At 39.8% G+C, this 72,089-nt stretch overlaps 1 protein-coding gene across 1 annotated transcript; it reads left to right on the top strand.

Annotated features, from left to right (window-relative positions):
- The first annotated feature begins 16,179 nt into the window (after positions 1–16,179).
- LOC129405053 (UDP-glucuronosyltransferase 2B31-like) lies at positions 16,180–43,802 on the top strand. Its single transcript, XM_055140011.1, has 6 exons — positions 16,180–16,903; positions 20,035–20,183; positions 38,883–39,014; positions 41,217–41,304; positions 41,892–42,111; positions 43,523–43,802. The coding sequence occupies exons 1-6, from the start codon at positions 16,180–16,182 to the stop codon at positions 43,800–43,802; spliced, it is 1,593 nt and encodes a 530-aa protein (XP_054995986.1).
- The last annotated feature ends 28,287 nt before the right edge of the window (positions 43,803–72,089 follow it).

Here is a 72,089-nt window from a genome sequence, read left to right as displayed (position 1 = left end):
GAATTTTGATTACAGTTTGAACCAGCTCTTAGATTCATTGATCTTTCGGATTGTTTTTTGGTTTCCCATATCATTGATTTCTGCTCTAACTTTTATTATTTCTTTTCTTCTGCCTGGTTTGCACTCCTTTTGTTGGTTCTTTTCTATGGTCTTAAGCTGTGAGGTCAGGTTATTTATGTGGGCCCTTTCTTCCTTCTTGAGTTATGCTTGCAGAGCTATAAATTTTCCCCTTAACACAGCTTCAGCTGTGTCCCACAGGTTCTGGTAGCTCATGTCTTCATTCTCATTTGTTTCCAGGTACCTTTTGATTTCTTCCTTGACTTCCTCCCTGACCCATTTATTGTTCAACATTGAGTTGTTTAATTTCCAGGTGTACAGTGTACAGTTTGGTTCTCTGCATCTGTACATGATTAACTTCTATCTTCAGTGCATCATGATCTGAGAAGATACTTGATACAATTTCTATCTTCCTGATTCTATGGAGGTATGCTTTCTGGCCCAGTGCATGGTCTATTTTGGAGAATGTTCTGTGTGCACGGAAAAAGAATGTGTATTCTTTCTTATGGGAATGCAAAGCCCTGTATAAATCTATTAACCCTCTCTCTTCTATTTCTTCCTTCAAGGCCAATGTTTCCTTGATGAGTTTTATTCTTGTTGATCTATCTAGAGGTGATAAGCCGGTGTTGAAGTCTTCAACTACTATTGTGTTGCTAGCGATGTCCTTTCTAAAATCTGTTACGCCGAGCCAGCTGAAACAGGACGCGCACTTGCGGGAGACCCCAGGGGGCGGGGGCGGTGACCCCCGCCCACCGCAGATAGATACTTAAACCCACCTCCCCCACGTGTGCTTCCCTTTGGACCCTGCAGCGGAGCGAGCATAATGGAAGAGCCCAAGGAAGTGCCCTTGGACTCCAAGCAGCCCACTGAACTAATTCCGGCACGGGATCGGAGAACCCACGGCGGGCTGAAACAGTGGAGACCGGACATCCCCCAATTCTTTTAACCTCTCTCTCTCAACCCCTTCCTCCCGAGCACAGCGCAGGGTCCGCGGCTTTCTGAGCGTAAAATGGAGACGCCGAGCCTCTCTCTAGGTTTCTCCATCTTATGAGCACCATAAAAGGGTAAAAGTTTGTAGTGATGTTATTTCTGGTTGTACTTTCCCTGGACTTTATACAGAAACCCAAAACCGCGCGGCCGCAGAAGCGGCCGCGCGACCTAATGTTATCTTAGCATCAGCAATATGTAATGGTTCCTTTTTAATGGGTCGAACTTTTGTGGGAGATCCTAACAAGAATAGTAAGTCTGTTGCTGAAATATTGAAGGCAATCAAAGTGGTAGCCATCTCTCTAGACTGAACTAAGCTATATCCCCACGCCGGCTGAGAAGAAATTTTCTTCTTTCTCGGGAAGAAACGCGGCGTGGCGTCAACCATAGTGTGATGTCCATTAAGCAAACAGACCTGGTGGCGTGGGAATAGGATACAAGGGGAAAAATTATGTACATGGAACAGTGGGACACTGGTGGAATCTCGAGCCGGAGCTGATACCAGCGCAAGACCTTCGGTTCCAGAAACTGCTTGCAGACACTCTACTAGTCTATCAACTAAGCCAGAGCCCCACTCCTGCTGATGACGGGAAATAACCATCCTTTTCGGTTTTTTTTTCCCTTTGTCAGGCAGCGTGGCGATTGCTAAACAGGCGTGAACTCGGTGGCGTGGGGCAAGGGGGAAAAAGAAAAGTTTTGTAACAAACAGCGGGACTTAATATCTCTATATTCTTAGCAATGGAGAACTATCAAATGCCTCCTTGGCAATAGGACTGTCTTTTTCTTTTTTGGGGGAAACCCCAACAACGGTAGTTAGTTGTGTGTTGAAACATGGAATGTAATTGAGATAAAGCGTAAACGAAGTGAAACTTATCACTTACAAGGGTGGGGACTGGGGAGGTGGGAGGGGGTGGCAGGTATACGGAGTGGGGGGTTGGTGATGGAAGATGGGCACTGGTGAAGGGAAGGGTGTTTGAGTATTGTATAACTGACATAATCCTGAGAACTATGTAACCCCCCACATGGTGATTCAATAAAATTAAAAAAAAAAACTATTAGGTGCAGCCCCCAAACCAAAAATAACTAATATAAAATAAATCCAAAAAAAAGAATCACTTTATAGCAAAGGGAATTAAGATAAATGCAAGTCAAGTAAATAAATAAATAAATAAATAAATAAAATCTGTTAGCAGTTGTTTTAAGTATTTTGTTGTTTCCTCATTAGGTACATATACATTTAGGAACGTGAGTTCTTCCTGCTGTATGTATCCCTTGATTAGTAAGAAATGGGCTTCGCTGTCCCTTCTAATCTTTTCAACCTGAAATCTATGTTGCCAGATACTAGTATGGCCACCCTGTTTTTTTTGAGGGAGTTGTTTGCTTGAAGGATTGTTTTCCATCTTTTGACTTTGAGTCTGTGTTTCCTCTGACCATTCAGATTTGTTTCTTATAGGCAGCAGAATGCTGGGTTCAGTTTCTGAATCCATTTTGCCACTCTGTGTCTTGATGGGTGCATTTAGATCATTAACATTGAGAGATTATTGTCTTGGAGTTTTGAACCATATTTCTTTAGGGGTTTGTTGTGCTTGTAGGGGTTTTTCTTTTCTTACAGGAGCCCCTTTAGTCCTTCTTTTAGGTTTTTTTTGAGCCTATGAAGTTTGTGAGCTTTTGTTTATCCATAAAATTGTGTATGGTTCCTTCGAGATTGATTGAGAGCTTAGCCGAATAGAGTATTTGTTATTCGTGGTGAGGCGTTCATTTCATTGAGTTTTTTTACTATATCCCACCATTGTCTTCTGGCTTGGAGGGTTTCCTCTGATAAGTCTGCTGTGAATCTAAGGGGTACTGCTTTGTATGTGATTTCTTTTTTTGACCTTGATGCTTCCAGTATTGTGTCCCTATCCGTAGCATCCATCATTCTGACTATGATATGTCCTGGAATCTTTTTATTAGGGTCTCTTCTAGCTGGCACCCTTTGGGCTCCTAGGATCTGGATGTCTGCATATTCCAGCTCTGGGGACTTTTCCGCAATGGTTTCTTTAACTGTGGCTTTCTCATTAGTGTTTCCTCCCTATCCTTCTGAAACTCCAATGATTCTTATGTTATTCCTCTTGGCATCATCCCCTAGATCTGATTTGCCCTAGAGCTATTTTGAGGTCTTTTCCAATTGTTTGTTGTAGCCTGTGTTGCTGCTCATCTTCAAGTTCACTAATTCTATTTTCAGTGGTAGCCAGTCTACTGTTGAGGGCTCCCACTGTGTTTTTTTTATTTCTTTTACCGAGTCTTTCATTTGTGACATTTCTGAATATAGCTTTCCTATTTCTGCTCTCATTTCTTCCTGCAATTTCTTCCCTGACTGCTCCACAGTTTCTTTAAGTTCAATGAACATTCTCAGAATTTCTTCTCTGAATTCTTCATCTGAGAATTTACAAAACCCCTGCTGACGCCTCTGGACTCTTTTCTTCATCCTCTCCTTGCTGTGGTTATTTACGCTGTTTATTCATGCTGTCATAGTTGTATGGAGGTGGGACTTTCCTGTTCACTAGAGCTGTTCTCTCTTTGTGAGGACTTTCCAGTTCAGTAGAGCTGTTCCCTCTTTGTGAGGTTTTGATATTTTGGTGCAATTGGAGAGGGCTAGCGGATTACTTGCCTCTTCTCTTTGAGGTAGCTGGGGAGATCTCCACAAAGCTAGGTAATAGGGATTGAGAAATCTGTCAAGTACACTAAAACACGGGAAAATAACCACACCCACTGCAGCGGAGGTCACGCTCACTACCACAAGGCCACATTCTCTCTAGCCCCGAATGGCTCCAGCACTCCTGGATGAAAATCCCTTCCCATTGGACACTAGGTTGAGATCCTGGGGCCATGAAGAGCATGCAGGCACCGAGGGCTGGAGTGTCCAATGAGGGGGGCCGGCACACTTGAATGAGGAAGCAGGAAGCATAGGGTCCGCAGCAGGGTCTGGGGGCAGAGGTCACTGTTCGCTGAGCACTGCGTTGAGATCGGGTCCTGGGGCCGCATGGAGCCCTCGGGAACAGAGTGCTGGTATGCTCAGTGAGGAGGGCTGGCACACCTGGATGAGGAAGCAGGAAGTGCTCTACCAAAATATTTTAAATACTATTTCTTTTAACCTTAAATAAATGCCTTGGTCTCCTGTTACTCTCAAATTTTATTCATTAAGCACTTTGAAATTTCAGCTCAAACTATCAACTTCCTAATTTCAAAACTGTTGGTAGCATAAAATAATAAACATAAGTCATCCAGGACAACACTTGGAGCAGATAATGTGTTTCTAGGTGTTTGACTAGTTGAGGATGTACCTATTGGACATTTTTCTTTTTAACTGAATTGTCATGAGATATTTACAATTACAAAGTTGTTGAGTTTCGGTCACAGAATGTTCCATCACACATTCCTTCACCATTGTACATTTCTCACCACCAATTTTTTTTGCTTTTTGGGTCACACCTGGCGATGCACAGGGATTACTCCTGGCTCTGCACTCAGGAATTACTCCTGGTGGTGCTCAGGGAACCATATAGGATGCTGGGATTCGAACTCGGGTCCGCCGCGTGCAAGGCAAACGCCCTGCGCGCTGTGCTATCACTCCAGCCCTCACCACCAATGTTTAATGGGGCTTTCTTTCATTGTCAAAAACTATCACTTTTCCTTCTAAACAGAAGCTTGTACATCAGAACAGGAGAGCATACTTTAAGTCTATATATTAGCTTAGCTTTAGGACTTTGATCAGAGTATGAATTCGGCTAGTGGAGCTAAATGTTCTGGGCATAGATAAATTCTTTCCCACTACAACAGGAAGTTACTACTTCTTATCTGGAATTGCAGGTTCATTCTCCAACAAAATAACTGTCATTTGAGAACAAAATAAAGTTTATATTTTCCAGATTTTTCAGAGGACTATGGAATTTCTATCAGGTCCGCTGGTATGTGTTTTCATGTGTTTTATTTTACTTTGTTTTGTTGGGCCATATCTGGCTACGCTAAGGACTTATTCCTAGCTCTGTGCTCAGGGACCATTCCTGCAGGTTTCAGGGAACCACAGGATGTGCCAAGGACTAAATTTCAGTCAGCCAAGTGCGAAAGAAAATGCCCCACGAGCTATAATATTGCTCAGGCCATTTTTAGGATATTAGGGAAAAATAAGTGTTCAAATTGTGAGAAAATTACTACCTGGGCATAGGTAGTAAAGTACTTGAATTCATGGCAGCATATGCTTTTTTTTTGTTTTTTTTCTTTTGGTGCCGAAACCCGGGAATGAACCAGAGCATATTATTTTTAAGCCAATTCTGTACTTTTCAATGGGTGTGCATGATATTTGAGGAGACAACTGTTAGGCAGTCAGAGATTACCCTTGGTTTTTAGAAAGAACACACTATGTTAAGGTGTATGAATGACTATGTTTACTTCTAGATTCAATTTGAAGGCCTCTTGTACTAGGAGCAGGAGAAAATGCCATGATCACACTACTTGTAATCAGTTGGCCTGAAAAGAATCATGAACAATATCACTGATTCTGTCTGAGGTGCAATTTTCAGAGTGCACAAGATTTAAGGCATTGGAGTGATGGAGTCTATAAGGTGGTTTGAGATGGAGTGTCTACTGACATTTTACAAGGGAAACTGAAGAACACTGTGTCATTGAATGCCCGAAAGAAACAGTCCTTATGAGATGTGTGGATCACCTTCTTATATTATAATAAAAAGCAAAGAGATATGAAAATCCTCTGCTGCAGGAATGCATAAAGCCAGAAAAATGAACCACTCAGGTGATGGAGAAATGTGACCCAAGGTTATACAGGTTTGGGCACTGCCGGGGGATTGGAGTAATGCATTGATTATCATTCTTAATTCCTGCACCATCCTATACTCCCTACCGAATGATCTGATTGATGCTAAAATTGGAGGGTTGGAAAAACTTATAATGATATAATAATAATAATAATAACAATATAAACAGAGGAATACACAATGCCTCCAAAATCCATGAGCTAAAATTTGGTCAATTATTAGCTGCAGACCTGTTTAGCTTCTGGTTTTAAAGCATCTAAACATCTATTTGGGAAATAACAGTAGTATTTGAGCTACTATTTGATAGTTTTGTTTAAGACTCTCTCTGGAGTGCTGCTTGGCTAAATGGAATTATCCATTTCTTTCAAATCCTAATTCTCAGTTTAAACAAAATAAATAACTGTACTTGTGTGTACAGAAGCTTTCAGTACACAGAAGCTTCTTAGACTCAGCATGTAGGTGTTAAAGATAATCTCAGCCCCAGAAATTATACAGATAATCACTAACCACTAGAGTGATGGAAATGGTGGTCATTCACAAGCAGCAAACCAGGTAAGTACAATGGCAGGTCACATGGCTTACTGTGGCCTCCAGTAACTTGATAGATGCTTCAGGACAGGGATCCAGAATATTAATTTAAAAGTTAGTCGGTCTAGTGTCCTAAAGTAAGTGATTATCTTACCAATCATGCTAGCATTGCCCTGGTCTCCTCCTCTGTGTGTTTGATCATCCAGAAGCCTCACTAATCATTCTGGACTGTGACTCTCCTACCTTTTCCTTCAACTCTGGGCAGGTCTTGTACCCAGTGATTTCCACACAGTGGGTAATGTCCTGTGGGGCCTGTTGAGTGGCATGTTTGGCACTAATTTTTCCAATGCCCTTCCATGACTCCTTTTTGAGTAGCTACGGGGAAGACAAATGTGGATGGGGCAGTTCTCAGAGTTGTGATCCAGATGTTGGCTCTCCTTTGCCCCTCTACTGCTGCTCCAGTCATATCTGTGATTGTGGGAGCCAATACTGATATATCATTCAGGGAAGTCAAAGGGACATACATACAGCTCCCAAAACGAAAGCTTTTCATGCTAATGGGGGTTGCATGAAGTGATCCTTAAGCTTTTCCTTTTAAGTAACTTCAAGGTTCTTAGGGGTATATTTCCTGAAAGCCTCTTTCAAAAAGATGGTCCCATTATGGTCTTGTTCAGTGGCAGCTGCTTTGGTGTCACTAGGGGGTTTGGTCCTGTATCTTATGAGCCCCTCCATGAGACAAAGTTGATAGTGTTCCAAGCATCTTACATCATCTTCCAAATTGCAATCCCCTTGTGAATCAGTCCAGGACAATAACTTCTAATGAATAGGCAATAGCCAACAGATACAACTAGTCACCAAAAGGATTCTGCTATGTCTAGGACATGCGCTTCTCATTTAATATCAAGATTTGATTGAAAATGAACATCAAATATTTCTAGATGATTTCAAATATTTGTGCCAGACTCTGAAAGCCCTCAGTGTGCTTGTCATGAACGTCTAAAAAATTTCCCAGGTCAAAATTCATTTGCTTTAAATATTTTTATGAGAAAAAACATGAATCCAGGCTAACCAAAAGTGATCACATGAGGGAAAAGAGAGGCATTCATTTTGGGAGCCTGTGCCTTGCTAGACCTGATGGGCCCAATTAAAGGAGAGAAAACCCTTCTTGGAAAGGAGACAATCATGACTGCAGAGCCTAAAGAGAAAGACTTTACGACAGAGGGGCTCTCAGAGACAGATTTCAGATTTGTAGCCAATACAGTCAGACACAGCTGTCATTTTTTAAAATTTATTTTATTGAATCACTGTGAGATAGTTACAAGGTTTCATGTTTGGGTTACAATCACACAATGATCAAACACCCTCCCTCCATCAGTGCACATTCCCCATCACCAATATCCCCAGTATACCCTCCCTTTCCCAATCTCCACCTGCCTCCATGGCAGATAATATTCCCCATACTCTCTCTCTACTTTTGGGCATTATGGCATGAAATACTGGCACTGAGAGGTCATCATGTTTGATCCATCATCTATTTCGGCATACATCTCCCATCCTGACTGATTCCTCCAGGCATCATTTTCTTAGTGATCCCTTCTGCATTCCATCTGTCCTCTCCCATCTACTCATGAAGCAGCCACTCATCTGAGGGGCAATCTTCCTGGCCCCTATATCTACTGTCCTTGGGTGTCAGCCTCACGTGATGTTATTCTATACTCCACAAATAAGTGCAGTCCTTCTATGTCTGTCCCTCACTTTCAGACTCATTTCACTTAGCATGAAACTCTTCATGTCTATCCTTTTATAAGCAACGTTCATGACTTCATCTCTCCTAACAGCTGCATAGTATCCCATTGTGTAGATGTACCAAATTTTCTTTAACCAGTCATGTTCTATGACAGTGTGGTTGTTTCCAGATTTTGGCTATTGTGAACAGTGCTACAATGAACATACAGGTGCAGATGTCATTTTTATTGTGCTTTGTTGGATCCTCTGTTGCATATATTCCCAGAAGTGGCATTGTGATGTCATACGGAAGCCTAATTTCTAGTTTTTGAAGGACTGACCATATTCTTTTCCAGAAAGTCTGGATCAGTCAGCATTCCCACCAACAGTGAAAGAGCATTCCTTTTTACCCACATCCAAGCCAGCAATGGTTGATTTTGTTCTTTTGAATGTGTGCCAGTCTCTGTGGTGTCAGATGATATCTCATTGTTGTTTTGATTTGCATCTCCCTGATGACTAAGAATGTGGAGAATTTTTTATGTGCCTTTTGGACATGTGTATTTCTTTTTGAGGAACCAGATGTCAATTTTTTGCATACATTGGGTTTTCTGAAAATACAAGGAGAAGAGTTGGACATAGGGGACCTCCATAATCTTTACATTGGCCTGAAAAAAATAATCTAGCTCCAATAAGTTATGATAATGTATAGTTATCTGTTCCTTCCACTTCACCTGATTTTCCTATTACCTTTGTGTCCAGATATCAATGTAAGGAGAGGTTCATTTTTCAGTTTCAATTTTTCTCTAAATTTTCAAACGATACATCTAACACCAACATTTGGAATTGATTGGTAGTTTCCCCACATGAAATACACAAATACACAAATAGAAAATGAAACAGTTGTTACAAGGAATAGTTGGAGGAAAAACTTTGTAATTGCTCTTTATTCGTTATAGAATTCTAGTTTTGCTAGGTGAAAAAAAGAGTTCTGGAGACTATTTTCACAATAATGGGAATATTAAACAACTTTGGAATGGTTATGATCGTAAATATGTTATGAAAATTTTAAGCACAGTAGGTTTTCAAAAGCAGCAGTCTAATAGTTTTGAAAGTCCATGATGTTCTAACTTAGTTACTTTTAATAAAAAAATTCTTCACAGTAAATCTCTTACTATTAGATGCCAATTTTCCTAACATGTTGGAAGGAAGAACCAATGTGATTGTTTTAGCCCTTATCCAGAGTCCGTGAAAAGCAGATTAAGTATCAAAACAGTAGACTACCAAATGCTTCTGTTTTACTTGTAAAAGTTGTTGACTATAAAAATTTCACATATTGTGATTTCTGAATTATCTCAGGTACCAGATCAAATTATAATGTGTGATACAGTAGAGTGTTACTAAGATTATTTTATGAAAATATTTTGAATTTAACATTATTATGAAAATTTAATATACTTTAGTGTTAAAAGGTGGAGATTTGGAATTATAATAACCTAGGAAGGTACAGAAATCACCTAACCTGGGCTGGAGTGATAGCATAGCGGGTAGGGCATTTGCCTTGCACGCGGCTGACCCGGGTTCAAATCCCAGCATCCCATATGGTCCCCTGAGCACCGCCAGGAGTAATTCCTGAGTGCAGAGCCAGGAGTAACCCCTGTGCATCGCCAGGTGTGACGCAAAAACAAAAAACAAAAAACAAACAAAAAAAAAGAAATCACCTAACCTACCCTGTCATTTATTTATTTATCTTGCAATATTTCTAAGGGCACAGTCCACAACAGACGAACTACAAAGTAAAACTTTGATAGAAACTATACACAAGAACTAAACTTTGGTTGGCAAATGCTTTTTTTTAACTCTCCAGTTTGGAAGAAATTAGCTGATGATGCAAGATAGACAGAAAATGTTCTGGTTCATTGAGGGGATTTCAACTTCCAAAGTCAACTAAAAAGAGTTTTCTTTGTATAAAAGGGTAAAGAAAATCTAATGAATGAACTGAAATATGAAATTTAGTCTCTTTCTTTGGAAAATTTCATGGGTATCCTTTCAGGAACTACATTGAATTTGTATAATTCTTTGGAGACTATTGCCATTTTGCAAATGTTGATTCTCCCAGTCCATATGCAGGATTGGTGAGTCCATTTATTCATGCCTGTTTTATTTCATGAAGTAGTGTCTTGTAAGTTTTCTTTGTACAGTTCCTTAACATCTTTCCTTAAACTAATTCTGATGTACTTAATTTTGTGAGCAACAATTAGTAACGTGATTTTTTCAGATAATCACTTTCTTCTTTTTCATTATGGTTATATAGGAAAGCCATGGGCTATTGATTTTATAATCTGCCACTTTACTAGACAAATCAATTGTTTCTAGGAACTTTTTGGTAGAATAGACTTTAGGGTTCTGTAAGTATATTATCGTGTCATCTGCAAATGGTGAGAGCATGACTTCTAATATTCCTATCTGGTTGCCCTTGGTATCTTTTCTTTCCTGACTGCTATAGTTATTATTTCCAATAATATATTGAATAGAAGTAGTGAGAGTGAGCAACCTTTTCTTGTGCCTGATATTAGAGGGAAAGAATTTAGTTTTCCCCTATTGAGGATAATGCTTCCTCTGGGCATGTGGAAGATGGCTTTGACTATATTAAGCAAAGTTCCTTCAAGTCCCATGTTGTTGAGAGTTGTTTTTTATAACTGGGAGCTGGATCTTGTCAAATGCTTTCACTGCAACATATTGATATTATTATATGATTTTTTTCTTATATTGGCATGGTGTGTAATATTGACTGACTTGCAAATCAGTCAGCAACAACCAACTACGCACCAACATCCAACTACGACGAAGAAGAAATTAAAAAGTTTTACATGGAGCTGGAGAAGTTCTATACAGAAGACCACACCTTCTACAAGATCACTGTTGGTGATTTGAATGCCACGATAAGACCGAGAAGGTCGCCCTAAGGTCTCCACTTTGGGTCCCATTGCCTAGAATGGAACGAACAGGATGAGAGACTGAGTTCATTATGTCGACCAAGACCATCCATGGTAACTCACAGTTCTAGAAGGAGGAATCTAAACACTGGACATGGAAGTCTCCTGGTAGACAGTTCCACAATGAAACTGACCACATCATATTCAATCAAAGGTTTTGCCCGACCGATGTCGCTATTATCCCAAAATTCCAAATGGGAACCGACCACCATCTCCTCCGTGCAAAATTGTACATCACAGAGCAGGGAGAAAGGTCTGCGAAGTTTAAGTTTAAGAAAAGAACTCCCAGAATGAACACCAACTGGGAGCTCTTTGGCACTATTGTAGCAATGTGGGAAGATGCCATTCTTGAAAACATCGATGAAGAATGAGATCGATTGGTTCAGCACCCCCATGATTGAGCGAAAAATGCTGAGAGTGAGACAGCCCCAAACAGACACCTGTCTTTGGAAACTCTCGAGCCCATTTGTCAATGTAGTTTGGCATAAGCCTCAGGCAATCATAAGCTAATGTCCAATCTCGCAAAGCTGTATAGAGAAGCGATAGGAAGACCTCAAAGAGAGAAGAGCACCAGTGTTGGCTGATGTGGCAGAAGCTGGGAAAACTATTTGCAACACTTGCCTGCCCTTTGCCAACTACAAGACGAAGAAGACTGCCCTCCGACGTCCTGATGGATCTATCAAAACTTCCAGAATGGCAATGGAGAGGATTATTCACCAGTTCTACTCAGGTCCCTTAGCCACATCCACCTGCCCACATACTAAATTCCACAGGATGGATATGCCACTCATAACGTCCTCCCTCCTGAAACCCAACACGCCATTTCGTCAGTCAAGACACATACAGCACCCAATCTAAAGAAGGTCAGACCCAAACACCTGAAGAATCTGCCGGCAGTACTTCTCCATACACTGGCTCGGCTCTTGACACACTCCCTGTCTGAATACAAAGTTTCGTCCCAATGGAAAACCAGCAGGTCCGTTCTGTTGTACAAGAAGGAGAAGGGACACATCCACAACAATAGCAATTATATCCCAATCTGCCTGTTATCCATTATTTACAAGTTGTTCACTTGAGTCATCCTGAATAGAATAGGCAGAGCACTAGATGTAAGACACCCACATGAGCTAAGCAGGATCTGAAAAAGATTCAGCACGATCGAACATATCCACACAGTGACCAAACTTATTGAAGTTTCGCAGAGTTCAAGAAGCTGTTCTGTCTAACATTCATTGATTTAAAGAAGACCTTTGATTCTGTTGAGATTAAAGCCATCATAAAAGCCCTAAGCAAACAATGGTCAAACTCAGTACATCAAGATCCTCCATAAGCTTTATTACAGATTCACCACCAGGATCTCACCATTCTACAAGGAAGTGATCATTAACATAAAGAGAAGGGTTCAGCAGGGTGATACCATTTCAACCAGTCTCTTCAGTGCCACCCTTGAGAACATCATGCAAGGACTGGAATGGGAAGCAATGGGAGTGAAGATAGATGGTAGGTAACTACACCACCTCTGCTTCGCTGATGACAACATTCTCATAATGCCAAACATTTGCCAAGTGGCACAAATGCTGGCCGCCTTTGATCATGAATGTGGAAAGGTGGGACTGCAGCTGAAGCTCAGCAAAACGATGTTCATGAGAAATAAACTAGTCCTTGAAGTTCCATTTACTCTCAATGGAATGAACATCTCTGAATGCAACAGCTACGTGTACCTCGGTCTAGAACTCAACATGAAGAACGACTTGGTGCCAGAACTTCTCCGGATGAAGAGACCAACACGGAACGCCTTCAAGAGCATCAAAGACGTGGTTAAGAGGATGGAGAACCTCCGGCTCCAGGCACATCTTTTTTACTCCACCCTTCTTCCTGCACTAATGTATGTCTCAGAGACCTGGGCCCTATGCAAACAGGATGAGTATGCTATTAAGATATCCCAAAGAAGAATCGAAAGAGTTATGCTAGGAATATCATGTCTCACTCAAGTGAGAGAAGGAATCCGGAGTTCTGATCTTTGTCGACAGTCAAAAATCAGAGATGCTGTCTTGTTTGCCAAGGAATCAATTATCAGATGGGCCGATCATAAAATGCAATTCAGAGATGACTGCTGGACTAAAGCTGTTCCTGATTGGATTCCACGGGACATCAGAAGACCTCATGGCCACCCACCAATTAGATGGTCAGATTTCTTTGTCAAATCTCTGAATGAACTATTTGAGGCTCTTCCTGTTCCTGGAGTGAGCAGGTATCATTGGGCTGCACTAGCTCACAACAGAGACAAATGGAGACGGTACTGGCGCCCACTCGAGCAAATTGAAGATCAATGGGACTACAAGTGATACAAGAGATGCTAGGCGTATCCCGTTTCACTCAAGTGAGAGAAGGAATCTGGAGTTTCAACCTCCATTGACAATCAGGGATGGTGTCTCATTTGCCAAGGCATCAAAAATCAGAGAGGCCAAACATGTAATGTGATTTAGAGACAACCACTGGACTCAAGCTGTTACTGACTGGATTCCACAGGACATCAAAAGACCGCTTGGCTGCCCACATCCGAGATGGTCAGACTTCTTTGTTAAAACCCTGAATGAATGGTCTGAAGCTCTTCGTGTTCCTGGAGCGAGCAGATGCCATTAGGTTATACTAGTATGCAACAGGGATGAATGGAGACATTACTGGCGCCCGCTCGAACATATCGAAGATCAACGGGATGACAAATAATACATGTGATGACTGAGACTTTAACCTGAAAGTTTTCTAACTGCTCTCATGGTGATTCAATAAATAAATTTATAAAATAAAAGTTGTAAATGACTAGTAAAATTGCATATGGAACAAGTGGATATATGCAAATAAACACTTTTCTATGACAATAAAAAAGCAACAATGATATACTACACTGGAAAATGAGAGAATATTTCAAATGAAAACAAATGAACATGAAGAATTTGGTATCTTCCTACATCTGTAACTTAGAAATGTCAAGCAAGGCATAAACCTTGGAATATGCAGGTTTTATGACACAAAGCAAAAATTTTTATTATTCTCTGATCCTAGTGCTATAACTATCACATATTTTTTACATGTTAGACTCAGTGACTTACATACTTTTTAATTACATTTGTAGGGAATATATTAAAAGGTACTTTCCAGGCTGGCAAAGGGGGAAAATGTTGCTTTCCTTTATGCTCTCTACCTGAAATCAACTCTCATATGGTTCCCTGGGCACTGCCAAGAGTCATCTGTAAGAACAAAGCCAAGACTAAACCTTGAGCACTGCCAGATGTGGCCCAAGAACAACAAAAGTGTTATTTCTAGGTAATCTTCACTGTCTGTCACTGTCACCCCATTGCTCATCAATTTGTTCAAGCAGCCACCAGTAACATCTCTCATTGTGAGACTTGTTTGTCACTGTTATTTGGCATACCAAATACACCTCGGGTAGCTTGCCAGGCTCTGCCATGTGGGCGTGATATTTTGGTAGCTTTCCAGGCTCTTTGAGAGGGGCGGAGGAATCGACACGGTTCGGCTGCGTGAAAGGCGAACTCCCTACCGCTGTGCTATCACTCCAGCCCTTTAGGTAATCTTAGAAAGTTATATTTTCAATTATTGTTTGGTCAAACTTTTCAATATGTCTCCTCAGATTATAGTTAATAATATCCTGAAGTACATCTGACCATTGAATATCCTAAAAATAAAACTTTTATAACTCACAGTGGGACTAATAGCAGTTGTATCATCATCCACCATGACCTGATCATTCGTCATTGGTCATTGGTCATTCATCTGTATGTATTTTAAATGATAAACTTATTTTCATATGAAGGCCAAGGAAGCAAATGTCAGAGTGGACTGGAGGAGTATCAAGAGTTGCTCAATGCACGACTGTCCATATTGTTTTCAGAAAGGCTGGACAATCCCACCAACAGTGAAGGAGCATCCCTTTTTCCCCACATCCACATCAGCTCTGGTTGTTTTTGTTCTTTTGAATGTCTGCCAGTCTCTGTGGTGTGACATGATATCTCATTGTTGTTTTGATTTCATCACCCTGATGACTAGTGATGTAGAGCATTTTTTCATGTGCTTTTTGGCCATGTGTATTTCTTTTTGGAGGACGCTTCTGTTCATTTCTTCTCCCCATTTTTTGATGGGGTTGGAGGATTTTTTTGTTATACAATTCTATTAGTGTCTTGTATATCCTGGATATTAGTCCCTTATCAGATGGGTATTGGGTAAATATTCTTTCCTATTCTTTGTGTTCTTTCTGTATTTTGGTCACTGTTTCTTTTGAAGTTCAGAAGCTTCTTAGTTTGATGTAGTCCCATTTGTTTATGTTTGCTTCCACTTAAATGGTCAGTGCACTTTATTCCTGTTAACACTGTTTTATAACACCTTTTTTGTTTCTGGGTGTATTTTTTTAAAATCGTTTTGAACTTGAAATTCTGTAGTACAGGCTTGCTCCTGATGGGGCTCAAAAGTGCTGGATATAAGGTGTTTGACTTACTTGTGATACACCTGAAAACACATACAGACCCCCTGCGCACTGCCAACAGTGACCCCTGAACACAAAGCCTGGGAGCAGAACGGTGTTGCCCTAAAAGTAAATAAAACTAAAACTAAAATAAGAAGCTTATCCAAAAAAAAAAAGTCTTGGTCATCAAAATCAAAAAATCCTCATTATACTTAAAATAGTTTTAATTTCATTTTCATGTCAGGAGCCTGGATATAGTCATCTCTCCGTTGACACTACTCTGTAAACTTAATGCAAAAATATAGTAAAACATATTGTACAATATAGCTGCAAAGTATCAACTCACACTTTTGCACTTTGGGGCATGCAAGGTCATCAACTCATGTCTTGATGATAACACTCATTAACTCAAACAGAGATAGAAAACATTTGCTTACAAACAAGGTCAGCTACCTTTTTTTTTCCTCCATTAATTCCAAATATTTCAGGTTTTAGTATTTTGATATATGAGTTATATTTTAACATACTAATCGGTTAATCTTTTACATAAAAACAACTGGTGGCAAAAGGAAATGGAAGTTTGATGTCATTTTCTGCTAGAATGTCTATTAAATGGATTTCACTACTGTTCCTGCTAGAGCTGGGTTGTTATTTCAGTTGTGGCAGTTGTGGAAAGGTGTTGGTGTGGCCCATGGAATACAGCCATTGGATCAACATAAAGACAATCCTGGATGAGCTTGTGAAGAGAGGTCATGAAGTAACTGTTCTTACATCGAAAGCTTCTGTTCTTGTTGACCCAACAAAACCAGCTTCTTTTAATTTTGAGGTTTACCCAACACAATGTGCTAAATGTCATATGGAAACTACTCTCCGAAGACTCCTTGAGGAATGGATATACAAGATGCCAAAAAATTCATTTTCGTCTCATTATGCAAAAGTGGAAGATACTCATTGTGAATTTTTTACTGGAATTAGAAATCTTTGTAAAGATCTAGTTCTGAACAAGAAGCTAATGAAAAAATTACAAGAAAAAAAGTTTGATGTTGTCTTTGCAGATGCTATTGGACCCTGTGGTGAGCTTCTGGCTGAAATGCTTCAAGTCCCTTTAGTGTACAGTCTCCGCTTCTCTCCCGGATCTGGACTTGAAAAGTATAGTGGAGGACTTCCCCTCCCACCATCCTATGTTCCTGTTGTTCTGTCTGAATTAAGCGACCGAATGACATTCATGGAGAGGGTTAAAAATATGATTCATGTGCTTTATTTTGACTTTTGGTACCAGACAGTATGTGACAAGCAATGGGATGAGTTTTATAGTGAAGTACTAGGTAAGTCATGTTTCCGTTGGTAATAAGATGTCTTAAATGTCCTAATACCTTGATGAGTAAATTTTCCACTTTACCCAGTGTACTATCTCTCTAATCCCTTGAAACAGTGAATTGTTAAAACTGATGAACCTAAACTGACTCATTCGTATTATTCAACATCCATTTTCACATTAGAGTTCTCTCTAATGTAATGGTGCAGTTTTTGACAATTTATGACAAGTTTACTAAATTGCACTGTAGCATTGTTGTCCCATTGTTCATCGATTTGCGCAAGTGGACACCAGTAACATCTCCATTGTGAGACTTGTTTTTACTGTTATTGGTATATCGAATACACCATAGTAACTTGCCAGGCTCTGCTGTACAGGTGGGATACTCTTGGTAGTTTGCTGGGCTCTCTGAGAGGGACGGAGGAATCAAACTCAGGTGGCCTTGTTCAAGGCAAATGCCCTACCCGCTGTGCTATCTCTCCAGCCCATAATCTATGGCACTGTCGCACTGTCTTTGGCACTCTTTTCCGTTGTTCATTCATTTGCTTGAGCAGGCACCCGTAACATCTCCATTGTGAGACTTCTTGTTACTGTGTTTGGCATATCGAATAAGCCACAGGAAATTTGCCAGGCTCCACAATGGCATGATTATTATATAATTAATTTTGCTATTCTAAGATTTTTATTAATTATACTTATTTATACTGCATCTTCATTTTGCTAGTCTCTTTTATTTTAAAAAGCAAACATTAGAAATGTAATATCTTGTTCAAGGTGGATATATCTATTGGAGAGTTATACAATTTTATTACAGCTCTACTGAAACATTGACAACATTATTTCTCTTTGGATTCCTTATGTAGAGTTTAAACTATTTTGCCTGTTTACGTGAGGACACCATTCATTTTGAGGACTGACTTTATTTCAGTCAGTACCAACAACTTTACCTTCTAATAATTAATTACACAGTCTCTCACTACTATGTGACTACAAATCTTCTCTTTCAAGTATAAAATCTTTTTGAAAAAAGATGATACAAAAAATTCATCTATATTCTTTTAAAATGATATTCACTGAAGAAAGAATCAGAGTTAAGGGTGGCTACTGATAGGTGCCTATATTTTGTAAATCTTTCCAATATGTTTGCACTATATTTAACATAAAAATAATATGATGATTTTAACATGAACCCATTTGGTAGTAAATATAAATAATTTTCCCATAACCTCAAAAAAAAATAAATCTCTAATTTACTTGAAAATTCTAGGGTTAAGGAAATATCTTGTTAAATGGTTGAGCTCCACAAGCACCTGTGGGAAGGCATTCCTATTTACAACTGTGTGGGATATCAATAAATTAATGACCGTTACGTCTTATGCTGCACAACTTTCAAAATATACAAATATGTGTTTTAATTCCTATAGTTTATTTTGAACAATAATTCATGATTGTGAATAATATAGTCATGTGATTTTATTAGATATGAGAGTGTTAAACAGACTGATAGTGCTGTAGCACTATCCTTTTGTTGTTCATTAATTTTGCTCAAGCAGGCACCAGTAACGTCTCCATCGTGAGACTTGTTGTTACTGTTTTTGGCATATCAAATACGCCATGTGTAGCTTCCCAGGCTCTGCTGTGTGGGCGGGTATGCTCTCTGTATTTTGCTGGGCTCTCCAAGAGGTACGAAGGAATCGAACCTGGGTTGGCGGCGTGCAAGGCAAAAGTTGTGCTATCACTCCACCCAAACAGTCTGACATACAAATAATTACTCCAATAACAAAATTGTTTTATTAAGAAATAGAGAAGAGGGTAGACTGGAGATCACCTTTATGAAGAGACCAATGTCTCTTTAGAATCTCTCTCAGTTCTGCAAGAGGTATAAACATCATAACTTCATCTAGAAGATAGAAGGTATGTTAGATCCTCTGCTTTGCTGATTTACATGTGTAGGAGTGGATTCTTTCTAGTCATAAACATTTCAGGTGTTTTGTTTGTTAGGGAGTCACACCCAGCTGTGCTCAGGGTTTATTCCTGGTTCCAGGCACAGGAAGTACACAAAGGACCATACAAAGAGATGTGGATCACTCAGTAAAGTTATATAAAAGGCGAGTGGCTTACATTCTGTATGCTGTACATCTCTCTAGACCGAGTCATTAAAACTTTAAATTCATTATTCATTTACTTATTTTCACAAGTTTTAACCACTTTTCTGAAGGTAAATATACATGATGATGATCATCATCATCCCCTTGATTGTCGTATTTCTCGAGTGGTCTCAGTAACGTCTCCATTCGTCTTAGCCCTGAGATTTTAGAAGCCTCTCTCTACCCGTCCTTCCCAACGACGCCACATTAGAGCCTTTTTCAGGGTCAGGGGAATGAGACCCATATTGTTACTGTTTTTGACCTGTGAATACGGCATGTGGAGCTTGTGTGGCTCTCCCATGTGGGCAGGAAATTCTCTGTAGTTTGCCAATTTCTCCAGAGGGAGAATTAGGCTTAAGTAGGTTATAAGCTTCCTGGACCTTTCTTTTAAGTCTCTGGATGTTGGCTGTTGATGGGATTCACAACGCCAGGGGCAGTCCCTGGGTGTGACACTACAAAATGGAAAATCAGGGAGGAAGAGGCCCAGTCCCGATCTGAGAAGGCTTGGAGGTCTCAGCCCCAGGTCCCACACACCTGGGTTCCTCTGTCAGTACCTTCATGTGTGAGACTCATCCGAATGTGTGGAGGGGGCCTTGAGCATGGCTGTGGCTAAGCTCTTGAGGTCTTTGGCTGCTGGGAGCTCTGCTCAGGGCGGGGCGGGAAGCTGGAGCCAATCCCCTCCGGGGGGTTCGGGGCCCGGAGAAGACAGCCAGGTGCGAGGGCAAGAGACTCTCTGTGTCGCTCTCTTCCGGGAGCTTGCTTTTTTTAATTTAAGCTTGCTTAAGTATATGTGAACCACATACAGATTATAAAAGCATGTTATAGCAGTGTCTTAGGTATATTTTTTATCACAGATGATAGAATTGAAATTGTAGAATTAAATGGAGAGAATGTTACATCGTTCCAAGTTCCATACAGAAATTTTCCTGGAATATTCACTTTCCAAAATCTCATTCTTTATTGTCTTTTTTTTTGCCCCATTTTTTTCTCTCAGAAAAACCCACTTCAATATCTAAGCTGATGAGCAAAGCTGATTTCTGGCTCATTAGAACATACTGGGATTTTCAGTTTCCTCACCCAATCTTACCAAATTTTGAGTTTGTTGGAGGACTGCACTGCAAGCCTGCCAAGCCCCTACCTAAGGTAAGCCTGGTCCTGTTGTTTTATTTGATTTCTCTTTGTAGATTTCTAGTTTTGCAATCTACCTAGATAAAACAGATACTAACAAGCTAAAATAACTTTAAAGTTATTTGCAGTCATCTCACAATTTATTTACTAGGGCTGGAGCAGCAGTGCAGCGGGTAGGGCTTTCGCCTTGCACGCAGCCGGCATGGGTTCAGGTTTTCCGCCCTCCCAGAGAGTCTAGCAATCTATCGTGAGTATCTCGCCCGCATGGCAGAGCCTGGCAAGCTACCCATGGCATATTTGATATGTCAAAAACAGTAACAACATCTCACAATGGAGATGTTACTGGTGTCCGCTTGATTGATTCAATGAGCAATGGGATGACAGTGACAGTGACAGATAACCCCTACATTTAGACATTAAATCTTCGTTAGATATCAGTTCAGAGACTTACACCCAGAGGTAGGAACTTTGCAATGTTGTGGCTCATAGGAGATCATGGGAAGGGGCTGGTACCAGCATGCCCTTGGCCCAGATAAGATTCAGAGCAGCTGCTCAAAAACAGACCCTCTGCTCCTAAACACTAGGATCCAGGAGGTCTTCTAACCCATTTTGGCACCAGAGCGGCTACTTACAGACATGCATCTAAACTGTGAACTGAACTAAAATATCAGAAAATGCATGGCTGCGACAGCTCATAGAATATTCATTCTCAGCAATGAAAAGAAATGAAAGGAAATTGTTAAATGATGCCTTTTCAGCAGGCCTGATTGTTGGGGCAAAATTCCAAACAATAATCGTGAGTTCTCTATTGAAATATTGAATGTATGCAAAGTATAGAGAATAAAATGAAGATCACTGGTGGGTGGGAGAGGGTATATTGGGGTTTTTGGTGGTGGAACATATGCACAGGTGAAGGGATGGGGTTTTAATCATTGTATGACTGAGACTTAAACCTAAAAGCTTTGTATTCTTTTTTCATGGTGATTCAATATAATAAAATAAAATTAAAAAAAAAATCAGTTTAGAGTACAGTTTACTTAGACCAGTAGTGTTCTGTCTTACAATAAATATGTAGCAATTTTCAATGCTGTATTGCCAGATAAATCTGCAGCAATTTTCAATGTTTTGTTGCCAGTGAGGCTGGAAAGGTAGCACAGCAGGTAGGGCGTTTGTATTACATGTGGCCGACCCAGGATCAATTCCTCCATCACTCTCAGAGTGTTCGGTAAGCTACCAAGAGTATCTAACCTGTACAGCAGAGCCTGGCAAGCTACCCACGATGTATCTGGGATAATTCTATCCCAATTATCTGGGATAATTTGGCAAAATTCTATATGCCAAAAACAGTAACAACAAGTCTCACAAGGAGACATTACTGGTGCCCGCTCAGGCATATTGATGAACAACGGGATGACAGTCCTACAGTTCCACAGTGTTTCCAGTGAATGAATGGGTAAAGTCGGAAGCAGAGGAAGTAATCTCGTCCCATGCACTGTTGAGGGTCTCTTCAGAACCCCATGCCTTGCACTGTTTGTCTTTTCACAATATCATAGATTTTCATATGGTCTCTTCATAGTCTCATGGATTCTTTAGCAGTTTCTCCTATGCTGAGGAGTCTGCCCTTCTCTGGATAAGGCCTTGGATTTCTGTATATGGATGGCACCTCAGTTTTTTCTCTGCAAAGAGTTCAAAAGTTTTGTATTTTAAAGGATCTGGTCTTCATATATCTGGACTACTTTATAGCTAGGAAATTGCTTAAATTTTATTATTTACCAAAATACATTCATGCAGCCAAAGATGGGTGCTACCTGTCTACAGGCAATATATATCTTTTAGAATAGGATTCTGGTCAGAATTGACTATAAAATTAACACATAGAAAAAATGTGTGCTGCATAGGGGCTGTACTTTGCCTGTACCTGACCTTCTGGCAAGAGCCTGAGGCATGTCATTGCTCCACATCAATAGATTTTTAACTGGCCATTGACAAATGTCAATGGTAATCAAAAAGCAATAATAATAATAATAATAAATTCCCTTAAGATATTTATTTCTGATTTTTGATGTGTCAGATTCTGTGTCTCCTCTATGACTATTTCGTGTTCTATTAATGAAGGACCTAATCCAAATACAAGCCTCCTTCTTTGTTTGCATTCCCTTTATTGGTTATGGACATATTGAGCAAGATGAGGAATTTATTAGCTGCTTGAATGGTCCAACCCTCTAGCATAATGGGTTGAATGAAACGCCTTTTATTTTGTCAGACAGCGAGGCTTTGAAGGTATAGAACAAAGATTTTCTCAAGGCTAATTTTTCATTCTCAGAAAAGAGAATTTCAAAAGGAAAGATGAAGGAAATATTTTTTTATTAAATATCATGTGTGAGGAGAGGAAAAGGAAATTCACTCAAAAGGGAAGGAGAGGTTCCCACTGCCGGACCTGCCCGCCGAGCGCCAAGGTCCCGCCTTCCCAGCATCCCTCCCTGCTGTACCAGCTTGCCCACTCCTGGACAAGTTAGTGTGTCCACGCACTTGGCCCATCAAAAGTTTTTCTAAGATTTTAAACTGTGAAGTCAAGTAATTTATGTGTTGCCAGTGAGGCTGGAAAGGTAGCACAGCAGGTAAGGCGTTTGTCTTACATGTGGCCGGCCCAGGATCAATTCCTCTGTCCCTCTCAGAGTGTTCGGTAAGCTACCAAGAGTATCTCACCTGTACAGTAGAGCCTGGAAAGCTACCCACGATGTATCTGGGATAATTCTATCCCAATTATCTGGGATAATTTGGCAAAATTCTATATGCCAAAAACAGTAACAACAAGTCTCACAATGGGGACTTTCTTCCTTCCTGAGAAAAATCTTGCAGTGCTATAAATTTTCCCCTTAACACGGCTTTAGCTGCATCCCACAGGTCCTGGTAGCTCGTGTCTTTATTCTCATTTGTTTCCAGGTACCTTGTGATTTCTTCCTTGGTTTCCTTCCTGACTCACTCACTCATTGTTCAACATCAACTTGTTAAATTTCCAGGTGTTTGATTTGGTTTTCTGCATCTGTACATGATTAACTTCTATCTTCAATGCATCATGGTTTGAAAAGATAGCTGTTACAATGTCTATCTTCCTGAATCTGTTGAGGTATGTTGTGTGGCCAAGCACATGGTCTACCCTGGAAAATATACCATGTACACTGGAAAACAATGTGTATTCTTTTTGGAGGGGATATAACGCCCTGTATAAATCTATTCACCCTCTCTCTACTATTGCTTCCTTCAAAGCCAGTATTTCCTTGATGGGTTTTCATCTTCTTGATCTACCCAGAGGTTATAGGACAGTGTTGAAGTCTTCCATTACGATTGTGTTGCTTACAATGTCCTTCTTAAGGTCTGTTAGCAGTTGTTGTAGGAATGTAGCTAGTCCCTCATTTGGTGCATATTCATTTAAGAGTGTGATTTCTTTCTGCTGTACATATCCCTTGATTAATAAAAAATGGCCTTCACTATCCCTTCTAATCTTTTTCAACCTGAAATCTATGTTGTCCAATACTAGTAATGCCACCCCAGCATTTTTGGGGGAGTTGTTTACTTGTAGGATTGTTTTCCACCTTTTGACTCTTTTTTCATATTTTTTAATTAATTTATTCTTTTATTGAATCACCATGTGGAAAGTTACAAAGATTTCAGGTTTATGTCTCAGTTATACAATGCTCGAACACCCATCCCTTCACCAGTGCATATATTCCACCACCAAGAATCACAGTTTACTTACCCCCCAACCTCCTCAGCCCCGCACCCAGCCTGTATAACTGATAAATTTCACTTTACTTTCACTTTACTTTTATTACACTCTTTATTTCAACAAAAAACTCACTATTATTGTTTGGAGTGTCTCCCCCCTAAAGTCAGACCTGCTGAAAAGGAAGCATTTGATACTTTGTTTTTCATTGCTCAGAATAAAGAGATATGAGGTCTAGTGGCAGCACTAGCAGCCGCATGGTTTAGATTTCTGTATTTAGTATTTTAGCAACTAAGTCCAGAGAAATATCTGCCAGAAATTGCATCATTGCAAGCTTGTGCCTCTCAGCTACTTTATATTCCACATATGAGTGCAATCATTCTATGTCTGTCTCTTTCTTTCAGACTCATTTCACTCAGCATGATACTTTCCATGTTGATCCACTTATATGCAAATTTCATAACTTCATCTTTTCTGACAGCTACATAGTATTCTATTGTGTAGATGTACCAGAGTTTCTTGAACCAGTAATCTGTTTTTGGGCACTCTGTTTTTTTCCAGATTGTGGCCGTTGTAAATAGTGCTGCAATGAACATAGAAATGCAGATATCATCTCCACTCTACCTTTTTGCCTCTCCGGGATATATTCCCAGGAGTGGTATTGCTGCATCAAATGGAAGCTCAATTTCTAGTTTTTTGAGAATTATGCATATTGTTTTCCAAAATGGCTGGACCAGTCGGCATTTCCCCCAGCAATGAAGGAGAGTCCCTTTCTCCCCACATCCATGACAACACCGGTTGTTTTTGTTTTTTGGGATGTGGGCTCCATCCTTTGACTTTGAGCCTGTGTTTGTTCTGGCTATTCAGATGTGTTTCTTTCAGACAGCAGAATGTTGGGTTCAATCTCTGAATCCATTTTACCACTGTGTGTCTCTTAATTTGTGAATTTAGACCATTGACCTTTAGAGAAATTATTGTTATGGGATTCTGTGCCATCTTTCTGTAACGGTTTGTTGTTTTTGTAGGGGATTTTCTTGTCTTACAATAGACCCTTTAATCCTTCTTTTAGGTTTGGTTTTGAGTCTATGAACATCTTCAGCATTTCAACTTTGAATACTTTTTAGCAGAGCTCAAGTTTGTAGGAAATGCCTATGAAGGCTTCTGGATTCCTTTAATTGTGCTCTCTTTGTGGTGGGGATTTGTGCTGTTTCTTCATGTTGTTGTGGTAGTATGGAAAAGGGACCTTCAAGTTCACTATCCCTGTTCCCTCTTGTTGTGAAAAAAGAATCTGGATGAGTTTGTTCAATGGTAGTTACTTTTTTGTTTTCCCCTTCTAGAACATGTCCTTCCTCTCAGATGTTCCTCTAGTACTTAGATGAGGCCTCAGGTGATGCTTTTGGAGAATGTGCTCTTTTATATTGGGCTTTGCACAGGTACTTGTATTCATTGGCGTTTGGGTGGAATTAGGATAGACTACTGGCTTATTATCCTACTGTTTTTTTTTGATAGCTAGGATGTTACTCATGCACATAGGTAATGAAGGCTGACATGTAACAACAGATTGCTTGGTATTGAGAAAATAAGTACGGCCACGGCCCAAAATAAGCCACACCCACTTTGCTTAGGCCATGTCCCCTGAATATTAGGCCACGCCCCTTGCCTTACAATTGCTGTGTCCAAGAAGCAGGCTGGGACTCTGGAAGGGCGGGTCGAGGGACGTCTCACACCTGGGCTTGAAGCAAAAACTGCTGTGGTGCTTGGGGTCGGCATGCTGTCAGCCAGAGCGTGATTCCAGAGGGTGGGAGGTGGCTGGGATGGTCTTGGTCAGAGAAGCTGGCTGGGATGTGGGAAGGGCAGGTCAAGGGCAAGTAAGGAATTATTCTAAAAGGGAAAAATGGCTACCATCATCAACTTAGATCATTCAGAATCCCCCCTACAGCAAGAGGGAATAGGGATAGAAAACTAGGCGACTCCAACTCTATTGTTTCATAACAATATGAAGAAACAGTGAAAATCCCCACCATGAAGAGAGGACAAAGAAAAAATTTCAGAAGCCTCAACCGGGGTTATCCACATATAAGAGCAAACACAGAGGAAAGTGAAAGTATGGAAAACAATCCTGCAAGCAAACACCTCCCCAAAAAAGTTGGGGTGGCCATACTAGTATCCAACAACAGAGATTTCAGGTTGAAAAATATTAGAAGGGACAGCAAAAGTCATTTTCTATTTATCAAAATATATGTACAACAGGAAAAAAAATCACACTTTTAAACATATATGGACCTAATGAGTGGCTGGTCAAATACTTAAAACAACTCTTAATGGGAAAATTAATAGCCTTGCAGGCATTCTTCAGGAAAGAAGAAAGGGCCTACATAGATAGCTTGACTTCAAAGCTTATGATCTTAGAAAAGGACCAGCAAAAGGAACCCAAACCAGACTGAAGGAAAGAAATAATAAAACTTAAACCAGAAATTTACAACATGGAAACCCTGAAAACATTACAAAAGGTCAATGAAACCAAGAGCTGGTTCTTTGATAAAATAAACAAGATTGATAAACCGCTAGCAAGACTTACAAAGAAAGAGAGAGCGTGAGCAAGCTATAATAAACCGAATCAGAAATGAAAAGGGGGATATCACAACAGAAACCAGTGAAATTCAAAAAATCATCAGAGACTATTTTGAAAGTCTGTATGCCACCAAACAAGAGAACCTAAAAGAAATGGATAAACTTTTTTATTTTTACAATATCCCAAAACAGAACCAAGAAGACTTGGAAGACATGAAAAGACCCACAAATATAAAAAAAATTCAAACAGTAATCAAAAGTCTTCCCCAAAAACAAAAGCCTAGGTCCAGATTGATTCACTGGCAAATTCTTCCAAACATTAAATTCTTCCAAACATTTAAAGAGGACTATGGCCAGTTCTCGTCAAGCTTTTTCAGGAAATTGAAGAAACAAGAACTCTCCCAAACAGTTTCTATGAGGCATATATCTCTCAAATACCAAAAGCAAACAAAAACACCACTGACAAAGAAAATTATAGACTAATTCCTGATGAACACCAATGCGAAGATCCTCAACAAAATATTATGAAATAGAATGAAAGAACTCATCAAAAGGATCATACACCTTGACCAAGTGGAATTAATCCTGGGATGCAAGGATGGTGTAAACATTCAGAAATCAATCAACATAATCCATCATGTCAACAAAAGTAAAGATAAAAAGAGTATGATCATATTGATAGATGCAGAGAAAGTATTTGACAAAATCCAACACCGTTCGTGAAGAAAACTCTCACCAAAATGGGTTTTGGAGGAACTTTCCTCAAGATTGTCAAAGCCATCTACCACAAACCTATGGCAAGCATTATCCTCAATGGGGAAAAACTAAGGGCCTTTCCTCTAAGATCAGGGACAAGACAAGGATGCCCACTCTCACCACTTCTGTTCAGTATAGTACTGGAAGTATTTGCAATAGCGGTTATGCAAGAAAAAGGTATTAAGGGCATCCAGATAGGAATGGAAGAAATCAAACTCTCACGATTTACAGAAAATATGATACTATATCTCGAGAAGTCTAAATCGTCTACCAAGAAACTCTTAGAAGCAATAGACTTGTACAGTAAAGTTGCAGGCTATAAAATCAGCACCCAAAAGTCTATGGCTTTCCTATATGCAAACAATGAGACAGAGGAAAGGGACATGAAAAAAGCAATCCTGTTCATAATCATGTCCCAGTAAATCAAGTAACTCAGAATCAGCTAAACTAAGGAAGTAAAGGACCTCTACAAAGAAAACTATAAAACGCTACTGCATGAAATAAAAGAAGACATGAAGAAATGGAAACTTATCACCTGCTCATGGATAGGGAAAATCAACATTGTCAAAATGGCAATACTCCCCAAAGCATTATACAGATTCAATGCTATCTCTATATGGATACCCATGAAATTCTTCAAAGAAATGGATCAAGCAATCCTGAAATTCATATGGAACAACAAACACCCACGTATAGCTAAAACAATTCTTGGGAAAGGATGATGGGAGGCATCACTTACCCCAACTTTACTGTAAAGCGGTAACAATTTAAACAGCTTTGTACTGGAACAAAGGCAGAGCTGCAGACAATTGGAATAGGGTTGAATATCCCTATACACAACACCAAATGTATGGTCATCTAATCTTTGATAACAGAGCAAGAAATGTGAAGTGAAACAAGGAAAGCCTCTTGAAAATGGTACTAGCATAACTGGACAACCACATGCAAAAGAATAGTCTTAGACCACGACCAAATACCATGCACAAAAGTCAAATCAAAATGGCTTAAAGACCTCAACATCAGACCAGAATCCATAATTTACATTGAAGACAAGACCGGCAAAACCCTCCACGATGTAGAAGCTAAAGGGGTCTTCAAAGATGATACACAAATGATTAACCAAACAGAAACAGAGATAAACAAATGGGACTATATTAAACTAAGAAGCTTCTGTACCGCAAAAGATACAATGACCAGAATACAAAGACAGTCTACAGAATGGGAAAGGATATCACCCAATACCCATCAGATAAGGGGTTATATGAAGGGTATTTAAGGCACTGGTTGGAATCTGCAAAAAGAAAAGATCCAACCCCATCAGAATATGGGGCAATAAAATGAACAGAAACTTTCCCAAGGAAGACATACAAATGGACAAAGGGCACATGAAAAAATGCTCTTCCTCATTAGTCATCAGGGAGATGCAAATAAAAACAACTATGAGATACACCTCACTCCACAGAGACTGGCACACATCCAAAAGAACAAAAGCAACCGCTGTAGGAGAGGATGTGGGGAGAAAGGGACCCTCCTACACTGCTGCTGGGAATGCCAACTCGTTCAGCCCTTTTGGAAAACAATATGAACGCTTCTCAAAAAATTAGATATTGAGCTCCCACTTGACCCATCAATGCCACTTCTGGGAATATACCCCGGAGAGCTGAAAAGTATAGTTGAAATAACATCTGCACTTATATGTTCATTGTAGCACTGTTTACAATAGCCAGAATCTGGAAAAAACCCGAGTGCCTAAGAACAGATGAATGGTTAAAGTAAGTTTGGTACATCTATACAATGGAATGCTATACAGTTCTTAGAAAAAATGAAGTTATGAACTTTGCATAGAAGTGGATCAACTTGGAAGGTATCATGCTAAGTGAAATGAGTCAGAAAGAGAGATTCAGACATAGAAAGATTGCGCTCATCTGTGGAATATAAAATAACAGAGAAAGAGACTAACATTCAAGAATTGTAGAAATAAGTACCAGGAAATTGGCTCCATGGCTTGGAAGCCGGCCTCACATGCAGGGAGAAAAGACAGTTCAGAGAGAGAAGGGAACACCAAATGAAATGTGGTTGGAGAACCCGCTTGGGAAGGAGATGTGTGGTGAAAGTAGACTATACAGTGAACACGATGGACACCCAATACCCCTGTTGCAAACCACAACACCCAAAATAAGAGAGAGAACAAATGGGAATGCTCTGCCACAGAAGCGGGATGGGATGTTGGAGATGGGATTGGGGGGTGGGAAGAATACTGGGTTCATTGGTGGTGGAGAATGGGCACTGGCGGAGGGATGGGTTCTCGAGCATTGTATGACGGAAACACAAGCATTGAAATGTGTAAATCTGTAACTGTACCCTCATGGTGATTCACTAATTAAAAATTAAAATAAAAATGTTTAGGAGCACCCTGGGCTTCCCTCCCCTCCGGACTGCCGGCCGAGTGGCCGGCACGCCGACCCCAAGCGCCGCCGCCATCCTGTCTTCTGGCAAAGGTCTGTGACGCTCCCTCGACCCGCCCTTCCGGACCCAGCCTGCTCCGCGGCCCTGAGCACCCCGGGCTTCCCTCCCCTCCAGACTGCCGGCCGAGTGGCCGGCACGCCACCCCCAGCATGTTGACCACTGTCGGGTTGTGGGAAAGGGGCGTGGCCTAACCACCAGGGGGAGTGGCCTAAGAAAAGTGGGCGTGGCCTCATTGCCGGCCAGCCAGTGCTCACGCGGCGGCAAGTAGTTTCCTCGACATCCTATCCAAGACTAACATCCTAGCTATTCGCAAGCAGTAGGACAATAAAACACAAGACTTCACAGAAGAATTGAAGGAAACATCTCAGTAGGAGACCAGGTTCTACAACCGGCAAGTAAAAAGCCAACCACTATTAACTGAGCCTATCCACAATCCTTTTTCGCAACAAAAGGAAACAGGGACACTCATCATCAAGGGCCCTCTTTCATATCACCACAAACAACATGAAGAAACAGCGAAAATCCCCATTGCAATCAGAGGACGATCAAAGGAGTCCGGAAACCTCAATGGGCGCTTCCTACAAACTTGACCTCTCTGAGAAAGAATTCAGAGTTGAAATCCTCAACATGTTCAATGAACTCAATGCAAAGATGGACAACTTCAAGGAAGACCTGGCGGAAACAATACAACAGACAGCCGACAAAATACGGGAAGAAATGAGAGCAGAAATAAAAAACCTTCAAAAAGAAATGAAGGATTCCATACATGAAATCAAAAACTCTCTGGCTTCCCTCAACAATAGGATGACTGCAGCCGAAGACAGAATCAGTATGCTTGAAGATGAGCTGCAAGAGGCCTACAGGCAACATCAAACCATGGCAAGAGACCTCAAAATAGCTCTAGCCAGAATCAGAGTCCTAGGGGATGAATTCAAGAGGAACAACATTAGAATCATTGGACTACCAGAACCACAGGGAACCAACCCCAACGAAAAAGACACAGTCAAACAAATCATTGCGGAAAACTTCCCACAGCTGGACAATGCGGGCATCCAGATTCAAGGCGCCCGAAGAGTGCCAGCTAAAAGAGATCCTAACAGAAAAACCCCAAGACATATCATAGTTACAATGATGGACATCTTCCAGAGAGACACAATACTCCAAGCAGCAAGGTCCAAGAAGGAAATCGCATACAAAGGAGCACCCCTTAGGCTCACAGCAGATCTATCAGAGGAAACCCTCCAAGCTCGAAGGCAATGGTGGGATATAGTGAAAAAACTCAATGAAATCAACGCTTCACCAAGAATACTTTATCCGGCTAAACTCTCATTCAAACTAGAAGGAATCATACACTACTTTGGGGATAAACAACAGCTCAGGAACTTCATAGACTCAAAACCAAACCTAAAAGAAGCACTAAAGGGGCTATTGTAAGACAAGAACAACCCCTACAAGCACAACAAACCCTTGCACAAAGACAGCACAAAATCCCATGACAATAATCTCCCTTAATGTCAATGGTCTGAATTCACCAATTAAGAGACACAGACTGGCAAAATGGATTCAGAGACTCAAACCAACATTCTGTTGCCTGCAAGAAACACATCTGAATAGCCAGAACAAACACAGACTCAAAGTCAAAGGATGGAAAACAATCCTGCAAGCAAACAACTCCCTCAAGAAAGCCGGGGTGGCTTTACTAGTATCGGACAACATAGACTTCAGGTTGAAAAAGATTAGAAGGGATAGTGAAGGCCACTTTTTATTAATCAAGGGATGTGTACTTCAGGAAGAAATCACACTCCTAAATGTCTACGCACCCAATGAGGGACCAGCTAAATACCTACAACAGCTGCTAAGAGACCTCGAGAAGGACATCTCGAGCAACACAATAGTAGTTGGAGACTTCAACACCACACTGTCTCCTCTAGACAGATCTAGAAGATTAAAACTCACCAATGAAATACTGGCTTTGAAGGAAGAAATAGAAGAGAGAGGGCTAATAGATCTATACAGGGCTTTATATCCCCCCCAAAAAGAATACACATTCTTTTCCAGTGCACGTGGAACATTTTCCAGAATAGACCATGCGCTGGGCCACACAACATACCTCAACAGAATCAACAAGATAGACATTGTACCAGCTATCTTTTCAGACCATGATGCACTGAAGATAAAACTTAACTGTGGACAGATGCAGAAAACCAAATCAAACACCTGGAAATTAAATAGCTCGATATTGAACAATGAGTGGGTCAGGAAGGAAATCAAGGAAGAAATCAAAAGGTACCTAGAAACAAATGAGAATGAAGACACGAGCTACCAGAACCTGTGGGATGCAGCTAAAGCCGTTTTAAGGGGAAAATTTATAGCTCTGCAAGCATATCTCAGGAAGGAAGAAAGAGCCCACATAAATAACTTGACTTCACAGCTCAAGACCTTAGAAAAGGACCAACAAAAGGAGCCAAAACCAGGCAGAAGGAAAGAGATAATAAAACTTAGAGCAGAAATTAATGACATGGAAACCCAAAAGACAATCCGGAAGATCAATGAAACCAAGAGCTGGTTCTTCGAGAAAATAAACAAGATTGATAAACCACTAGCAAGACTCACAAAGAAAGAGAGAGAGAGAACCCTTATAAGCCGAATCAGAAATGAAAAGGGGGACATCACAACAGAAACCAATGAAATTCAAAAGATCATCAGAGACTACTTTGAAAATCTCTATGCCACAAAACAAGAGAACCTAGAAGAAATGGATAAATTCCTCGACTCCTATAATCTCCCAAGGCTGAACCAAGAAGACCTGGAGTACCTGAATAGTCCAATTAACATCAAGGAAATTGAAATGGTAATCAAAAGTCTCCCCAAAAACAAAAGCCCAGGTCCAGACGGATTCACTAGTGAGTTCTTCCAAACATTTAAAGAGGACCTTTTGCCAGTCCTTCTCAAGCTCTTCCAGGAAATTGAAGAAACAGAAACCCTCCCTAACAGTTTCTATGAGGCTCATATCTCCCTAATACCAAAAGCAAACAAAGACACCCCAAAAAAAGAAAACTACAGGCCAATATCCCTGATGAACACAGATGCAAAAATTCTCAACAAAATATTAGCAAATAGAATTCAACAACTCATCAAAAAGATCATACACCACGACCAAGTGGGATTCATCCCGGGGATGCAAGGATGGTTTAACATCCGGAAATCAATCAACATAATCCACCATATCAACAAAAGAAAAGATAAAAATCATATAATCATATCAATAGATGCAGAGAAAGCATTTGACAAGATCCAGCATCCGTTTATGATGAAAACACTAGCCAAAATGGGTATAGAAGGGACCTTCCTCAATATAGTCAAAGCCATTTATCACAAGCCTACGGCAAGCATTGTCCTCAATGGGGAAAAACTAAGAGCCTTCCCTCTGAGAACAGGGACGAGACAAGGATGCCCACTCTCTCCACTTCTGTTCAATATAGTACTGGAAGTACTTGCAATAGCGATTAGGCAAGAAAAAGACATTAAGGGCATTCAGGTAGGAAAGGAAGAAATCAAGCTCTCACTATTCGCAGATGATATGATACTATACTTAGAGAACCCTAAAACCTCTACCAAGAAACTCCTAGAAACAATAGACTCGTACAGTAAAGTTGCAGGCTATAGAATCAATACCCAAAAGTCCATGGCTTTCCTATATGCAAATAATGAGAGAGAAGAAAGTGACCTGAGAAAAGCAATCCCATTCACAATTGAGCCTCAAAAAATCAAATACCTTGGAATCAGCTTAACAAAGGAGGTAAAGGACTTGTATAATGAAAACTATAAAACACGACTTCAGGAAATAAAAGAGGACACGAGGAAATGGAAAGACATCCCCTGCTCATGGATTGGAAGAATTAATATTGTCAAAATGGCAATTCTCCCCAAAGCATTGTACAAATTCAATGCGATCCCTATAGGGATACCCTTGACATTCTTCAAAGAAATGGAGCAAGCGCTCCTGAAATTCATATGGAACAATAAGCCCCCACGAATAGCTAAAGCAATCCTTGGGAAAAAGAAAATGGGAGGAATCAACCTCCCCAACTTCCAACTCTACTACAAAGCGGTAGTCATTAAAACAGCATGGTACTGGAACAAAGGCAGAGTGGCAGACCAATGGAACAGGGTTGAATACTCTGACATACACCCCCAAATATATGATCATCTAATCTTTGATAAGGGAGCAAGAAATGTGAAGTGGAGCAAGGAAAGCATGTTTAACAAATTGTGCTGGCAAAACTGGACGGCTACATGCAAAAAAATGGGCTTAGACCTCCATCTATACCATGTACAAAAATCAGATCAAACTGGATTAAAGACCTCAACATCAGACCAGAATCCCTAAGGTACATTGAAGATAAGGTCGGCAAAACCCTCCACGACATTGAAGCCAAAGGTATCTTCAAAGCTGACACGCCACTGGCTAAGCTAGTGAAAACAAAGATAAATAAATGGGACTATCTCAAACTAAAAAGCTCCTGCAACTCAAAAGAAACAGTGACCAAAATACAAAGACAGTCTACAGAATGGGAAAGGATATTTATGCAGTACCCATCCGATACAGGGTTGATAACAAGGATATACAATGCACTGGTTGAACTCCACAAGAAGAAAACTGCCAACCCGATCAAAAAATGGGCTGATGAAATGAACAGAAACTTTTCCAAAGAAGAAATCCGAATGGCTGAGAGGCACATGAGAAAATGTTCAACATCACTAATCATCAGGGAGATGCAGATCAAAACAACAATGAGATATCATCTCACACCACAGAGACTGGCCCACATCCCCAAAAACAAAAGCAACCGGTGTTGGCGTGGATGTGGTGAGAAAGGGACTCTCCTTCACTGCTGGTGGGAATGCCGACTGGTTCAGCCCTTTTGGAAAACAATATGGACAATTCTCAAAAAGTTAGAAATTGAGCTCCCATTTGACTCAGCAATACCACTCCTGGGAATATATCCCGGAGAGGCAAAAAGGTATAGTAGAGATGACATCTGCATTTCCATGTTCATTGCCGCTCTGTTCACAATAGCCACAATATGGAAAAAACCAGAGTGCCCGAAAACAGATGATTGGCTAAAGAAACTCTGGTATATTTACACAATGGAATACTATGTAGCTGTCAGGAAACATGAAGTCATGAAATTTTCATATAAGTGGATCAACATGGAAAGTATCATGTTGAGTGAAATGAGTCAGAAAGAAAGAGACAGACATAGAAAGATTGCACTCATATGTAGAATATAATGTAACTGAGAAGTACAAGTTGGCAACGATTCAACTTCTGGCAGATATCTCTCTGGACTTAGTTACTAAAATACTAAATTACAGAAACCCAAAACTGAGAGGCCGCTAAGTGTGATCACTCGACCTCATACCTCTTCATCCTCAGCAATGGAAAACAAATTATCTAATGCTTCCTTTTCAGCAGGTCTGACTTTAGGGGAGAGACTCTCCAAACAATAATAGTGAGTTTTGTTGAAATATTGTATGCAATCAAAGTGAAAGTAAAGTGAAATTTATTAGTTACACAGGCGGGGGGGGGGCTTAGGGTAGGAGAGCTAGGGGTGTGGGGGGGTTTGGGGTATGAGGGAGCGGGGTGGAGCTATACTGGGATTCTTGGTGGTGGAATATGAGCACTTGTGAAGGGATGGGTATTTGAGCATTGTATAACTGAGATTTAAACCTGAAAACTTTGTAACTTTCCACATGGTGACTCAATAAAAAAATTTAAAAAAAATAAAATAAAAAAAAATAAAAATGTTTAAATGTGAAAAATAAATAAATTATTTTTAAAAAGCGAAGGAGAGCATCCTTACAAAAGAGAGGGAAGATCCCTAATAAAGGAAAAAAAAATAATCACTTCAACTTGGAATGTGCAAGTGAACCAAATGTACTGTATAGTGGAACAGGAAACTGGGACACACTAGAGAGAAACAAATCAGTCTGTGTTGGAGGAGAGGCTCAAAACTGGACCCATACATCTACTCATATGTTCTGATACATCCTAACATCCTGTTATCAAGTCTTATGAACTACCCCTTCTGAAAACTTCGAGAAATACAGGGTCAAAGGAAACCCAGGGCCAGGAACTAATCAACAGTCACCCTTACATAACCAAACATGGGGAAACAAAAGGAGGAAGAGCAAATGAAATCTATAAAAGAAAAGTCCAGTGAGCGTCCAAGGCTATCCCAATAGGGCACCTTTCCCTTTAAGGAAATTCTATATTCTGTTTCTTGCTTTTCACTCCTTCCATTCTAATCTGTCTGCAAGAGGACAAAAACCTAGAAAAGTACACCCTAAAACAGGGTTATACCACAGCAGTAGTATTATATGGACACTTCAAGATTCCTTGGATTGGGGCTTGTGGGACAAATCAGAATCCTTTGCTAGGACTTTGTTAAGGGAAAATGGTAGTCTCCATTAAGAATCTCGATATGGTACTTGTTCCTAATGAATCTTCCCCTGATGGGTCTATTTATAAATTGTGGGCTTAGGTTTGAATTGTTAGTCTACCTAGGGCTGTGGCAGGAACTTCCATACATTTTTTTGGTATTTTCTGACCTTCTGAAATTTTGGGGCCAAGACAAATTCTACTTTGCAACTTCATAAGAAAAAAATGGAAGTAATTTTTCTTTTTAATTTTTCTTTTTGGTCACCCCCGGCAATACTCACTGGTTAGTCCTGGCTCTACACTCAGGAATTGCTCCTGGTGGTGCTCAGGGGACCATATAGGATGCAGGGAATCAAACCCAGGTTGGCTGTGTGCAAGGCGAATGCCCTATCCCTGTGCTATGCTCCAGCCCCAGTGATTTTTCTTTTAACAATGGAAAGATAAATATCTGTATAATCACAATACACAATTCTAATAGTATTTTTTATTATTAATATTCCTAAACAAGATTTAAAACCAGGTCAATAATGTCACTAAGTCTTTGTTTTAGTGTATTAAGATAGCTTTCCTCTGAAGTATTTTTTGTTTTCAATTATTAGATTATCCCATAATATATATACTACCTGTGGAATTAAAAAGATATATGGCAAATTATGCCTTGATTCTTTAAAAGTTTAGAATGTTAACTTCATTATATCTACAAATTAAATTTTATTGACAAATATAATCAGAGATTAAAAATTACTGAGTTATGAAAAACATCAAATATTGAGTTTATTCTAAATAACCATAAAGAATTTATAAAACTTTACATTTATATACAAATTATAAAATATTTATGCAATTGTATGTAATGAAGACATTAAGGGATATAATTTTCTAAATATTTATGTATATGTATATTTTATTATAAAACATAATAAACAGCAGCATAAAAACACATTTTATAAAGAGCTTATTTCTAGGGCATATAAATAACACATTTTTCTTTCTGGTGCTTTTTTGAATTTTTCCAAATGTTCTTATGCTGTGGATCAGCTATTTTTTTACAAAGATGTCTGAGTTTAATTATTGGTATAGGTTTCTAGGTTCACACAGATTATCGTGTTAACCATAGAAAATTTCAGTGAACAAAATTGTCAGTATGAAATTATAATTTTGCCAAATCATTTGTATTGACAATTGCTTTTAGTGTGCTTACTTTAGTGTGACACTGAATAGCAGTGCGTAAAAAGAAATCATCCCTGCCTACAACGCATGAATTAACATAAATGATTTGGCATAATTATGAGAAAATATGACTATAAATGAAATTTGTTCCTACTGTGTTCTTCTGCCCAAAATCAATAATAACAATTATAAAAGTATAAACAGTCTCAGAATATTATCTAAGTTCATCTGCTTCCTTCAACTTCCCATTATTTCTAATACATTGATTATAACAATTAATTTATAAAAATAAAAACAAAATTGATATCACGCCAAATAAATTTCAAATAAAATCATTATATAGTCTAGCAATATTTTGCTATGCATCCAAAAAATTAAAATAAGAATCTCAGTGAGATATTTGAACACCTAATTTCTTTGCATTTTTATTAACAAGTTTCAAAAAGGGGAAGCAAACCATTTATCCTAAACAGACAAAACAACAAATTATACACATGTACAATAATATGTCTATGAGAATTAGAAAGGGAATACATCCTAAAACATTCGTATTGTGGATGAATATTGAGGACCAAATTCAGGTGACAAAAATAAAAGTCTCTTATGAGGTATCTAGATATCAAAACTTACAAACAAAAAGTGGAATGGTCATTAACATGGAATGATGATAGATAAATGTAAATTATTATGGCGTGGATTCCAGTTGTATTAATAAGAAGAGGCCTGGAGGTTATTTACATAACTGTGGAAATATAAATAATACAAACACTTTTGAATTGCTTCTTTAGAATGGCAACGTACAAATGTCTTATTCGGTCTCTATGGGAAACAGAATTAAACCTTTGTAGGGAAAAAAACTTAAACTTGAATTCTTATAGGATCTCTTGATATTAATTTCTTAACGTGTACTGCAAGAACATGAAAAGTTTATTCAAAAAGTATGCACACTAATATCCATGGCCCCTCTACTTAAAGTAGTCAAAATATGAAAACAAGCCATGTCCATTGAAGGATGAATGGACAAAGAAGTTGGGGTTTATAAGCATAATGAAGCACTTCTCAGCTATTAGAATAGGTGAAACCTTTTGTTACAAGTTAGATGCAGCTAGAGAGGGTTATGTTAAGCAAACTTATTCAAAGAAAGAACAAAAGCTGATGACTTCATACATGTGGCATACAAACAAATGAATAAAAAGCATGGAAAGTATGTATTTGCAACAAATATTTGGACTATAAAACAGAATTGAGATGACCAGTTGGTGGTAGAAGAGGAAAAGGAGTGGAGCTGAGTAAATGTGACTCTAGGACAGTGATGGGGGTAACAATGATGGCAGAGCAGTAAGTATACCAAACGCACAAACGCAAACACAATTTCTACCATCTTGTCTCAACTACTGGAAAAAGGGGGAATTTCTAAGCTGGCAAATTTCATGTCTTAAGTATTCCACCATATTTTTTAAAGGTCATAAACAATTTCTAAAATACTTGATGTTCTCTCCTTATACTAGTATTGTATCAATTCTTTTGACATTGTTTGATATTATGCTGTCCTTCAATAATGGGACAAATTCTTGCATTACAGGACATGGAGGAGTTTGTCCAGAGCTCTGGAGAAAATGGTGTTGTGGTGTTTACTCTGGGGTCAATAGTCAGTAACATGCCTGAGGAGAGAGCCAATGTGATTGCATCAGCTCTTGCCCAGATTCCACAAAAGGTTAGGTAATAGTAACACAGAATGTGTAACAATGAATTAACAATGTGTCTGCTAAATCTGTATAAATCTATATAAAAACAATACATGAATGCTCAATTGTGGTAAGTCTGATTTATCTTATATATCTTAATCAATTCTAACAAAAATGTATATGACACTTGCTAAAGTTTTAAGATAGTACCTTTAAACCATAATAACTTGACATTAACATTGAGATATATTTTATGGGTAAAGTTAGGTGAATGGTTATTATAGTAACATTTTGGGATAGGAACAGAAATGGCAAATTCTTCCCTGTCATTTGTACGTTTTAGCAGAAAATATGACAGGATAAAGCACGGTAGATGTTATTAGAAACATAGCATTAATCAAGGATTAATAAGTAGTGCTTTGAAACACAACTACTAATGTTACTCAGTGTAAAATTTATGAATACAAGAATCAGCATTACAAGGGCTGGAGCAATAGTACAGCAGGTAGGGGAGTTGCCTTGCATGCGGATGAATGGTTTCGATTACCAGCATCCCATATGGTCCTCTGAGCACCGCCAGGGGTGATTCCTGAGTGCAGAGCCAGGAGTAACCCCTGTGCCTTGCCTGGTGTGACCCATAAAGCCAAAAAAAAGAAAAGAATCAGCTATACATAACTTCTTTCAAATCTCAAGATAGCTATAATTGTTTAGAAATGAAGGTAAGAGAGGAGTATAAAAAAAAAAAGTCAATAAAATTATGCCCACTCTGCGAAAACTGAAGATGTACTCCACACCACAAACCTTTTCAAATTTATTTATTTATTTATTCATTTATTCATTTGGGTTGGGGGCCACACCCAGTGGTGCTCAGGGCTTATTCCAGGCTCTCACTCAGGGATCACTCCTGGAGAGGCTTGGGGGATTATCTGCGGTGCCAGGGATTGAACACAGGTCAGTTGCATGCAAGTAAGTGCCCTGGCTACAGTACTATCATTCCAGCTGCAACGTCTACTTTTTTTAGTCTATTATCTTATATTCTTGCTTGCATCTGTGTTTATATTTGAAAAGGATATAAAGTCACTTAAACATGCACAGGACAAGCAAAGGTCTTTCATTTGTTTAATATAATTCAGAGTTTAAGAATTTCTGGGTAATTTCCCAAATATGAATCTGTTGGTAATGTACATAAAGGTCTTTGGCTATACGTATTTGATCTAATACATATTCATTTAATTATATTTATGCTATAACGGTAAGTGGCTGCTATAATGATAAATGAAATGAAGTGGTGACAATTCTGGATTTTTTCTCTGTTTATTCCATTATTTGTTGCCAATTCCTCCCCTTTACTATGAGATTGTGCAAGCACAAAATATATAACGATGTATTTTTTAAAGTTTTATTGAACTGAGTTACACAGTTACAAAGTTGTTCGTGATAAAGCTTTTGTCATACAATATGTAACAGTATTCTGGACTCATAAAAAAAATTACTTCCCAGAGATTTTTTCTTATACATTGCCTGTAGTGAGCAAGCAAACAGGCAGTGCATTTTATAAACAAAAATTATTTTATAAAAAATTATTATTTATTTAACTAATTTATAGTATGGACCAGCTATTTAAAATCATACGATATAAATTTCCAATAAAACAGTATATCAGAAGGTATATTTAAGTAAATTTCTTTCTGTAACCCTGTGGGAAAAAAGTTGTCTTATATGAAATTGAGAGATAATTTTAATAAATACCTAACAATAAATAGGTACTTCTTACTAATTTCATATATTCTCTAAATTGAATTACAAAGTTTATTATTGATAATATCATCTGTTAAATGGCTCTGTGAAAAACACCGTTATTATATGCACATTTTTAATACAAATATAAGCACATAGTGAATCTATTTACATTATACCACAATGTTTTGTTTTGGTGAGCAGGGCACACCCAGTGATGCTCAGGGACTATTCCTAGTTCTGTTCTCAGGGATCACCCCCCGGCAGTACCTGGGGGGGGCGGAAAGTAGGACATAAGGGATGCTGATGATTGAACCTCATTGAACCTCATTGTTCGTTATATGCAAGTTAAAAGCCCTATCCACTGTAAAATTATCCTACTTAAGTGTTCTCTATAGAAGAGTGGTACAGAATCTCTTGTAGGTTTAGCATTTAAACATACTGTAATTTTGACATTTGACTAGTAGAGTAACACATTTTCTTAATATTCACAGGTTCTATGGAGATTTGACAGCAAGACACCAGATACTTTAGGGGCAAATACTAGGCTATATAAGTGGATCCCCCAGAATGACCTTCTTGGTAAGTTTCTGAAACATAAATATTGATATAAAAGTAATTCCAGATAGTCAATTCACAAGGAAACAAAATTATTATGTATTTATTAGCTAATAATAACAGTATATGCTTACTTATATGCTTTCTTATTATATAGGCTCTTGCTATTATTTTCAAAGAACTCAGTGGAAATTTAGTTATCACTAATACTATGTCATAACTCTAATACATAGTTGCCCATTATGTAGTTTTGCATATATTTAGAAAGCTAAATAAAAACACATGCTTTAAATATTTTCATAGAAAAATTAATGACTAAAAGTAAAGCACAAAGCATCCAGGAATATAGTTTGAAGGACTGGAGTGCATGACTCAAATGCTCAACGCTCTGTGTTTGGTCCCGACATGACATGAGCACCAGACCCTGTTGAATGAAGCCCTGAAAGAAACTATTTTGTAACTCAAAGTAAATAGGCGTTCTTCATTTCTTTATCTAGCAAACTAAAATATTCCCGCTCTGAGATCTGAAAAATACATTTCATTGTCTTGTTTTATTCTTTTATTTTATTACCGAGAATTATGATCGTTTCCTAAAATTCGCTCGATTTTAGGTCATCCCAAAACCAAAGCTTTCATCACTCATGGTGGGACCAACGGCATCTATGAGGCAATTTACCACGGGGTGCCTATGGTGGGCATTCCCCTGTTTGCGGATCAGCCCGATAACATCGCTCATATGCAGGCCAAGGGGGCAGCTGTCAGGGTGGACTTTGAAACAATGTCAAGCTCAGATTTGCTCAATGCATTGAAGACAGTCATCAATGATCCTTCGTGAGTATCACAGCATTTTAATACATGGGTGATTTTCTCAGTTGTATGCCTTATGTTAGTTTCAGAGATTAATTAAGAAATTGCTAACATGACTAAATCCATAATAAGTGAGCTATTTTCCTCAAACATTTATAAAAAGCTTGCATTTAAGCCCCATTGACTTTGAGGTAAGTGATTATTGCAACAATGTGCTCTGTGAACAAATGTAAAGATCCCTTAGGTAATTGTAAGAGATCAGTTTTACAACTACTGCAAAAACCAAAGAAGTAAAAACTAAGAACTTAAAGTATCACTGTCTGTATCACTGTTATCCCATTGCTCATTGATAAGCTTGGCGGGTACTAGTAATGTCTCCATCATGAGACTTGTTGTTACTGTTTTTGGCATAGTAGCAAATATTACTTTAAGCCAGAGTCAAAATTTTGAAGCTTTTAATAGTACTTTGCTTTAATAAATAACTTCAATTATTATTATAGTAAAAGGTTTCAACAGAGAAATATTTTGCATAGTATCCAACTAAGTACATACAACAATGTATACATACTATGTTACAGAGAGATGAAATTATAACTCTGACCTAAGTTTTGGATATTTTCAAAAGCCCTCGAAAATATTACAGTTGAAAACACCCCTTTCCACTTCCACAATAGTCAGGCATTAATCTATACTCGGTTTCTATAAATTATTTTATTATGTGCATGTTATACAAAATATATAATCTTATGTAAAAATATCTTTCACTTAATATAATACTTTAATTTTCTATTCATGTGATAATTATGCATTGCTAAAAAGTAGTGTCTGTGGCCTAGGAGATAGTACAGTAGTAAGGTGCTTGCTGTGCATGTTGTCTACCTGGGTTTGGTACTTCCCACCCATATGCTTTCTTGAGGAAGCCTGATCCCTGAGTGCAGAGCCAGATGGACGGCTTAAGCATCACTGGGTGTGAACAAACACCCCCCCTCAAAAAATAGTTAAACAAACTAAACAGTAGTGTTTGGTCAAGATTATTTATTTCACAGAGAAATTGGGTGTAGGTTTCTTTTCACTGGTGACAAAACAATGAGTCCTCTCACCCATGCACAAACAGTTCATCTACAAATTATGTACCAGCATTAATATAAAAATTCATTTCCACCAATGACATACTGAGCTCCAATAATGTTGAATACAATTTCCTCTAATAAACTTGATATTACATCTTTACACTCCATTTTATTTATAATTTTTTGAACTATAAGATTCCAACTTAAGTATACTATGAGTGAAGATCCCCCAAATGTATTGCATTTGTAAGCCAACAATTTTACTTTGATTCATATATATGACAGTTCAAATTGTTTTCCTTCGGGTAAACAATTTACTGGGGTATTTCACTTCTCTCAATGTGCCCTTTGGGGCTCTTCCTTAGGTATAAGGAGAATGCCATGAAACTAAGGGCAATTCAACGAGATCAGCCAGTGAAGCCTCTGGACAGGGCGGCCTTCTGGATCGAGTTCGTCATGCGCCACAAAGGAGCCAAACACCTGCGGCCCGCCTCCCACGGCCTCACCCTGCTCCAGTACCACTCTCTGGACGTGATCGGCTTCCTGCTGGCCTGCGTGGCAGCTGCCCTGTGGCTCATCACCAAATGCTGCCTGTGCTGTTGTCTGCTGTTTTCTAAAGCAGGGCAGAAGGAAAAGAGGCACTAGTTTCATATGATGCCCTAAGCTGCTCTTTCTCACAGAGAGGACCCCTTCGGTTTGTTTCAGAGAGAAGAGGGTGCAGTTTTTCACTGGTGACAAAATTACTCTCATGTTAAGTTGTCATGTCAAAATTTGCTTTCACCGCGAGACACTTGGGCAGTCTTGGGCCGGGGCTGATACCGGCTCGCGCTCCACTGAGAATGACCCAGGTGGCCATGCTTTTGCACTGAACATGCTTTGCTGCTGAACGACCAAGATCCAGAGGCCAGCTATATTACTTGTGGTCCCAGCAAGTGCTTGCAGCCATGTCTCTAGACTGTGAACTAAGCCTTTGATCCATGCTGCCCCAGGAAGGGAAATGATGTGATTTCCAACATAAATCTCCCTGGACTTAATTATTAAAATACAGAAATCCTAAACCACGTGGCTGTAGTAGTGGCCGCGCAACTTTATATCTCTCATCAGTGAAAAACTAATTATCAAATGCTTCCTTGTCAGTAGGGCCGTATTTTGGGGGGATAAACTCCAACAAGAATAGTGAGTTCTGTGTTGAAATATGGAATTTAATCAAGGTAAAGAGAAAACGAAGTGAAATTTATCAGTTATGCAGGCAGGGGTGGGGGTATCGGGGGATGGGAGGTGGGAGGTATACGGGGGTTTTTTTGGTGGTGGAATACGGGCATTGGTGAAAGGATGGATGTTTGAACATTGTATAACTGAGACATAAGACTGAGAACTTTTTAACTTTCCACATGGTGATTCAATAAAATAAATTAAAAAAAATAAAGATAAGGTTAATTACCATAAAAAAGAGAGTTTAAAGTGATGAAAAAGAAAAGGAGCACATGACGGAAGGAAGTAGAAGCCCAGAAAATACTAAGTATTTCCCCATAAGAACTGCATCTTGTGGTGATATCTAATGACAGCTACAGAATTTTTGTAGCTGATTATGCAAATGAAGAAACACATAAAATTTGGAGGAATTTATCATATTTAGTGTTTCTGTGCTTGCCATGAGAACTGAGAAAAATAAAGTGATAAAGTTGAAAATAAAATTTGCTTTCAAGCTATTTCCTTCCATTTGAGGTCAGAAATATGTGATTTTAAGAAAAAAGAAACAGCAGCGAATAAGTGAAATAAAATAATGCTTAGATATTAAAATGCATTGATTCCATTTTTTTTTTATTGTAGAAAATAGCATTGAGCCAAAATGATGTTTAGTTAACAGGTTTGTCACAGGTCTTTTCCATACAACTCCACTATAAAAGTGGTACACTATTGAGGAAATCACTTGTCACTTGTCATCACTTGTCATCCTGTTGATCTTTCATTTTCCCGAGTGGGTGCCAGTAACATCTCCATCCATTCCTGTCTTGTACTAGAGTAGCCCAATGGTATCTGCTTGCTCCAGGAACATGAAGAGACTCAAACTGTTCATTCAGGGTTTTGACGAAGAAGTCTGACAATCTCGTTGGTGGGCGGCCACACAGTCTTTTGACGTCCCTCGGAATCCAGTCAGTAACAACTCTAGTCCAGCAGTGGTCTCTAAACCACATTACGTGTCTGGCCCATCTGATTTTCAATGCCTTGGCTAAAGAGACAGTGTCCCTGATTCTGGATCCTCAACAGAGGTTGCAACTCCGGATTCCTTCTCTCACTTGAGTGAAACGTGATACTCCAAGCATAGCTCTTTCCATTCCTCTTTGGGAGACCAAATAGAGTTCTCATCCTGTTTGTGTAGGGCCCAGGTCTCTGAGGCCTATGTTAGTGCAGGAATTAAGGAAATTAGAAGGAATAAAGTGCAATGGTAGAATATTGTTAAATAAAAAAAAGCTTATTTAATGTTTCTCAAATCAATCTGATGATGCAAATAACAACAAAGGGTTAGTACACATTTTGTGCTAGGAAAAACTAAAATCTAAACAGTAAGCAATTAAACTTTTAAGATGCTGATGAATAGATTATTTATAGAAACAAAATATTTCAATAATCTACAAACTGATTAAAGATATCAATATTTTGGAAAGGTGAATATTTCAAAATAGAGTGAAATATACTTTATTTTCTTTTTTTTAAAGAAATATTTTATTGAACCACCGTGAAAAAAAGAAAAAAAAATACAAAGCTTTCACATTTAAGTCACAGTCAAATACTGATTAAACCACCATCCCTTCACCAGTGCACCCGTTCCACCGCCAAGAACCCCAATACACCCCCCTCCCACCCCAACCCCCATCTAAGTAGCTAATGATATTCCCATTATTCTCTCTATATATTGAGTACATTCCATATTTCCATACAGAACTCACTATTATTGATTGGAAATTTTCCCCAACAATCAGGCCTGCTGAATAGGCATCATCTAATAATTTCTCTTCATTGCTAAGAGTGAAGACTTTGAGGCCGCGCGGCCGCTATCGCAGTTTTGGGTTTCTAATATTTTAGCTCAGTTCACAGTCAAAATGCATGGCTGCAAGAATCCGCTCTGGTGCCAAAATGGGTTAGGAGACCTCAGGATCACAGTCAATAGGCGCGGAGGGTCTGCTTCTCGTGCCGTGGCTCCAGTTCATCCTAGTGAAATATACTTTAAAATTAGTTTCTCCTTAAATTTAGGATATATGCCTCAGAGTAGTATCGATAGGCTAAAATTTAATTGCTATTTTCTTCAGAAAACACAAAACTGTTTTCCATAGAGAATAAGTTATTTTTTATAACCATCAACCATATTCTGGTATGTAATTTTCCTTTTATCCTTACCAAAACTGCTTAAATCTTCGTGTTATAAGGCATTTTTTGTTGGATGTCATTGCAGTTCTTATTTGCATTTCCATAATACTAAAGGTTTGAATTTTTTTTTTTAATTTATTTATTTTTAATTAGAGAATCACCGTGAGGGTACAGTTACAGATTTATACACTTTTGTGCTTATATTTCCCTCATACAAAGTTCGGGAACCCATCCCTTCACCAGTGCCCATTCTCCACCACCCGTAAACCCTAAAGGTTTGAATTTTTTAAACTATCTTCTATTTGTTATGAGAACATCTGCATGTTTTCTTTGGATAAATTACATTTTCGGGTCAATTGCCCATTTTTTTTTATGAAGTAACTTATTTGGGGGTATAGGTTGTCCAATTATTTAGATACTTTGACTAGCACCTAAATTCCATTTAAGATCAAGAATTTGCATGTAAATTCTCTTTTAGTTATTTTTTATCTCTTACCATTTTTATCTCTTTCCTTTTTGAAGGACTCATCTGTTGTTTTTCTCAATACAGTGAAAAACTTGAATGAAATTGTCAATTTGGTTTTTACATATGGGAGAATACTAGTCTCTTACATCCTTCAAGTCTTTCCTGAGCTTTCATCACTGTTCTGAATGCAGGGGAAATCCCCCACTTCTTCCGTTTCTACTGTAATGTAAGTCAGTAGTGGCAAGGGTCTAGTTTCGTGCTCTCTTGAGTGAATGTATCTGGTCATAATGTGCAGATTTCCCTCAGAGATTGGGCTGCTATGGGGCATTTGCCATCACAAGTTGATTGACCTTTAAAAAATGTCTCACCATGCTGTACCAGATAGTCACAGCTTGACTATTAATATGCTGTCCTCCCACTAACTTGGGTTAATTTGATTCTATTTCTGAAGAATTTTCATTTGCCCTGGTCCTCCAAAGAGGGCCTGTATCCAACAAATGCTGTATGTGCTTGAGCCAGGCTGTCTCAAAGGCACTGGATTGCCAGTAAAGCATTCAAGAATTCATGTCCCAGAGTTGGGCCTTCTGAACTCTTGCTAAAAGTTCCTTCTGAACTTCTTGAACTCCTGCTAAAAGTTCAAGCAATCAACTGAAGATAGACTATTTGCATAGAAGTCATATGCAAAGGGAAGGGATAATCCTGTTATCTCTAACTAGAATTTTTTTTTTTAATTGTGTCTTTTTTGTCTCCACCCTGAAGAGGCATGAAGGCACTCCCCTGCCTGAAGCAACATCTTTGCCTTCTACCTTTTGGGCTTCTTTCACCCTGAAGCTGCAACTGTTAACCTGCTGCTTCTCAGGGTTTCTCTGCTCAAAATGGACAATGGAGACTGTTTACTTTTTGTGTTGTTTCAGGGGATAAGAAAATTGGGTTAAGAATTGGGCATGGGTGAACAATGAGAGCAGAGTCCAAGGATAGCAAGTACAAAGCTCTGGAGTGGAGTTAATTCTGTGACCTAATATGAAGAGTGATTTGTCAGAAGTTTCCCAAGAGTCAACATTTGAGCTTCATTTACCAGAAGCTACGAAAACCAGGCGTATAGATTGCTCGGGGAAGCAGTGCCATCAGATTGTTTCATAGCTCTGTTATAGACCTATAAAAGATAGGTCTATAAAGCCCCTAGTGTTTGCATGGGAACTCCCAAAAAGACCCATTCTCCCTCATGCCCATGTAAGAATAGAAGATTATTCAGATTAGAAAGCTAAAGCAGGAGCGGAAGTCAAAGAACCCTTTAAAGTCAAAGAAAGTGTTTCCCCACCCTAAAGAGCTCAGGCTATCAATCTAAATTGAGATATCCATGTGATGCCCACAAAAGATCTAAGTTATTGTCAGGTTTCAGAAATTGCCTTATTAAGGATGAGTTGAGTTTCTTTTATTGAAGAAGCTTCTAGATCTTGCAGTGAGGATAGACCTAAAAATTTTACTACTTAAACAAAAATTTTGGCTATACCTTTGTTGGGTCCGGAGCCGCAAGAAGCAGAGACGGGCCAGTCTTGCAAGACAAAAGTTTATTCAGACCAACATGCTGGGGCTGCACCCCTAGTAGATGCAGCGATTTGTGCTAGCTAGGGCAACCTTTTTATAGGGCTTGAGCCCACTGCTGGGTCAGTCACGTTTGTCACGTAGCCTCGTCCAGAGCCACTTTCTTAGAATTCGTGTGTCTGAAGACATTCTTTCAATCTCCTTGCCCTGTGTCAGGAGTTACTATCTGTAATGCTGTGGGAACAGAGTCGCTATCTGGGCTCTGCATCAGGGGCGGAGTCACTACCTGGGGTTTGTCCGGAGTTACTATCTGCTGGGCCAGAGTCACCATCTGCTGGGCCGGAGTCACTATCTTCTGGGCCGGAGTCACTATCTGCTGGTCCGTGGGACCGGAGTCACTATCTGGGCTCCTTGTTTTCAGCAACTCCTTCTGTGAGCGGGTCCCTATCTGTTAGGCACATACCTGAATTCCAACCCAACTGACAGGCAGATGTCAGGATGTAAGTGACAGGATTCAGGCATAGTGCATTGTAATATACAGTTTGGGGGCATAAGCATGGTTACAGAAGCAGAACAAAGTGAGGTTACAAAAGTCAGGAGTCAGGGCTGCTAACCATTTTAACTCAATATAATTTCTTTCAACTTAACACCTTTGAGAAGCCTCATAACCACAATGGTAATGGTCGGAGGAATGTTGCAGCATTTTGGTCCAACAATTCTTTAGAATGGCTGCAATCAATAGGTCATCTATTGAAAGACTTCTGCGTTTTTAAATTGTAAAGAGAAGAAAATATTCCCAGGACTTGGCCAAATTGGTGGGGTCAGTCTTGAATTCCTAGAGGAAGCACTGTCCATGTTAACTGCTTTAACTTCCCATTCAAATGCAAATACATATAGAGATTCTGAATCAAAGTATAAGGGAATGAAAAAGAAACCCTTTTTTAGGTCTAAGGCTGAAAATTCAAAGAACAGTTGAATGGAGGAACTTGGTGTAAGAGAGTGTATGGACTAGAAGAGAATGTTGGGAGGACCCACTCGGGTTGAAAGCTATTTGCCAAAAGTAGTCTATAGAGCAAACATGATGGCCACTCACTACCTCTATTGCAAACTACAAAATCCAACAGGAGAGAGAACAAAAGGGAATGCACTGCTGCAGAAGCAGGGTGGGGTGGTGGAGGTTGGGGTGGGGTGGTGGGAGGGATACTGTGAACATTGGTGGGCGAGAATAGGCACTGGTGGAGGGATGTAAATGATCACTGTATGACTGAATTGAAAACATGAAATTTCATAAGTTTGTAACTGTATCTCACAGTGATTCACTAATAAAAATTAAAAAAAATAAGAGAGAGTGTATGGGTTGGGGACCATACTGTTTTAGGTACCACCAAGTCATTAAATATTCATAAACCCTGCAGTAGTCAATAGGAGCCAGTTAGAATAGGAGAAATGCAGGGGAAATTAGAAGGCCAGATGACTCTGGAGGTAAGAAAATGTTGATCTCCAGGGTGCCGGTGCGATAGCACAGCGGGTAGGGCATTTGCCTTGCACACGGCCGATCCAGGTTCGATACCCAGCATCCCATATGGTCCCCCAAGCACCTCCAGGAGCAATTCCTGAGTGCAAGGACAGGAGTAACCCCTGAGCATCACTAAGTGTGACCCATAAAGCAAAAACAAAAAAAAGAGAAAATGTTGATCTCCAGTATTTATTAATTTGCTTTGACTTATTATCTCAGGGGGTGAGAGTCAGTTGGCTTCCAGACTGATGCACGAAAGATACAGGAGCCCCACAGACAATTCTTGGCCAACGAGGCCAACAGTTCAATACAAAAGACATCAAGAATTAGAGACTTCCAGGGCCCTGTGGTGCCAGGGATATTTGGGTCATCCAGGTGATGTGGGAGCCCTCCTTGATCTTAGGGGGTGCCTCCAGGGTTACTGATTGGGCAGAGATTAGTTTTTGAGGGGGGACCTTAGGACTAAACGAGAGAGTACTGGATGGTGATTCGGTGGAGGGTCCAACAGAGCCTTGATAAGGAGCCTCAGAAGTAGTTGGGAAGGGACAGAAGGAACAGTGGGCAGCCAGGTGGAGGCAGGCAATAATTAGTAGAGGGATCTTCATGACAATGACAAGCAGACAGGTCTGAGAACACAGTATCTTCTTTATTATTATTTTATTGAATCACTGTCAGATACAGTTACAAGCTTTCATGTTTGAGTTATGATCATACAATGATCAAACATCCATCCCTCCACCAGTGCACATGCCCCAGAACCAATATCCCCAGTATAATCCCCACTTCCCACCCTCTCCCTGCTTTGTTGGCAGACAATTTCTCCCATACTCTTTCTCTAGTTTTAGGCATTATGGTTTGCAATACAGATACTGAGAGGTTATCATGTGTAGTCCTTTATCTACTTTCGGCACACATCTCCCATCCTGACCTATTCCTCCAACCATCATCTTCTTAGTGATCCCTTCTTTATTCCAGCTGTCCTCTCTCTGTCCACTCATGAAGCGGGATTCCAGATATGGAGTAATCTTTCTGGCCCTTGTGTCTACTGTCCTTGTGTATCAGTCTTATGTTATGTCATTTTATACTCCACAAATGAGAGCAGTCCTTCTATGTCTGTCCCTCTATTTATGACTAATTTCACTTAGCATGAAACTCTCCTTGTCAATCTATTTAAAAGAAAATTTCATGACTTCATCTCTCCTAACAGCTGCATAGTATTCCATTGTATTTATTAACTGTCGAGTGAAGATTATAATAAATAAGGAAGAAAGAGTTCCACAAGGGTCAGAAGAATTGCCCCATAGCTGGAAGCCTGCTTCAGGAGTGGAGAGAAGGCAGATAAAATAGAGAAGGGATCACTAAGAAACTGATGGCTTGAGGAAACTGTCAAGATGGGAGATGTGTGCCAAAAGTAGAAAATGGACCAAACATGATGACCTCTTAGTGTATGTGTTGCCCAAAAATAGAGAGAGAGCATGGGGAATATTGTCTGCCATGGAGGTAGGGGGAGGGTGGGAAAGGGTGGGGGCATACCAGGGATATTGGTGGTGGGGAATATGCACGGTGGAGGGATGGGTGTTTGATCATTGTGGGATTGTAACCCACACATAAAAGCTTGTTACTATCACGGTGATTTAATAAAAAAATATTTAACTCTAAAGGCTTACTTTGTGTATGAAGCAAATGATATTAAATTGACCATTATGGTAGATATGTGCTTCCTAGATACAGGAAAAGACTCTAAATTCTACATTTTATAATAAGCAATTGGATGTAAGAGAATTGTATACCATTATTATAAGAAGAAGAAAATGAATTAGAATTAATGTTCTTAATAGCAACGTGAACTGGGGGCTGGAGCGATAGCACAGAGAGTAGGGCATTTGCCTTGCACGTAGCCCACCCGGGTTCAATTCCCAGCATCCCATTTGGTCTCCCGACTACCACCAGGAGTGGTTCCTGTGTGCAGAGCCAGGAGTAACCCCTGTAAATCGCCAGGTATGACCCAAAAAAGCAAATAAATAAAATAAAATAAAACAACGTGAACTGAGTTCTTGAGTCAACATTTTCAAGACATTGCCATTGTGCTGTACAATAGTTTTTGCCTTACTTCCTCTGTCAAAGAATAGCACATAGTGTTTCATGTCATCTCTACTGCTCTTGAGAGTCTTCTAAAATATAATATGCAATATAGGTGATTTGCTTATGCAACTTCATCAGCTTGATGAAGCATCAGTTGATGGAAGCACTCATAATCTTCAAACACTGAACAAATATATTTGCTCATAAACAAATTTTTCTACCTCTGGATTTTTTCACTCACTTGTGGGATGTTGAATCATCATATGATGTATTTGCTTTAGGTATGGCAGTTATGTTTTTCTATATGTTACTTTCCATGATACTTTCCATATTGATCCACTTATATGCAAAGTTCTAGACTTCATTTTTTGTAACAGCTGCACAGTATTCCATTGTATAGATGTACCAAAGATTCTTTAACCAGTCATCTGTTCTCAGGCACTCAGGTTTTTTCAGATTCTGGCTATTGTAAACAATGCTACAATGAACATATAAGTGCAGATGTCATTTCTACTATACTTTTTTGCTTCTCTGGGATATATTCCCAGCAGTGGTATTGCTGGGTCTAAAGGGAGCTCAACTTCTAATTTCTTGAGAATCGTCCATATTGTTTTCCAAAAGGGCTGAACCTGTCGGCATTTCCACCAGCTGTGAAGGAGAGTCCCTTTCTTCCCACATTTGGGCCAACACCTATCGCTTTTGTTCTTTTGGATGTGGGCCAGTCTCTGTGGTGTGAGATGGTATCTCATTGTTATTTTGATCTGCATCTCTCTGATGATTAGTGATGAGGAGCATTTTTTCATATGTCTTTTAGCCACTGGGATTTTATCCTTGAGAAATTTTCTATTCATTTCATTGCCCCATTTTCTTATGGGGTTGGATGTTTTCTTCTTGTGGGGTTCAACCAGTGCCTTGTAAATCCTTGACATCAAACCCTTATGTGATGGGTATTGGGTGAATATCCTTTCCCATTCTGTAGACTGTCTTTTATTCTGGTTGCTGTATCTTTTCAGGTACAGATGCTTCTCAATTTAAAGTAGTACCATTTGTTTATCTCTGTTTCCACTTGTCTGTGCAGTGGCGAGTCGTCTTTGAAGATACCTGTACTTCAATGTTGTGGAGGGTTTTGCCCACCTTGTCTTTAAATGTACCTTATGGATTCTGGTCTAATGTTGAGGTTTTTAATCCATTTTGATCTGACTTTTGTACATGGTGTTAGGGGTAAGGCTAAGTGCAGTTTTTTTTTTTTTTGCATGTAGCTGTCCAGTGTTGCCAGCACCATTTGTTAAAGTGGCTTTCCTTGCTCCACTTTACATTTCTTGCTTCCTTAACAAAGATTAGATGATCATCTATTTGAGGGTGTGTGTAGGAATATTCTACCTTGCTCCGTTGGTCTACTGCTTTGCCTTTGTTCCAGTACCACGCAGTTTTAATTATTACCACTTTGTAGTAGAGTTTGAGGTTGGGGAAGGTGATGCCTCCTATCTATATTTTTCCCCAAAATTGCTTTAGCTATTCGTGGGGGGTTGTTGTTCCATATGAATTTTAGGAGTGTTTGGTCCATTTTATTGAAGATAGTCATGGGTATCCTTATAGGGATCACATGAAATTGTATAATGCCTTGGGGTGTATTGCCATTTTAACAATGTTAATTCTGCCAATTCATGCACAGGGGATGTGCTTCCATTTCCTCATGTCCTCTTTAATTTCATGAAATAACGTTTTGTAATTTTCTCTGTACAGGTCCTTCACCTCCTTAGTTAAGTTGATTCCAGGAACTTGATTTTCTGAGGCATGATTGTGAACGGGGTTGCTTTTTTCATATGACTTTCTTCTCTCTCATTATTTGCATATAGGAAAGCCATGGACTTTTGGGTATTGATTTTATAGCCTGCAACTCTACTATACGAGTCTATTGTTTCGAAGAGTTTCTTTGTAGAGACTTTGGGGTTCTCTAAATATAATATCATATCATTTGCGAATAGTGAGAGCTTGATTTCTTCCTTTGCTATCTGGATGCCCTCAATGTCTTTTTCTTGCCTAATTGCTATTTCAAGTAGTTCCAGTACTATATTGAACAGAAGTGGTGAGAGTGGGAATCCTTGCCTTGTCCCTGATCTTAGAGGAAAGACCCTTAGTTCTTCCCCATTGAGGATAATGCTTACTATAGGCTTGTGTTAGATGGCTTTGCCCATATTGAGGAAGTTCCCTTCTCTGCCCATTTTGGTGAGAGTTTTCATCATGAATGGGTGCTGGATCTTGTCAAGTGCTTTCTCTGCATCTATTGATATGACCATATGGCTTTTATTTTTGCTTTTGTTGATATGGTGGATTATGTTGATTGATTTCGAATGTTGAACAATCCTTGCATCCCTGGGATGAGTCCCTCTTTGTTGTGATGTATGATCTTTTTGATGAGTTGTTGGATTCTATGCGCTAATATTTTGTTGAGGATCTTCGCATCCATTTTCATCAGAGATATTGGCCTGAAATTTTCTTTTTTTGCAGTGTCTCTGTTTGCTTCTGGTATTAGGGTGATACGTGCCTCATAGAAACTGTTTGGGAGTGTTTCTGTTTCATATATTTCCTGAAAAAGCTTGAAAAGAACTGGAAATAGGTCCTCTTTAAATGTTTGGAAGAATTCTCTAGTGAATCCATCTGGACCTGGACTTTTGTTTCTGGGGAGAATTTTGATTACACTTTCAATTTCCTCGAGAGTAATGTGTCTTTTCAGGTATTCCAAATAATCTTGGTTCAGTCTTGGGATGCTATAAGAATCCAGGAATTTATCCATTTCTTCTAGATTCTCTTGTTTTGTGGTGTACAGAATTCAGGGTAGTGTCTGATGATCTTTTGCATTTCTTTTGTTTCTGTTGTGATGTCCCCCTTTCATTTTTGATTTGGTATATTAGAGTTTTCTCTTTCTTTGTGAGTCTTGCTAGTGGTTTATCAATCCTATTTATTTTCTCAAAGAAACATCTCTTAGATTCATTGATCTTTCGGATTGTTTTTTGGGATTCCATATCATTGATTTCTGCTCAAAATTTTATTATTTCTTTCCTTCTGCCTGTTTGGGCTCCTTTTGTTGGTTCTTTTCTATTGTCTTGAGCTGTGAGGTCAGGTTATTTATGTGGGCCATTTCTTCCTTCTTGATATATGCTTGCAGAGCTATAAATTTTCCCCTTAACAGGGCGTCAGCTGTGTCCCACAGGTTCTGGTAGCTCATGTCTTCATTCTTATTTGTTTCCAGGTACCTTTTGATTTCTTCCTTGATTTCCTCCCTGACCCATTTATTGTTCAACATTGAGTTGTTTAATTTCCAGGTGTATGGTTTGGTTCTCTGCATCTGTACATGATTAACTTCTATCTTCAGTGCATCATGGTCTGAGAAGATAGTTGATACGATTTCTATCTTCCTGATTCTATGGAGGCATGCTTTCTGGCCCAGTGCATGGCCTATTTTGGAGAATGTTCTGTGTGCACTGGAAAAGAATGTGCATTCTTTCTTATGGGGATGTAAAGCCCTGTATAGATCTATTAACCCTCTCTCTTCTATTTCTTCCTTTAAGGCCAATGTTTCCTTGATGAGTTTTATTCTTGTTGATCTATCTAGAGGTGATAAGCCGGTGTTGAAGTCTTCAACTACTATTGTGTTGCTAGCGATGTACTTTTTAAAATCTATTAGCAGTTGTTTTAAGTATTTTGTTTGTTCCTCATTAGGTACATATACGTTTAGGATCGTGAGTTCTTCCTTCTGTATGTATCCCTTGATTAGTAAGAAATGGCCTTCGCTATCCCTTCTAATCTTTTTCAACCTGAAATCTATGTTGCCAGATACTAGTATGGCCACCCTGGCATTTTTGAGGGAGTTGTTTGCTTGAAGGATTGTTTTCCATCCTTTGACTTTGAGTCTGTGTTTGCTCTGACCATTCAGATAAGTTTCTTGTAGGCAGCAGAATGCTGGGTTCAGTTTCTGAATCCATTTTGCCACGCTGTGTCTTGATGGGTTTATTTAGACCATTGACATTGAGAGAGATTATTGTCATGGAGTTTTGAACTATATTTCTGTAGGGGTTTGTTGTGCTTGTAGGGGTTTTTCTTTTCTTACAGGAACCCCTTTCATCCTTCTTTTAGGTTTGTTTTTGAGCTTATGAAGTTCCTGAGCTTTTGTTTATCCATTAAATTGTGTATGGTTCCTTTGAGTTTGAGTGAGAGCTTAGCTGGATACAGTATTTGTTATTTGTGGTGAGGCGTTCATTTCATTGAATTTTTTTTTAGTATATCCCACCATTGTCTTCTGGCTTGAAGGGTTTCCTCTGATATGTCTGCTGTGAATCTAAGGGCTGCTCCTTTGTATGTGATTTCTATTTTTGACCCTGATGCTTGCAGTATTGTGTCCCTATCCGTGGCATCCATCATTCTGACTATGATATGTCTTGGAATCTTTATATTAGGGTCTTTTCTATCTGGCACCCTTCAGGCTCCTAGGATCTGGACTTCTGCATTATCCAGCTCTGGGGACTTTTCCGTAATGATTTCTTTAACTGTGCCTTTCTCTTTAGGGTTTCCTCCCTATCCTTCCAAAACTCCAATGATTCTTAGGTTATTCCTCTTGGCATCATCCCCTAGATCTCTGATTTGCCCTAGAGCTATTTTGAGGTCTTTTCCAATTGTTTGTTGTATCCTGTGGGCTTTCTGCTGCTCATCTTCAAGTTCACTAATTCGATCTTCAGTGGTAGCCAGTCTACTGTTGAGGGCTCCCACTGTGTTTTTTTATTTCTTCTACTGAGTCTTTCATTTGTGACATTTCTGAATATAGCTTTCCTATTTCTGCTCTCATTTCTTCCTGCAATTTCTTCGCTGACTGCTCCACAGTTTCTTTAAGTTCAATGAACATTCTCAGAATTTCTTCTCTGAATTCTTTATCTGAGAATTTGCAAAACCCCTGCTGACGCCTCTGGACTCTTTTCTTCATCCTCTCCTTGCTGTGGGTATTTGCGCTGTTTATTCATGCTGTCATGGTTGTATGGAGTTGGGACTTTCCAGTTCACTAGAGCTGTTCTCTCTTTGTGAGGACTTTCCAGTTCAGTAGAGCTGTTCTCTCTTTGTGAGGTTTTGATATTTTGGTGCAATTGGTGAGGGCTAGTGGCTTATTTGTCTCTTCTCTTTGAGGTAGCTGTGGAGATCTCCACAAAGTTAGGAAATAGAGATTGAGATGTTTGTCAAGTCCATGAAAACATGGAAAAATAACTGTTTCTTCATAAGCGGCCACCGCCCTAGAGACCACGCCCACTGCAGCGGAGGCCACGCCCACTACCACAAGGCCACGTCCTCTGTAGCCCCGAATGACTGGCGGCACTCATGGATGAAAATCCCTTCCCACCGCACACTAGGTTGAGATCCAGTCCTGGGGCTGCGCAGGGCATGCAGGAGCGGAGGGCTGGAGTGTCCAGTGAGGGGGCCCGGCACACCTGAATGAGGAAGCAGGAAGCTTGGATCTGTGGCAGCGTCTGGGGGCAGAGGTCACTGCTCTGATTAACGCTGGGTTGAGATCAGGTCCTGGGGCCGCATGGAGCCCTCGGGAACAGAAAGCTGGTATGCTCAGTGAGGAGGGCTGGCACACCTGGATGAGGAAGCAGGAAGTCCTCTACCAAAATGTTTTCAATACTGTTTCTTTTAACCTTAAGTAAATGCTTTGGTCTCCTGTTACTCTCAAGTTTTATTCATTAAGCACTTTGAAATTTTAGCTCAAACTATCAACTTCCTAATTTCAAAACTGTTGGTAGCATAAAATAATAAACATAAGTCATCCAGGACAACACTTGGAGCAGATAATGTGTTTCTAGGTGTTTGACTAGTTGAGGATGTACTTATTGGGCTTTTTTTTTTTTAACTGAATTTCATGAGATATTTATAATTACAAAGTTGTTGAGTTTCGGTCACAGAATGTTCCATCACACATTCCTTCACCATGGTACATTTCTCACCATCAATGTTTAATGGGGCTTTCTTTCATAGTCAAAAGCTATCACTTTTACTTCTAAACAGAAGCATGTACATCAGAACAGGAGAGCATACTTAAAGTCTATATATTAGCTTAGCTTTAGGACTTTGATCAGAGTATGAATTCGGCTAGTGGAGCCAAATATTCTGGGGATAGATAAATTCTTCCCCACTACAACGGTAAGTGACTACTTCTTACCTGGAATTGCGGTTTATTCTCCAGCAAAATAACTATCATTTGAGAACAGAATGAAGTTTAGATTTTCCAGATTTTTCAGAGGACTATGGAATTTCTATCAGGTCCGCTGGCATGTGTTTTCAGGTGTTTTATTTTACTTCGTTTTGTTGGGCCATATCTGGCTACGCTAAGGGCTTACTCCTAGCTCTGGGCCCAGAGACCATTCCTGCAAGTTTCAGGGAACCATAGGATGTGCCAAGGACTAAATTTCAGTCAGCCAAGTGTGAAGGAAAATGCCCCATGAGCTGTAATATTGCTCAGGCCATTTTTAGGATCTTACGGAAAAATAAGTATTTGAATTGTGAGAAAATTACTCCCTGGACATAGGTAGTAAGGTACTTGAATTCATGGCAATATACGATTTTTAAGTCAAGTCTGTACTTTTCAATGGGTGTGCATGATATTTGAGGAGACAACTGTTAGGCAGTAAGAGATTACCCTTGGTTTATAGAAAGAACACAATTTGTTAAGGTGTATGGATGACTATGTTTCCTTCTAGATTCTATTTGAAGGCCTCCTGTGCTAGAAGGCGGAGAAAATGCCATGGTCACCCTGCATGTAATCAGTTGGCCTAAAAGAATCATAAACAATATCACTGATTCTGTCTATGTAGCAATTTTCAGAGTGCACAAGATTTAAGGCATTGGAGTGATGGAGTCTACAAGGTGGTTTGAGATGGAGTGTCTACTGACATTTTATAAGGGAAACTGATGAACACTCTGTCATTGAATACCCAAAAGAAACAGTCCATGTGAGACGTGTCGATCACCTTCTTATATTACAATAAAAAGAAAAGAGATATGAGAGTCCTATGCTGCAGGAATGCATAAAGCCAGAAGAATGAATCACTCAGGTGATGGAGGAATGTGACCCAGGGTTATACATGTTTGGGGACTGCTGGGGGTATTGGAGCAATGCATTGATTATCATTCTTAATTTCTGCAACATCCTATATTCCCTACTGACTGTTCTTATTGATGCCAAAATGAAAAGGTCAGAAAAATAATAAAAATATAATAATATAATAATAATAATAACCATATAAGCAGAGGAATTCACAATGCCTCCAAAATCCATGAGCTAAGAGTTGGTCAATTATTAGATGCAGAACTGCTTTAGTTTCTGATTTTAAAGCACCTAAATATCTATTTGAGAAATAACAGCAGTATTAGAGCTACCACATGCTAGTTTTGTTTACGACTCTCCCTGGAGTGCTGCTTGGCCAAATGGAATTATCCATTTCTTTCAAATCCTAATTCTCAGTTTGAACAAATTAAATAACTGTACTTGTGTACAGAAGCTTTCAGTACACAGAAGATTCTGAGACTAGGCATGTATGTGTTAAAGACAATCTCAGCCCCAGAAATTATACAGACAATCATCAACCACTGGAGTGATGGAAATGGTGGTCATTCCACAAGCAGCAAAGCTAATAAGTACAGTGGCAGGTCACACGGCTTTCTGTGGCCCCCAATAACTTCATAGATGCTTCTGGACAGGGATCCAGAATAGGAATTTAAAAGTTAGTCAGTCTAGTGTCCTGAAGTAAGTGATTATCTTACCAATCATGCTAGCATTGCCCTGGTCCCTCCTCTGTGTGTTTGATCATTTAGAAGCCTCATTCATCATTCTGGACTGGGACTCTCCTACCTTGTCCTTCAACTCTGGGCAGGTCTTGTACCCAGTGATTGCCACACTTTGGGCAAGGTCCTGTGGGGCCTGTTGCATGGCATGTTTGGCACTAATTTTTCCAATGCCCTTCCATGACTCCTTTCCACGGGGAAAGCCAAATGTGGCTGGAGCAGTTCTCAGAACTGTGATCAAGAAGTTGGCTCTCCATTGCTCCTCTACTGCTGCTCCAGCAGAGTTGTGATTGTGGGAGCCAATAACAGTAACTCATTCAGGCAACTTGAAGGGACATAAGGACAGCTTCCAAAACGAAAGCTTTCCATGCTAATGGTGGTTGCATGAAGTGATCCTTAAGCTTTTCCTTTTAAGTAAAGTCAAGGTTCTTAGGGTTATATTTCCTGAGAGCCTCTTTCAAAAAAGATGGTAGATTTCACATTAGGGCCTTGTTCAGTGGCAGCTGATTTGGTGTCACAAGGGGGTTTGTTACGGCATATTATGAGCCCCTCCATGAGAAAACGTTGATAGTGTTCCAAGCATCTTACATCATCTTCCAAGTCCAGGGCAATGACTCCTAAAGGAGAGATAATAGCCAACAGATACAACTAATAACTAAAAGGATTCTGCTTTGTCTAGGACATGCTCTTCTCATTTAATATCAAGATTTGATTGAAAATGAACATCAGGTATTTCTAGATGATTTCAAATATTTGTGCCAGACTCTGGAAGCCCTCATTGTGCTTGCCACGAACATCTATAAAATTTCCTGGGTCAAAATTCATTTGCTTTAAATATTTTTATGAGAAAAAACATGAATTCAGGCTAACCAAAAGTGATCACATGAGGGAAAAGAGAGGCTATGGTTTTGGGAGCCTGTGCCTTGCTAGTCCTGATGGGTGCAAGTAAAGGAGAGAAAACCCTTCTTGGAAAGGAGACAATCATGACCCAGAGCCTAAAGAGAAAGACTTGACGATAGGGCGCCCCTCAGAGTCAGGTTTCAGATTTGTAGCCAATACAGTCAGACACAGCTGTCATTTTTTTTAAAAATTTTATTCAATCACTGTGAGATAGTTGCAACTTTCGTGTTTGGGTTACAATTACACAATGATCAAACACCCATCCCTCCATCAGTGCACATTTCCCATCACCAATATCCCCAGTATACCCCCCCTTTCCCAACCTCCCCCTGCCTTCATGGCAGACAATATTCCCCATACTCTCTCTCTACTTTGGGGCATTATGGCTTGAAATACAGACACTGAGAGGTCATCATGTTTGATCCATCATCTATTTCGGCATACATCTCCCATCTTGACTGATTCCTCCAGGCATCATTTTTTTAGTGATCCCTTCTGTATTCCATCTGCTTTCTCCCCTCTGCTCATGAAGCAGTCTTCCCTCTATGGGGCGATCTTCCTGGTCCCTATATCTACTGTCCTTGGGTGTCAGCCACATGTGATGTTATTCTATACTCCACAAATAAGTGCAGTACTTCTATGTCTGTCCCTCTCTTTCAGACTCATTTCACTTAGCATGAAACTCTCCTTGTCTATCCTTTCATAAGCAAATTTTATGACTTTATCTCTCCTAGCAGCTGCATAGTATTCCATTGTGTAGATGTACCAAATTTTCATTAACCCGTCATGTTCTAGGGCAGTGTGGTTTTTTCCACATTTTGTCTATTGTGAACAGTGCTACAATGAACATACAGGTGCAGATGTCTTTTGACTGTGCTTTATTGCATCCTCTGGATATATTCCCAGAAGTGGCATTGTGGGGTCATATGGAAGCCCAGTTTCTAGTTTTTGAAGGACTGTCCATATTGTTTTCCAGAAAGGGTGGACCAGTCAGCATTCCTACTAGCAGTGAAAGAGTGTCCCTTATTACCCACATCCATGCCAGCACTGGTTGCTTTTGTTCTGTTGAATGTGTGCCAGTCTCTGTGGTGTCAGATGATATCTCATTTTTGTTTTGATTTGCATCTCCCTGATGACTAATGATGTGGAGAATTTTTTTTGTGCCTTTTAGCCATTTGTATTTCTTTTTTGAGGAAACCAGCTGTCAATTTTTTGCAAATATTGGGTTTTCTGCAAATGTAAGGAGAAGAGTTAGACATAGGGGACCTCCGTAATCTTTTCATTGGTCTGAAAAAAATAATCTAGCTCCAATAAATTATGATAATGTAATGTATATACCCAGACACCGCCACCCTCCAGGTTGCTCTCTGGACCACACAACTTTGCTGCCGTGCGACACACTATAAAACACTTAATACTTATTATTCCCATACCATATTTGATAGGGTTCATATTTAGCGTGGACCATGGTAACACCTTTAAGAACTATTGGAGGCCGCCCTGAAAGCCTCCGTCCCTCTCATAGAGCCCGGCCAGATACCAAGAGTATTGAGCCCAAACGACAGAGCCTATCAAGCTACCCGCCACATATTCTTTATGCCAACAACAGTAACAACAATTGGCCTCATTCACCTGTCACTGAAAGATCCTCCAATACTGCAGCGTTAAGAAAGATGAGCAAAGAGAGGCTGAAAAAGTCTTGGGGATGAACTAGACTGCCAAAACGAAGAAAGGCTAAGATGATTGTCTGTACTTTCAATGCACAGTCACTGGCATCAGAAGCATCCATCCAGTACCTGATGGTGCAGGCGCAGAAGATCAAGTACGACATCATTGGTCTAACCGAAACAAGGAGACATCAATCACATCACACCATTTTCGACACTGGAGAAGAATTGTTCCTCGTAACATGCAACAACAGAGATGTTGGTGGCATTGGTGTCCTTGTCAACATGAACTTGGCCATGAGCATCAATTCATTTGAATGCCTAACAACCCAAATTGGACAATTACACTTGAATAGATGTGGCTCACTCTCTGCAATTTCTATCTTCATCATCTATGCACCAACTTCCAGCTACGATGAAGAAAAAATTGAGAGGTTCTACATGGAACTGGAGAAGTTCTACAAAGAAGACCACACCTTCTACAAGATCATTGTTGGTGGGAAACAGCCGCGGGATACAGGGCCAGCCCCAGCCGGGGCCGGTGCTCGGCTCCGGCTGGCCGGGTTTTCGGCCCGGGTGCCCATGCCTCTGCAGAGCCGGTGGATGTGGAACGAGCGGGAACCAGAGACAGCTTTAGGAATTGGGGTTCCAGCAAGTGCTTGCACCCATGTATGGAGACTGTGAACTAACTTTGGCTACATGCTGTTCCAGGAAGGGAAATGATTCATTTTCAAACTTAAATCTTCGCGGACTTAATTACTATAATACAGAAATTGTAAACCGCGTGGCCGCGGTTTTTTTCTTTTTTCTCTTCATTCTCATCAGTGGAAAACTTATTATCAAATATTTCCCTGTTAATAGAGCTGTATTCTTAGGGGATAAATTCCAACAAAAATAGTGAGTCTGTTTTGAAACTCTAACAACAATAGTGAGTTATGTGTTGAAATCTGGAATGTAATCAAGGTAAAGAGAAAAGGAAGTGAAATTATCACTCATGTACGGGGTGGGTTGGGGGGTGAGGGGTGGGATGTATACTGTTTTTTGTTTGTTTGTTTGTTTGTTTTTTGCTTTTGTTTTTGTTTTTATTGGTGGTGGAATATGGGCACTGGTGAAGGGATGGGTGTTTGAGCATTGTGTAACTGAGATATAAGCCTGAGAACTTTGTAACTTTCCACTTGGTGATTCAATAAAATAAATTAAAAAAAAATAAAATAAATAAAATAAAATAAAATAAAAAGATCATTGTTGGTGATTTTAATGCCAAGATAGGTCCAAGAAGGTCACCCGAAGAACTCCACATTGGGACGCATGACCTAGAATGGAACGATCAGGGTGAGAGACTATCTGAGTTCATCATGTCGACCAAGACCATCCATGGTAACTCACAGTTCCAGAAGGCCCAATCTAAAAACTGGACATGGGAGTCTCCCGGTGGACAGTTCCACAATGAAATTGACCACATCATATTCAATCAAAGGTTTTGCCTGACCGATGTTGCTGTTGTCCCAAAATTCCAAACAGGATCGGACCACCATCTCATTCTTGTGAAATTCTACCTCACAGAGCAGGGAGAAAAGTCTGCAAAATTTAAGTCTAAGAAGACAACTCCCAGAATGACCACCAACTGGGAGCTCTTTGGAACTCTTGCAGCAATGGGAAGATGCCTTCCTTGACAACATCGCCGAGAAATACAATAGACTGGTTCAGCACCTCCATATCTGTGCGAAGAATGCCAAGAGTGAGAAAGCCACAAACAGATGCCTGTCTTCGGAAACTCTCGAACTCATCCATCAACATGGTTTGGCGCGAGCCTCAGGCAACCATAAGCTAATGTCCGAGCTCCAAAGCTGTGCAGAGATGCCATAAAGGAAGACCTCAAAGAGAGAAGAGCAGCAGTGTTGGCCAGTGCAGCAGAAGCCAGGAAAAGTATTCACAATGCTCGCCTGTCCTTCGCCAACTACAAGACCAAGATGACTGCCCTCCAACATCCCGATGGATCTATCACATCCTCCAGAAAGGCAATGGAGAAAATTATTCACTTCTACATGGATCTCTTTGACAGCCATGTCCACCTGCCCACATACCAAATTCTTCAGGATGGATATCTTGTTCCCAATGTTCTCCCTTCTGAAATCTGACATGCCGTTTTGCTGGTAAAGACGCGAAGAGCACTTGGTCCAGACAAAGTCAGACCCGAACACCTGAAGAATCTGCTGCCAGTACTCATGAATACACTGGCCTGACTCTTCACATGCTACCTGTCTGAATGCAAGGTTCCATCCCAGTGGAAAACCAGTAGGACTGTTCTGTTGTACAAGAGGGAGACATCCACGATATCGACAACTTTCGCCCAATCTGCCTGTTGTCTGATGCCTACAAGTTGTTCACTCTTGTCATCCTCAATAGAATAGGCAGAACACTAGACGAAGGACAACCATGCGAGCAAGCCGGGTTCCGAAAAGGATTCAGCACAATCCACCATATCCACACAGTGACCAAACTCATTGAAGTTTTGCGAGAGTTCAAGATTCTGCTCTGTCTAACGTTCATCGACTTAAAGAAGGCCTTCGATTCTTTTGAGACTGAGGCGATCATCGAAGCCCTAGCCAAACAGGGCATTCAAACTCAGTATATCAAAATCCTCTGTGAGCTGTATTGTGGATTCACCACCAGGATCTCACCATTCTACAGGGAAGTGATCACTAGGGATGCGGCAAGGTGATATCATTTCACCGAAACTCTTCAGTGCCGTCCTTGAGAACATCATGCGACGACTGGAATGGGAAGGAATGGGAGTGGAGATAGAAAGTCGGCAATTACACCACCTTCACTTTGCTTATGACATCGTTCTCATAATGCCAAACATTTGCCAAGTGGCACAAATGCTGGCCGACTTCGACCGCAAGTGTGGAAAGTTCGGATTGCAGCTGAATCTCAACAAGATGATTATCATGAAAAAAAAAAAAACTGGTCCCTGAAGCTCCATTTACTCTCAATGGAACGAACATCTCCAAATGCAGAAGCTATGTGTACCTGGGTCGAGAAATCAACATGAGGAATGACTTGGTTCCAGAACTGCGCAGGAGGAAGAGAGCAGCGTGGAATGCATTTCAGAGCATTGAAGAGGTGGTTAAGAGAACGAAGAACCTCTGACTCCGGGCACATATTTTTGATTCCACCATTCTTCCTGCACTAACATATGCCTCAGAGACCTGGGCCCTACACAAGCAGGATGAGAATGCTATTAAGGTAGCAAAGAGGCATCAAAAGAGCTATGCTGGGAATATCATGTCTCACTCAAGTGAGAGAAGGAATCCGGAGTTCTGACCTTCATCCATGGTCAAAAATCAGGGATACTGTCTCATTTGCCAAGGCATCAAAAATCAGATGGGCCGGTCATGTAATGCGATTCAGGAATGACCGTTGGACTAGAGCTATTACAGACTGGATTCCAAGGGGCAATCAGAAGACCTCGTGGCTGCCCTCCAACTAGATGGTCAGATTTCTTTGTCAAATCTCTGAATGAACGATTTGAGGCTCTTTCTGTTCCTGGAGCGAGCAGGTATCATTGGGCTACACTAGCTCTCGACAGGGACAAATGGAGATGTTACTGGTGCCCGCTCGAGCAAATCGAAGATCAACGGGACCACAAGTGATACAAGTGATAGTTATCTGTTCCTTCCAACTCACCTGATTTTCCTATTACCATTGTGTCCAGATATCAATGTAAGGAGAGGTTCCTTTTTCAGTTTCATTTTTTCTCTAAATTTTCAGATGATATCTCTAACACCAACATTTGGAATTGATTGGCAGTTTCCCCACATGAAATACACAAATAGAAAATGAAACAGTTGTTACAAGAAATAGTTGGAGGGAAAAGTTTGGAATTGCTCTTTATTGGTTATAGAATTCTAGTTTTGCAAGGTTTAAAAAAGAGTTCTGGAGACTATTTTCACAATAATGGGAATATCAAACAACTATGGAATGGTTAAGGTGGTAAATATGTTATGAAAATTTTAAGCACAGTAGGTTTTAAAAAGAAACAGTCTAATAGTTTTGAAAGTCCATGATGTTCTAACTCAGTTACTTTTAATAAAAAAAATTCTTCACAGTAAATCTCTTCCTATTTGGTGCCAATTTTCCTAACTTGTTGAAAGGAAGAACCAATGTGATTGTTTTAGCCCTTATCCAGAGTCCACGAAAAACAGATCAAGTAACAAAACAGTAGACAACAAAATGCTTCTGTTTTACTTGTAAAAGTTGTTGACTATCAAAATTTCACATATTGTGATTTGTGACTTATCTCAGGTACCAGATCAAATTATAATATGTGACACAGTAGAGTGTTACTAAGATTATTTTATGAAAATATTTTGAATTTAACATTATTATAAAAATTTAATGTACTTTAGTGTTAAAAGGTGAAGATTTGGAATTATAATAACCGAGGAATGTACAGAAATAACCTGAGCTACCCTGTCACTTATTTATTTATCTTGCAAAATTTGTAAGGGCACAGTTCACAACAGATGAACTAAAAAGTAAAACTTTGACAGAAAGTATACTCAAGAACTAAACTCTGGTTGGCAAATGCTTTTTTTTTAACTTTCAAGTTTGGAAGAAATTTCTTGATGATGCAAGATAGACAGAGAATATTCTGGTTTGTTGAAGGGATTTCAACTTCCAAAGTCAACTAAAAACAGTTTTCTTTGTATAAAAGGGTACAGAAAATCTAATGAATGAACTAGAATATGAATTTTAGTCTCTTTCTTTGGAAAATTTCATGGGTATCCTTTCAGGAACTACATTGAATTTGTATAATTCTTTGGAGAATATTGCCATTTTGCAAATGTTGATTCTCCCAGTCCATATGCAGGATTTGTGAGTTCATTTCATCATGTCCTGTTTTATTTCGTGAAGCAGTGTCTTGTAAGTTTTCTTAGTACAGATCCTTTACATCTTTAATTAAGGTAATTCTGAAGTACTTAATTTTGTGAGCAACAATTCAGAAAGTGATTTTTCAGAAAATCACTTTCTCATCTTTCATTATGGTTATATAGGAAAACCATGGGCTATTGATTTTATAATCTGCCACTTTACTAGACAAATCTATTGTTTCTAGGCACTTTTTTGGTAGAAGCAACTTTAGGGTTCTCTAAGATGATATTATCATGTCATCTGCAAATGGTGAGAGCATGACTTCTTCCTTTCCTATCTGGTTGCCCTTGATATCTTTTTCTTTCCTGACTGCTACAGAAATTATCTCCAGTAATATATTGAATAGAAGTGGTGAGAGTGGGCAACCTTTTCTTCTGCCTGATATTAGAGAGAGAGTATTTAATTTTCCCCTATTGAGGATAATGCTTGCTCTAGGCATATGGAAGACGGCTTTGACTATATTAAGCCAAGTTTCTTCAACTCCCATTATGTTGAGAGTTTTTATCATAACTGGGTGCTGGATCTTGTCAAATGCTTTCACCACAATATATTGATATAATTATACGATTTTTTCTTATATTGTTATGGTGTATAATATTGACTGACTTGCAAATCAGTCAGCAACAGCCAACTATGCACCAATATCTAACTACGATGAAGAAGAAATTGAAAAGTTTTACATGGAGCTGGAGAAGTTCTATACAGAAGACCACACCTTCTACAAGATCACTGTTGGCAATATTAATGCCACGATAGGACCAAGAAGGTCGCCCTAAGGTCTCCACTTTGGATCCCATGGCCTAGAATGGAATGAACAGAATAAGAGACTGAATTCATTATGTCGACCAAGACCATCCATGGTAACTCACAGTTCCAGAAGGGCAAATCTAAACACTGGACATGGAAGTCTCCTGGTGGACAGTTCCACAATGAAATTGACCACATCATATTCAATCGAAGGTTTTGCACGACCGATGTCGCTATTGTCACAAAATTCCAAATGGGATCCGACCACCATCTCCTCCGTGCAAAATTCTACATCACAAAGCGGAGAGAAAGGTCTTCGAAATTTAAGTTTAAGAAAAGAACTCCCAGAATGACCACCAACTGGGAGCTCTTTGGCACTATTGCGGCAATGTGGGAAGATGCTGTTCTCGATAACATCTACTAGGAATACAATAGAATGGTTCAGCACCCCCATGATTGCACGAAAAATGCTGAGAGTAGGAAAGCCACAAACAGACACCTGTCTTTGGAAACTCTTGAGCTCATTTGTCAACGTGCTTTGGCATAAGCCTTAGGCAACCATAAGCTAATGTCCGATCTCGCAAAGCTATGTAGAGAATCGATAGGAAGAACTCAAAGAGAGAAGAGCAGCAGTGTTGCCTGATGTGGCAGAAGGTGGCAAAAGTATTTGCAACACTCGCCTGCCTTTTGCCATCTACAAGACCAAGATGACTGCCCTCTGACGTCCTGATGGATCTATCACATCTTCCAGAATGGCAATGGAGAGGATTATTCAGGACTTCTACTCAGATCTCTTAGACAGCCACATCCACCTGCCCACATACTAAATTCCGCAGGATGGATATGCCATTCCTAATGTCCTCCCTTCTGAAACCCAACATGCCATTTCATCAGTCAAGACACATACACCACCCAATCTAAACAAGGTCAGACCCAAATACCTGAAGAATCTGCTGGCAGTACTCCTCCATACACTGGCTTGGCTCTTGACACACTACCTGTCTGAATGCAACGTTCTGTCCCAATGAAAATCAGCAGGTCCATTCTGTTGTACGAGAAGGAGAAGGAAGACATCCTCAATATTGGCGATTATAGCCCAATATGCCTGTTTTCCGTCGTTTACAAGTTGTTCACTGAGTCATCCTGAATAGAATAGGCAGAGCACTATATGTAAGACAACCATTTGAGCTAAGCAGGATACGAAAAGGATTCAGCACAACTGACATGTCCACACAGTGACCAAACTCATTGAAGTTTCACAGAGTTCAAGCAACTGCTCTAACATTCATTGATTTAAAGAAGACCTTTTATTCTGTTGAGATTGAAGCCGTCATAGAAGCCCTAACCAAACAGAGTTCAAACTCAGTACATCAAGATCCTCCATAAGCTTTATTACAGATTCACCATAAGCTTTATTACAGATTCACCACCAGGATCTCACCATTCTACAAGGAAGTGATCATTGACATAAAGAGAAGGGTTCAGCAGGGTGATACCATTTCACCGAAACTCTTCAGTGCCATCCTCAAGAACATCATGCAAGGACTGGAATGGAAGGAATGGGTGTGAAGATAGATGGTAGGCAACTATACCACCTCTTCTTTGCTGATGACATCATTCTCATAACGCCAAACATTTGCCAAGTGGCACAAATGCTGGCCGACTTCGATCATGAGTGTGGAAAGGTGGGACTGCAGCTAAATCTCAGCAAAACAATGTTCATAAGAAATAAACTAGTCCTTGAAGTTCCATTTACTCTCAATGGAATGAACATCTCCGAATGCAACAGCTACGTGTACCTCAGTCTAGAACTCAACATGAGGAATGATTTGACGCCAGAATTTTGCAGGAGGAAGAGAGCAGCATGGAACACCTTCAAGAGCATCGAAGGAGTGGTTAAGAGGATGAAGAACTTCTGGCTCCAGGCACGTCTTTTTGACTCCACCGTTCTTCTTGCACTAAAATATATCTCAGAGGCCTGGGCCCTATGCAAACAGGATGAGAATTCTATTAGGGCATCCCAAAGAGGAATTGAAAGTGCTATGCTGGGAATATCATGTCTCACTCAAGTGAGAGAAGGAATCCGGAGTTCTGACCTTCGTCTGTGGTCAAAAATCAGGGATATTGTCTCATTTGCCAAGGCATCAAAAATCAGATGGTCCAGTTATGTAATGCGATTCAGAGATGACCGTTGGACTAGAGCTGTTACAGACTGATTGGATTCCATGGGACATCAATAGACCTCATGACCGCCCACCAACTACATGGTCAGATTTCTTCCTCAAATCTCTGAATGAACTATTTGAGGCTCTTTCTGCTCCTGGAGCGAGCAGGTATCATTGGGCTACACTAGCTCGAAACAGGGACAAATGGAGATGTTACTGGTGCCCGCTCGAGCAAATTGAAGATCAATGGGACTACAAGAGATACAAGCGATGCTAGGATTATCCTGTTTCACTCAAGTGGAGAAGGAATCCGGAGTTCTGACCTCAGTCTATGGTCAAGAATCAGGGATGCTGTCTCCTTTGCCTGGCATCAAAAATCAGAGGGGCCGGACACATAATGTGATTTAGAGACGACTTCTGGACTAGAGCTGTTACTGACTGGATTCCACAGGACCTCAAAAGACCGCTTGGCTGCCCACATATGAAATGGTCAGACTTCTTTGTCAAAACCATGAATGAATGGTCTGAAGCTCTTCTTGTTCCTGGAGCGAGCAGATGCCATTAGGCTACACTAGCATGCGACAGAGACGAATGGAGACATTACTGGCACCCGCTCAAACAAATCAAAGATCAATGGGATGACAAGTGATACAAGTGATATATGTGATGACTGAGACTTAAACTCCAAAGTTTTGTAACTGCTCTCATGGTGAATCAAAAAATAAATTTATTTAAAAAAGTTGTAAATGACTAGTAAAATCGCATATGGAACAAGTTGATATATGCAAATAAACTCTTTTCTATGACAATAAAAAAGCAACAATGATATACTACACTGGAAAATGAGAGAATATAACAAATGAAAACAAATAAACATGAAGAATTTGGTATCTTCCTACATCTGTAACTTAGAAATGTCAAGCAAGGCATATTTCCTAAACCTTGGAATATGCAGGTTTTACAGCACAAAGCAAAAATTTTTATTATTCTCTGATCCTAGTGCCATCACTATCACTTATCTTTTACTTGTTAGACTCAGTGACTTATGTACTTTTTAACTACATGTGTAGGGACTATATTAAAAGGTACTTTCCAGGGTAAGTATGGAAAGTAAGTAAGTAAGTAAGTAAGTACTTTCAAAGGGGGAAAATGGTGCTTGCCTTTATGCTCTCTACCTGAAATCGATTCTCATGTGGTTCCCTGGGCACTGCCAAGAGTGATCTGTAAGAATAAAGCCCAGATTAAGCCTTGAGCACTGCCAGATGTGGCTCAAAAACCACAAAAACAGTTATTTTAAGATAATCTTCAGGGGCTGGCGCGATAGCACAGTGGGTAGGGCATTTGCCTTGCACGCGACTGACCCGGGTTTGATTCCCAGCATCCCATATGGTCCCCTGAGCACTGCCAGGGATAATTCCTGAGAGCAGAGCCAGAAGTAACCTCTGAGCATCGCCGGGTGTGGCCCAAAAAGCAAAAAAAAAAAAAAAATAATAATCTTCAATGTCTGTCCATAATGTTTTTCAGAAAGGCTGGACCAGTCGGCAATCCCACCAAGAGTGAAGAAGCATTCCTTTTTCCCCACATCTATGCCAGCACTGGTTGCTTTTGTTCTTTTGAATGTGTGCCAGTGTTTGTGGTGTGAGATGATATCTCATTGTTGCTTTGATTTGCATAGCCCTGATGACTAGTGATGTGGAGCATTTTTTCATGTGCCTTTTG

Source organism: Sorex araneus, chromosome 5 (genome assembly GCF_027595985.1).
Source record: "Sorex araneus isolate mSorAra2 chromosome 5, mSorAra2.pri, whole genome shotgun sequence".
In the NCBI taxonomy this organism is placed as follows: domain Eukaryota; kingdom Metazoa; phylum Chordata; class Mammalia; order Eulipotyphla; family Soricidae; genus Sorex; species Sorex araneus.
Note: the sequence above shows the minus strand (reverse complement) of the source record. Positions and strands in the feature narration are given on the sequence as shown.

What these genes read in the sequence shown, in the direction of transcription:
- LOC129405053 (XM_055140011.1), top strand. Translation starts at nt 16,180, where the DNA reads ATGTCTATTAAATGGATTTCACTACTGTTCCTGCTAGAGCTGGGTTGT. An exon ending in TTGCCCAGATTCCACAAAAG is followed by an intron (nt 39,015 to 41,216) that starts GTTAGGTAATAG and finishes TAATATTCACAG; the next exon opens with GTTCTATGGAGATTTGACAG. An exon ending in CCCCCAGAATGACCTTCTTG is followed by an intron (nt 41,305 to 41,891) that starts GTAAGTTTCTGA and finishes GCTCGATTTTAG; the next exon opens with GTCATCCCAAAACCAAAGCT.